This window comes from Centruroides vittatus, unplaced genomic scaffold (genome assembly GCF_030686945.1).
Source record: "Centruroides vittatus isolate TY-2023 unplaced genomic scaffold, ASM3068694v2 contig_301, whole genome shotgun sequence".
NCBI classification, from domain to species: domain Eukaryota; kingdom Metazoa; phylum Arthropoda; class Arachnida; order Scorpiones; family Buthidae; genus Centruroides; species Centruroides vittatus.
In genome coordinates this window covers 3,386,881-3,458,969 of record NW_027121927.1, presented here as the reverse complement: position 1 = coordinate 3,458,969, position 72,089 = coordinate 3,386,881, and the positions used below count along the sequence as shown (strand labels likewise).

Genomic DNA, 72,089 nt, shown 5'->3' with positions numbered 1-72,089 from the left:
TTCTACTGATTGAGTTTTTTATTTTAAATAAAGCATTTTTATCTTGAATGGTCCTTTTAAATATTTTCATTATTTTGAGACTGCTGTTCCAAATCCCATTTTCATTAATTATTTTGTCTTTAAAGAAAATTGATGCTAAAATCCTTAGATTTTAAAAAAATCTTTTGCATTAAAAAACTGCAAAAATTTGTAAAATATACTTTATGAAAGTATGAAAATAAAATAAATCTGGAAAAATGAAGAATATGTTGTAAAGCAACATGTTCTTTGTGGTGTTTCAAGTAAGCAAATTTAAATTTAAAATGAATATATATGAAAATATCATAAAGTATTGCGGTTTTATATTATAGAACAATAAATATTTAATTTAAAAAGCTTTAAAAATATATAAACTCCCTAGAGAATGATATTAAAATGAATAATCTATTATATATTATATACAGTATATAATTTGACCATACAGTATATATTGTCGAATTATAAATATGTAAAGATTACGAAAGCAATGTTTAGATGTTCTCATAAAATATTCATTTATTAACTTAAAAAAAAAATTAAAAGAATAGATAAATTGAATAAATGTGGTTATTACATATTAAAATATAAACATCTACTGACAAGTTTCCAGTTTAAAAAAATAGTTTTCCTTTATTATTAAATATAAATATAGAAAAGATCACTATCATAAAATTATTTATAATTGAAAACATTTTTATGATATTTCTCTACTTTATGATATTGACATAGTTATGAAGAAGATTAAAGCAAAAAATACGAGTCATTTAATGTACGGCTCATGAAATAAATTTTCTTAAAGTAATTGGAATCACTTGAAAAAAAAATAATTATAAATATTGATATATCTGATGCAGGGTCGGATCATCGCGTGGACAAATGAGACAGATGTCTAGGGCCCGGTTTTTTGAAGGGCCCGGTCAAACTGTCTATTTTGAAAAGATTTGTAAATAAGATAGTTTACTTTTCTGAATTTTTAAATAAAGTTTATTCATATTTATATACTTACTTTTTAAAACGATCTTGGCTTTTATTTAAATTATCTTTTTCATTATTCAATTTACCTTTCATGGGTAAAATATTATTTTATTTAAATATTAACCAAAATGGTTAAATTAAACAATTAATATTTTAAGATAATATTGTTATTGTATAACAACTTTTGTTAGACATTTAATAAAATAAATTTCAATTTTTTTAAATTTATAAACAAACTATTCAAACTTTTCTAGAAAAACTAAAATTTATTGTTGTATATTAAATATTTTTTATTAATAAAAATTTAAGATTTGTTTTAGTTTTTCACATTATTTAGTTTTGTTTTATTTATTGTTTTATATTTTTTGTGTGCTCTATTTCTTGTGGGAGAGGGAAGGGAGAGAGAAAATGTCTAGGCTCCAAAGTGGGTTAATCCGGCCCTGATCTGATGACATAAAGTAGCAAATATTGTATATATCTTTTATTTTTTAGATTATGTCGTGAACCTTTGATGTTCTGGGCATAATTAAACAGCTATAAGGCACATAAAAGGTAACATGTATGTGGTATATAAGTTAATAAAATATAAGGTATGAGATAATAAATACCAGATAAAAACGAATCATATAAAAGATGCAATGATATAAGAAAATAAAAAGTATATATCTATTTATTCATACTGTACTTACTGCCTTATATATTTATACCCCGAAGTTGCTTCGTTAGGCCAAGTATATACTAGATTCACTGCAGTCCCGTGGAAAGAATTGTAGTTAGGGGGTCCCGATAAATCTCCGGGACCCGTCGCCTAACCACATTTCCTCCCTGTCGCAACGATCCAACCGGATCCGATCCGCCAATCTTTTCATTTGGGGAGATTTTTCCATATTTCCTCCTCCACACACCATAGTGATATGTCCCTGCAAAGAACAAACAAATTTACTTCAAAAAAGGCTCTCGAGTCCCTATAAGAGCAGGTTCCTTATTGCAGTAACAATGCCTTCCATCTTCTCGTCAGGGCTATATATTGGTGCCATATAATTAATGATTTAGCATTCCTGCATATTCATGAGAACGTCTCATATTCACGGCCGAGTGAATAAAACCACTGAACATTGGTAGTTGGTCGTGGGTTCGTGGGCTAGCCACGTGGAGTTTTCTGAGTTTTCTTCACGTTTGTAACACGTAAACTGTAAGGGTCAGTTTCCCATGAAAGTCTTTCCAGGAGGCATCCTCCCCCTTGGCTGATCGCCCACATGTCGCGTTGCCGTAACCAAATAAACCAATCTGATATTTGCATAACAGGTATATGTATTCCCTTTTTACATATGGTATTAAGTATCAGTATCAGGTACAGTACCACAAGTCTCATATTTAATTATACGAAATAAGACAGATGGGATCTCGTACTGTATTTGATATTGATATTTAATTGCAAGAAGAATAAGATAAGTCATGGGAATACCAGATATTTCACTCTCTGTAACTAACTATTCATAGTTAATTACACAAAGAGTTAAGTACATGAAGTATAAGGTACAAATATTAATAATTGGTATATTATTCTCGTGTAATTAAATATAAATATCATGCAAGAGATTAGTTATATCTGGTCTAGTTATATAGAAACTGGTATTTAATTATGCAAAATTTTTATGCTTTCAGATTCGAGAATAAAAAATAATGAAGCAGGAAAATTGTTTTTATAATAATCATAATAATTAATAAAGATGGACCCAGGAATTAATAATAAAGTTTAAAATCACCGTTATTTAAATACGTAATTAATTTACTTTTAGAGAAAAGGTAAAAATTACACGAAACGAAAGGAAAGAAATGTTATTTTATTTTGATTGAATTTTTAACAGTTCATTATACAAACTAATCAAATTAAAAGGATCACATCTACTTTTAAAATTAGAAGTTACTTCTATAAGAATTTCTATTAATTTAATTCCGCAAGAAACAAAAAGAGAGGTATTATGTTTTCTCATTTACTTCTTTACTATTTCTATTCGAGACTTGCAACAGATGGAACAAATTAAATTTTAAAGACATTTCCTGAAATTAGTTTGTTTTTTCTCTAGATTTTATTTTTTCAAAAAGAATTGAAACTAGACGAACTTCTATTAGAAAACAGCCCTTTACTCTTTTATAATGGATATATACATTACATGAACGGAACTACGGATGATGATGATAAATTATCAAGATGTCAGCTTTATTAGAAACTAGCAGATAGGCCTGGCGTTGCTCGGGAAAAAGTAACGATAGCGAAGAATAAGATTATTGCGTTAGAGTCAACCTTACCCGTTTTCACTGAATGCAAGAATTGGGTCCTCTCTGTTTCCAGACTAATTACAGAATTTTTAGATAGGTCTAAAAATATGTTCGATTTCCCGCAAAAACGAAAAAAAAAAAAATTGCATCTGCGTCTTGCACGTCGCTTTCTCTTACACACTTTTATTGTTACGTATCACTTCCATTGTTACTTAACACTCCCATTGTTGATAGAAGTGTTACGCTTTAATCCTGTCCCTCTCCCCCGTGGGGAGGAATTTCGAAAAATCCTTTCTTAGCGTGCGTTCTCGTGACGTACCCTAACTGTGTACCAAATTTCAACTTTCAACTCCTAACCGTTTGGGCTCTGCGCTGATTATTATTATTATTATGTTGGGTTAAGTGAGATATACTCGGTTAACACCGGTGGCTGTGTACTATGCCGGACCAAAGTCAAGGCATAGTAACCAAAACAGAAATTAAAGAAGTGTATCAGTGTGTGTGTCTGTATTCAGGAATTTTCTCACAATATGACATGTATTCAATATAGTGGCCTTCTGTAGTGTGATGTATGTGTTTCTATTCAATTCTAATGTGCCCAGGCTTTTGTGTAGTGTGTGTGGTATGACACCTGTAGAGGAGAGAACAACAGGTACAATAAGCACCCTATCCATCCTCCACAGATGCCTTATTTCCTGGGCGAGTTCTGTGTACTTGCTAATTTTTTCAGTGCATGCGTTTTGTATATTGTGAGTGTTTGGAATGGATATGTCTATAATGTATGTGATTTTATTGTGTTTGTCAATGAGTGTGATGAGTGTTATTATTATTATTATTATTATTATTATTATTATTATTATTATCAACTCGTCTCGATTATATATATAGAGATGCAAAATAAGATGAAAATATTCTTATATATTATTAAAACATCTAAAAATAAATTTTTAAAATCTTTTTTAATTGAAACTTGTAAAAATTTAATTAATGTTTTTGAAAATATATGCGATATATTATTTTACAAAACTTCATTTTTTTCTTTTTAATGACTTATCTACAAGAATATAACAATAAAAAAAAGATATTAATATATAAGCTGAGATTATAACAATAATGTTTTAACTCGATTATATAGACTTAGTCGATGTAAGAAATTGCATTATTATCGTACTCAAATATGTTTATGTATGTTTAAGAACTGTTCAAACCGGTTTGGTTAAGTTATATGTGATAAAACGAATAATTTTGGACCATACTGTTTAAATAGCCTATATCATTACTGATTTAAACACATTTAAATGTATAATCAATGATCCAAGCTGCAAACAATAGTTTTAATGTTTACTCTCGTCAAATATAACTTTAAACGTGCTTAACTCCTCAAAGGGTAAATTCAAAGACGTTTAAGAGTGCAAAAATGGTTTAGACAAACTGAAATTTACGCAGTGGGACATCTTTATGCATTCTGTTATACACGGGATATATGAAGCAAGTCCTGATTTTCTATATAAGAATAACATGATTTTACTCATTTTTTTGTCATTGCTCGAGTTTAATTTTAAGTGCATTTGTTTGTTTTTAATTATTTTTACTTAAGCCATAAAGGAGCAAGAGGAGCTACGAAGGCAGTGGAGACTCTTGCTCCAAGGGATTCGAACTAATTTAATTCTTATGTTAACGTAATTAAAGATTACGAGAGAAAACAGAAGGAACTGGAATCTACTAGTTGCAAAATCTCAATTTTTACAATAAAAATAACTAAAATTCGTTTTCTTTATAATAATATCGCTTGCTAGTACTTATTGACTTGAATATAAAATAAAGAATAAAAACAAGAATTGCGCGTGCTTGTCTGGCGACCTTGGACATTGTCACTTTGATTCCATTGTATCGCGGACCTCAATTTTTATAGCATTTTAAATTTCCTCGTCTCATATTATGTGAATTGACAAGGTTTAGTCAAAATCGACCGATCAAATTTTCAGAACAAACTCAACCTTATAAGCCACATAAAAGAGACTTTGCTAACACACTGCCTCAAATATTATTTTATTTTATTTATTCTTTGTGTAATTTACCGTACATCACCCAAAAAAATTTGTACAGAAATCAATAATGTTGTAAAAAAAGTCATCAATGTTATAAACTAAATATCCAATTAATTATTGTTACTACTACTTTTACTCTAAAAATTTTCAAGATGTTATTTAAGAAAATAAGAGAAAAAAACGCAATTTTCAAAAAATAAAAATTAATTTTTTTATTATTTTATTAGAAAATATTTGAAAATGAACAAACACGGAACTTACAATAAAGAAAATAGTTATTAAATATACATAATATATTATTTTCTTGTTACACAAATAAAGGAAGCAAAAGATGAAAATAAATTTTCAAAATAATAAATAATATATTTTTATTTATTTGGTAAACAACGATATTTCGTAAATAAATGAATAATTTATGAATTATTGTTGAATAGGAGATTCGAATATATTACTAATTTATTCACCGCTTTATTTGTGTTTACAAAAAACCAAAACGGAGACCTTTATACAATTATTATGAGTTGTATCTTATAAGATATTTACAATTACTAATTATTAGTATGACGGAAAATAATTCTTGCAACTTTCTCTTATTTAAATCTAATTATTCTTCTATTTTGTGTATTAATTTTTTGTAAATATTATTTTCTATGGACTTATCAAAATTAAGATATTAATTTTCTTGCATAGCATAATTTTTAAATTTATTATATAATTATTGAAATTTTTAAACGTTTACTATTAGTTTTCATGTCTTTTCTAAGATTTATTGTTTCTTCTATTCACACTACGTTATTTTATATTTTACATTGAATAAGCAAACTATTTAAAATTCTATAGACAATTTTCAAAAATTTCCATTACTTAAGAATATTTTGATATATTACCACGAGAATTAAGCGATTATATCTTTAAAATATTTACATTTTAAGAAAAAAAAATAACTATTCAGTTATTCTTTCTTCTATTAGAAACAGAAGGCTTTGCCATTATAAGAAAGAATAATTATTTATTTTCCTTTTAAACAAAAGCAAAATTTAAAGAAGTGGAACGTTTCATTACTCAATGAATAATTCATAAAGAATAAATATGCAGAATAGGAATAACTATTCAGTTATTCATTCTTCTGATTCAGATATTCAAACTTCATAATTCTCATTTTATATTATGAATTATTTACATAATTTAATCTTTGGTGTCATTAATAATACTTTACTGAAATTATTACTTTTCTAAATAATTACTATTGATGCTAAAGGATAATATAATACTTAACTCTGTAAATTTTGTAGATTCTAAGCAGAATTAAAATTTAGTAAATCATACATATTATAAATTAATACCGCTTGTAATTAACATAAACTTTTCATTAATTACTAGAATCAATGTTGTAATTTCTGTAAATATACGAATGCAATCAATAATAATTAATTAAAATGATATATTATTATTCTTCTATATTAAAATTAAAAATTATTATATTTAACGTACAAAAATCATTTTTTTGGCTGTATAAAAATCATTAATTACATTTACAAATTAATTACTCTTAAAAAAATCTTATAATTTAATACAAATTAATAAAGCATAATATATTAATTTTATACTATTTTATTATAATATTAATTACGTTTAAGAGGCGAAAAGTTATTTTTAAACACGTTTTTTTTAGAAAGAGACTTTAATTATTTAAACTTTTTGGAAATTTATATAGTAAAGCAATAATTTTTGAGAGTTTTGTATACTTTAAACATTGATTTTGATTTAGGAATTGCTTTCTCATAAAAATTCTACTAAAGTATGTTGTTGTGTGCCTCGCAATTTGCTTTAGTTAATGGAGCGTATCTTGTTAAACCTTAATCCTTTAAAGTAACTTTCGTTTCTTCCACTCGAATTCAAAGTAAATAAGTACCAATTTAGCAAGAATACAATACTTAATTTCCTTTATTTTCATTATATTCCTAATTAATAATACTTTGCTATTAAGAATAAATAACCGAAACGATGTTTTAATTATGTCTTTACCAAATAATCAGTAATTTATTTTGATATTTACTTTGATATTTATAATTAGCAATAATAATAAATTATTGCTAATTATTATTATTATTATAATTATTATTATTGCTAATTATAAAAAATATAATGCATTTCACAGAAATTTTTGTATACTTACTTCCATTTTCTTAGATTATTTCTAATTATTTCGAATTATTTAAAATAAACACTGTTTAGTCAACATTTTCAGTGTAAATGACGAATAAAAATGTGTTTTATTTCAGTTTATTTGGTGTTTAATCTCATTTAATTTACACCGAAATTTGTGTTTTTTTTCAGTGTAATTGATGTATAAAACGTAGTTAAATCTGAATTAAAATGATATATTGAAATACACAATTGAATTTCATAAGAAAATTTACATTATATAAAATCAGTAGCTTCTATTCCTAAGAAAAAATACGAAAAATTAATGTTTATTTTAATATAGATAAAAATTTTATATAAATTTAGTGTAAATTAATATTAAAAAAACCAATTTATAATTTAATATACCGAAAAACTAAAACATCATTCATTTTAATAAGAAAATAAACATTTCTTTTAATTTTTTAGCCTTTATTATTCTTTAAAATTGAATTTAATTTCTAGTTTTACGAAAAATAATAAAATTATTAGCTAATTTATATTAATTATATATATTAAATAACGTCAAACAATAATGGAGTTTTATAGTGAAATTCGAAAGTGTAATGGAGTTAAAAATTAATTTAAATTTTTTGTTTTCATTAAAACAAGCGTAAAATGAAAATAATTTCAGCTTAATTTTAATTAAATTTAAATTAATAATTGCACTATTAATTATAACTTAAATAGATATATTTATTAATTCAGCAATTTTCTTTAATATTTATTTAAATTTTCATCTTAAATTCAATTAATTTCTTTCTTACCAATAAAAATACTTGAATATATGAATAAATATTTAAAATTAAATCAATCCTTTCAAAAAATACGAACGTAATTAATAGGATTTAAAGATTTTAAATCGAGGAAAATAAGATTTAAAATAACAACAAGAAGATTTTTCCACTGATCTTTAATTATTTGTAGGATAATTTTTATTTTGTATTTAAAAAATATATTACTGTAATGTAATTTAATTACTATTACTTATATTTATTATAATTTTTTTTAATTTTATCTTTTTATTTTATTAATAAAATAAAAATATTTTAAATTACTTTATAGTTTCCAATTTATATTTGATTATAAACTATGAAAATTATTCATAAATAGTCAGGTTATTTTTTAAAGCTTATACATTAAAATTTTGTAATTAAATTATTTAATTATTTCACGAATATATTTCGATTATTTTAGTATTTTTTGATGATTTCCATATTCTATAAACGTATAAATATTTCAATTTCCTATAATTAGACGATTATATTCGGCTTATTTTCTTGTATTTTTGATGCTTCTAACTTAATAAACACATAAAAATGTTTGAGAATCATTTTAAAAATCTAGAAAAACTGGAGTTTTTTTTCTGTATTTTTAAAAATAATTAGTTAACTAGTAATAGTTTTCTATGTGAGGCGAGAAATAATTTTTTTTCATCCAATTTGAAGCTTAATACTCCTATACCATTCGTCGAAAATTTCTGAAAATTTTCAGGGGAGTTTGTATATCAGGCCGAAATATTTCTAGAAATTTTCAGGAAAATCGAACAGTTGGTTCGGGAAATATTAAGGGAATGGGGTCATATCTCCCGAACCAATTTGAAGACGTATAAAGATAATGGTAGCGATATTAGGAATGAAAGCAAATAAAGAATGCCGAGAAAGTCCAGTAACAGCACTGCCAGCTTTTATTACAATAATTTTTATGCTTTTTTTATATTTATCGCTTTCTAGAACATCTGAAAATATTCTAAAAACATCAAAAAAAAAAAAAACAAAAACTATTTTTCAACTTTTAAAAATTTTAAGCTTAATAAAAAGCATAATTTATAAATAAATAAATTCCAAAATTTATTTTCATATTATTTGTTTTAATAATTATTAAATATAATATTAGGAAAGAAAAATAATTAATAAAATTTGTAGGTTTGAGGAATAATATCTTTAAAAATTCTTCAACCCTTTAAGGCCATATTAAGGATTTATTTATAAGAATAAAGCTCTAAACCTTAATAACCAAAACTTAATTAAGGATTTAGTTACTTAGAATCCTTAATTCAGTTTTATTTAATTAAAATTAAAAATTAAATTAATAGTGTTAGAAGTAAAATTACTTGTAAATATGAAATAAAAACTGCTTTATTAATCATTTAAATTAATTTTTAAAAATTTTTAAAAGTTAAAATTTTTTGAAATTTAAAGTTAATATTTTAAAAATTCTAAAATAAAAATAATTAATTAAATTAATTAATAATAAATAGAATTAATTTGTTTTTATGAAATAAAAATAATTTTTAAAAACATGAAAAATTAAATCGTAAAAAAATCAACTTACTATTTAATTATGTATAATTTTTAATTATAAACATTTTTAATTAAATATGTACCTTAAATTATGATTTATTCATTTTATTCTTTAAACAATTCTATAAATAAATTACGAATAAATAATTGTCATTCATACTTGAATTACGAAATCCTTTTGATAATTGAAATTTAAATATTTCAAGATTCTTCAGTAAATATTTTAAAAGACCTTTTAATAAATTTCATTTTATCTCGCTTATTAATATTTTAATGATGATATAAGTTAATCTCAATTTATATTCTTTTAATGTAATATAATTAACGTTTTAAACTTGAATTATTCAAACTTAAAATCTAATTTTAACTAATTATTTATTATTAATTATTTAATTGTACAAATCTTTGGAATTTATTTTAGTTTTCCATATTGTCAGAAATTTGAAGTTGCAAGTGAATTTAACAAGGTATTTTTCAGTGAGGATTAAGGATTTATAAGGATTAAAATTAAGGAAATCTTTAATCTTAATCCTTTTAAATTCTTTTAATTTGTTGAGATTTAGAGAAATAAACATCGTATTTTTTATAATTTTTTTTTTTACAATGAGTTTCCTTTAAAAAATCAGACTTTATATATATATTATATATGAACTGCTATGAAAGCTTTTTATCATGATAGTTTTCATAATTTTCAATATTACATCTCATCAAGGGCATCTTTACAGCTTGAGATTATATGCCTCAATGAAAGATCACAGCACAGAAAAATTTTTCTTGAGGTATCTTTACCAATCGAAGATTATATTGTGATCGATTACAGTGAAAAATCGTAGCATTGAAACAAAAGTTATTGGGCATTATTCAACTTAAAGATTATATGCCGCAGAGAATAATCACTGGCACATGCAACTCTTAACTGGCAAAGATGCTTCAGTAACTTTTTCTGCAATACTCTTTGTAACTTTACTATAGATGAATTCCTTGATAAAGAAGAAGAGAGGCCATACTAACAACGAGTCTATACTTCAGCTCTTCATGAAAGAAATTTAAATTGAATTTTGTGATATTATTATGTAATTTAACCTCTTCAAATGCTTATAAGAGAAATTCCTAATCAAACTATTATTGTTTTTATCATTTCTGAAGTACTATAAACTGTATAAATAAGTATATAATACTTCAAAACTTTTTAAGTATTATGTAATACAATTTAATATAATTAATATTTAACTGCACAGAAACGTTAAATTGAATTATAATCGTCTAATTTCGTTAATCAAAAGATAAAACAGAAAGATAAATGTAAAAAAGTAATTACGACAATCCCTAGATATTACTCGACTAATATAATTACCATACTATTTTACTGTTAACGTTAGTATTAACTAATGTTACAATTTAGTAATTGTAATTAGTAGATTTAATATTATTTGATGTAATTGCGGTTTTAATTATAAAAATGACTTGATGGTATTTAATTTTGAGTAAACTAATTAAACTAATACCAGAACATAATAACAATAAAAAAATGCGGCATTAAATAAATATTCAAATTAAATAAACAAATATTGGAAAATTAAAGCTGTTAAGAAATGTTAAATATATATTTTTTCGTTGTTCCATTAAATGTATTAATTAGTAAAGTTTCTACGCTGTTATTTTATATGATTTTTTTGGTTTTTGTTAGCGATTTAATAACATTATTGTAATTAAAATGTATCCAATGACTTGATAGTGTAAATGTATTTGTTTCTATTTTCGCTTCGTCTATTTTTAAGTTTCCAGAATATTTTCTAGTCTTTGATTTAAATTTGTAAACTATCAATATTATTCATTAACAATACTTATCAGTAACTAATTTAGAAGAATACAGTTCTCTGTTAATGACAATTAACAACAGAATTATGTCTCTAACACCTACTTTTATAAGTACACATTAGACATATAATGAGTACTGTACATAGCATTATTAAACAGGGATTTTCTGAGGTGAGAGAAGCACTGGTCATATACTTTTTTGAGACCCCAGCATATTAAAAAGAGTTGGAGTTATATAATTTAAGTAATAAAAGTTGAATGAAACAATAAATTCAATGGAAGGAATAATTTGTAGTGAATGTCCTTTAAGTCCCGTAAATGTGAGGACTGGGCTAAAATAGCCATGTGAAAAGACCTAATAGACCTAACACAGGACCACAGGACTATTTGGCCTGGATTTTATTTTAATTACATTTTCAATTGTTTTTTCAATATCTAGAACAAAGTATTTTATGAAATTTTAATAATAAAATACCCTCGCCTTACTGAAAACACGCACTATACAAGTATATTGTTAAACATACTTCATCATGAATAATAAATATATTACTTTCAGTTATCAAATTTAGTTAACTGATATAGTTTCATTACAGTTAAGAGCTCTTTTGCTTTAATAAATCAACAAATTAATTACAAATTTCAATAGAAAAATATATTTGATTTTTAATGCTAATACGGTATATTTTTTTGTAACTGTTCATAATATACTGGTAGTTACACATTTCGTCATATGTAAATATGCTTATTGTTATAATGAAATATTACAAAACTCAGCGGCAAACTCTGACGATATTTCATAAAAACTTAACAAAATTTGTCATTTTTTTTATGTTAGTGAATAAAAACTAGTGTCTAGTTCAGAGCCTTCTAGAGGGGGAGAATTAGGATTTTTTACGGGTTCTCCTGAAGATTCTTTTACGGATCTCGAGGAAACTTGGGGGCTTGTAGTGGTTCCTATCCTTGTAAGATTAATGTTATTTTTACTAACAAAAATTAAAATCTTTGAAAATGTTTTCTTTTAATAAAAAAGTATATATATATTTCATTTATTTAAAAAACAAAAGGCTAAAGGTGCCCATTAAGTGACAAACAGAGACCAGCTCTACCACAGGCTTTATTAGAGGTCTCGACGGCCCTGTTCTAGCTTATTGTTTTGCCAGTTTTAGATCGATAACATTTGGTTTCTATCTGCTCTGGTGACTAAAACTTTGTTCTAATTTAAGAAAAATAATTCTTTTAAAACAGAAAAATATACATCTTGCTTGTTATTATTGATTAATAACACAAAACAAATAACATAAGTAACAAAATATATACATGAACAAGATATGATACAAATTTACATGCTTTGTTACTTACCTTGTTATAACTCAATAATAACAATAACTGCAGTGATGACAATGTAACTAAGAAAGATACAGTATAACAAATTATAGAAATTCTTATACATTGCTTACCTTAATGTTATTAATCAATAATAACATTAAGATAAGTAACGTTATATCTCAAATAGTTGTAACTGTATACGTTCTTTAAGTTAGAAAAAGGTTATTTCAGGAAAGGAATAAAGAAAATACAATCGAATTATGTTAAGCTTACAGCAAGATAAAACAAAATCTGTTTCTTCAGGAAGTTTATGTTGACTTTCCTTTTCTTCAAGACATGAAAATCAACATAGAGAGATAAAACTAAGATTGAAACATTCAAAAAGATAAGCCAAAAGGTATTCAAAAATAAAGAAAACTACAATTTTTAATTAAAATTTAAGAGGAAAAATGTGTATTTTTAGAAATCGAAATGCGCTATTCCGAAGGAACTGAATATTGCAGTTTCTAAACAAAAAATCGGAGTTATTTGTTTCAGTAAGAAATTCAGTTTGCTGCCATTTTGAATTTGTTAAACTATTATTAAATTTCATAACATTTTTATTAAATTTAATAATTTTTAAAAAGTTTTTTTCTTTAAATTCGTGTAACGAAGGAACTCTATTAATACGCATGACAAACAAAGTTTTCATTTATTAAAGTATAGTGTCACGCTCTTATTTCTTTGTCATTTTGAATTTTAATATTTCCTGTGTTCTTTAATATTTACTAATATTGACTTTCTTACAGAATACGAATTCACGAAAAATGAACATATAAAATTCTCAGCTTATTGAATAATAATGTGTTTGATATCTTCCTCGCAAGAGACGTATTTTGTTCTGAATATCAAGTCTCCAATATGGGATTTGTATAATAAGATTAGTTACGCTGGTTGACTTTTCATTTTTATTGCCCTTTTTTATGAGAAAATTATCATAAATTAACTGGAATTTTGGGATATCAAAGTTTTTAATTACTTCAATGGCATAAATGATTAAAACTTCGAGAAAGTTTTTAAAATAAAAGAAACACACACACACACACACACATGCACAATAAATCGAAGAAAACATTTAAAAATACAGGATAACCCAAAAGTTTAACCGTTGTAATGACTAAACGCAAATTAACTAAAATATAATTAATTTTGTTGCTTATTTTATTATGTTTTCACTAATTTTATAAAAGAAAAATGAATGTAATATATGAAAGAAAACACGACTAACAAGCTTTTGGGCTACCATGTATATATGAAGATGTAAAATCATAAACTCGTGAATCACATTCATATGTATCCGAAATATTCAAAACTCGGTTAATTCACCTTTGGTCTACCCTGTATATACTGTATAATCATTAAGTCATATATATTAATATAAAGTAGTTCAAAAGCCAGTTAACCTTCTTTTGTTTCTGTGCATTCCTCTTGAATTCTATAAGATTTAAACGTAATTTATTAATTACTTGCATTAAATCAGAAAAATTATACCTTATTTGATTTATTCAAATCTAATAAAAATGCCAAAATTTCTAAAAATATTCAAAAATAAGTATATTCTTGTTTAAAAATAGGAAGGATTTAAAGATTTGAATAGATCATTTTCTGATCCAGGATATTGTTTTAAAATATAAAAGCATTACAAAAATTGTAAAAAGGTAATGCTGTTTAGATATCTAAAACATGTCAACTGAAAACTTGTCAAAATGTAGACACGTGGAGATCCCTTGTTGAACTTGATGGTACTCTATATTCTTGAACGTCAGACAGAACAGGCGAATAGAGCTTTATTTAGAGCTGGGAAAGGAAAACAAAGTGAATATTTTAATGCAAAATAGAAAAATGCATTAATTTTCGTCATTTCTAGAGGAATGTAATTATTCAACTATTTTATGAATAATTTTTAAATGTTATTGCCTTATATATTTACTATTAAATGTATTAAATATCGTTCAATTAAGAAAGCAACTAATTAGTTAAATTTAAATTACTAATTTAAAAATAAATAAACACAGAAGTCTAAAATTACAATAATCAAATTTTTCCCAATTTCGTTGAAGATTTTGTATAGGAGAAATACATCAAATTCATGGCTAAAAGCTTTTAATATCTTGAAATAACTTTTTGAGAAAATCCAGCAGCGAATTGCTTAACTTTCCGGGCAACATCTAAAACTGCGCGTGGCGCCATCTGTTATAATATTTTATTAAAAACATTTTATAATAATTAAAAAGAAATGAATGCTATATATGTATAAAACTCATTCCTAAATTAATGTAAACGCAAATAACGAGTAAAAGCAACATTATGTCTGACCCTACTCGAGATATAACACACGACTCTCCTCTACCTCCTCATCCCTTTGACCTTTAACAATGGAAATTCAATAGCATGAATGCCCCTAATACACAAACCTCCCTGCAAAATTTCAGAAATTTTCGATAAAAATCACAGGAGTTATTAGTCTAAGCCTCAAAAAGGATAAACAAACTCGTGCCCTCTAAATACATCATCATCCACACACAGAGGAGAAAAAAACCTATTTTTATTGCATTTCTCGACGTTTCAAGGTTTCCTGAGTCCAAATATGTAAAACGCTTGGGGAGTCATTTTTTGATCGCTCGCCAAACTTATATAGGAAAAGTAATAATCAAGAATATACAGATAGACAAACGGACAAACTGCTAAATATTTTTTAAAATTTGTTTTTCTATTTAACAAATTTTGTTCGAGCAGGTTCATTAATATGTATATAATGAAATTCTTCATAATTCCATTTAAGATACTAAAACTGAGATAAATCATAAGAAAATTAAGTTATAAAATAAGATAATTAACACGGTATTGATCTCAATTTTAAAAATTAAGAACTAAGTTTCTGAAATTAGTTTTACGAACCATAGATTATTAATTTTGTGAAAATTAGCAATTTACTTCGTACAACACATTACACAATAAAAACAATTGAACTGTTTTAAAAACACAACAAACATGTAAAATAAATAATTCATAAAAAAGTAAATACTGTACTTTAAACACACTCGAGTATATTGTGACGTAAAGTACAATACATTACAGCACGTGCCGTGATGTAGAGTATGAAATACTAATTTACATAAATCGATTATTCATCGTTCATACAACTAATTTTTAAACTATTCGTTCTTAGTTCTGAAAATTTGAATCCCTCTTTGCTCAATCAATCTATTAAAATTTTTCGAATTAATAATTAAATTTCTAAGAATTTATAAATAATCAATTTATGCAAATTAGTGCACCATACACTACGTCACAGCGCATACGTCACAGTAATAACTATTCGACCGTGTTAGAATTATAAATACATGTAACATAAATAATATATTAAAGAGTAACTACCTTAAGCTATAATTAGCTATATACAATTTTAATAAGTAAAGGCTTATAAATATTGTTTTAAATAATTTAAAACTCGTAATATTCTATCAATAAAGCGAATATTTAATTATTCAGAATACAATTTATACATTTTTATAACTGTTTTCTTGATAGACAAAGTAAATAATTGACTGTGTGACGAGAAATTATTTATTATGACATCGTCACAATGCCGGGTTGCAATTTTTTTAATTATATTTTTAATTTATTTAATTTAAAATATATGTTCTCCATCTCAAATTAGTAGTGGCTTGCCCCTGTACATCATACTTTTCCTTTGACAATAGAGTCGTGCCGGTCTAACTCCTTTTAGGGAAAAAATTTTCAATTGAAATAACATAACTTCCAGTTTACATCGGAAGTTCATGTATCAATATCATTCATTAATCGAGGCCTCCAGTCCCCAAGCTTTCTACATCTGGGTCTTCTTTCGTATATCTCACTCTGTTCTTGTGATTAAGGAAAGATAGACAGACGGACGACAGTGGGAATTTATAGGTCTACAATTTTTTCAAATTGCAGCCCAAAAAATCTATAACTGTAACCATAAATTTGGTATAACTCCAAGTAGAAAAAACGTATATTGTGACGTAACTACTATCGTGATATAACTAAATTTATTATTTATAAATATTATATATATATTGCTATAAACGGGTTATTTAATATTTTATAAAAATCTATTGAAGTTTTTACAATTTATAATAAATTATTTAATTATTTATTTATAAATTAAATAAAACATCATAAAAGTAAATAAATTTAGTTAATTTTAAAGTTTTATAATTAATTTCTTTATTGATTAGTTAAGTAATTTTGTACTTTAATTTAATTTTTAATTTTTTAAAGAAATTTTTAAATAATCTACATTTTAAAATTAATCACAGCGTGTTTATTGTTGCTAAATTGAAACATTTTTCAATGAATGATGATGTAATTAAATGTTTTATGATTTGAATAATTAGATATTTATCTTTAAAAATGCCCTAAAATTAAACGAATTTTAAAAAAATTATATCAGAAATTATTATTAAAAAATCTATTCGAGAATATCGTATTTTTAAAAATTAAAGAATTCAACGATTGTTTTATCTAAAACAATCAATTTCTTTTTAAATATTTTATTGTTTTAAAAGCATAGTTCATTATTGGTACATTATTTATTATGAAATATAGTTTAATAGTGTATTTTTATATGAAAATTGTTAAAATAATATGAGATTTGTATCCAAAAAATCTAAATGAAAACATAAAAATTTTATGCAGTTACTGTTTATAAGTGTTTTGGAAATTTTCTGCTCAGATTTAATGGCTTTTTTTTAATAATTTAGATTTTTTGGGTGTAGAAATAATTTCGAATTTGATATTATTTTAATAACTTTAATATACAAATATTCGTTCAGATCAAAAAGATTTATTGAATTTTTACAGTAAATATAGAAAATAACGTCTAAATTTATGTTTAAAAAAATTATCTGATCTGAAATTAAATGTAAAACTGAATATTTTTGAATCTGTAAACATTTTTTTGTTTGAATTTTTTTAACATCTCAACTTAATAAATTATTATTTTTTCTTAATTTTTTGAAATTTTTAATACAGAGTTCTCTGTTAAACAAATTTACGATTATTACATTCGAAGCTATTTAAAATTAAAAATATCTTCCATTATAATAATGGCTAATTGCTCTTTTAATGGAATTAGGAGTAGCAATTACTTAAGTGTAAATTTATTATAAAATATCTAAAAGAAGAATTAATTTTCTTCCAATCTTTTTACAAGACAAAGAAGTTAATTTATAAAATTAAAACACTCTTTAAAAATAACAAGAGTATTATTTTCCACTTAAAATTTTACTTTTCTTTAATCTTCTTTATAAGCTTAACTTCCAACGAGCTTCAAAAAATCCCATTATAAAGCATAAGGTTATTGTTGATGTACTGTATAAAACAATGGAAATTTATATATTTGTATTCTGTTCCAAGTATAAATTTGTGTATTTATGGTGAATACGTTATTGTTTATGTTGAAATTTTTAAAAAATGTGTTGTTATTACATAAAACGTCCTTATCATTGTATACAAATGTCACGTTTATTGTACACTCCTCAAATACTATCAGTAGAAATGAATTAAGAGATGTGCAAAAAGAATAAAAATGCCGATTTTTAAAGATTAATTATATTTCTAAGCTGTAGAATTTAATTTCATCGATTATAAGCAAATGAATACTAAAAAACATCTTTTAAAATATCTGATCCATAAATTATGAGGCTTTCTTTCCATAAATCCGTACTCATTTTACATCTAATATATACATAATCCTTAACCGTTAGACATTAAAATATTTGGAGAAAGCTTATTTTTTGAATTATAAGATTCGAAAACATTCATTTTTATATGTGATCTTTAAACACCACAATTTTTCATCATCTTAACTCTAAACAATTAATCAATTATGTAAATAACGTGATCTTCATCAGCTTTATTAAGTTTATTTTGGACAATTTACATATTTAATTTTTACATTTTTATCTTTAAATATAAATTTCATACATAGTTTTTCGTATTATATAATGTTTTTTTTAGAAAAAAAAACACTATTTTTGTATTTCAAAGAAGCTTACAGATATAAATACTGTAATAAATTAAATTTTATATGAACAGACTTAAATAAAATCTCAGTTTTTAATGTTTAAATTCTAAATAAATACACTCAAAAAGACAATAATGAAGAGATGGGATGGAGTTCACCCCCCTCCATCTTCTGTGTGCTAAATTAGTTCAATTAAAAAGTTCTAGAAAATAACTTCTGCTGATTACTTTGATGATTCTTCAAGTTAAAGAATCATTTAAAAAATGTATAACAAAGTAAAAAATAAATACCTTTAGGCAATCCCTACAACATAAAACTGTTTTATTAGTATAAACGTACGTATCTAAATTAGATAGGAGGCTAATTTATGTTTGCAGTCGATACGATCTTTAACTTTCCTCGTGTTTATCCGAATCGATTTGTTCTCTAAGTTAAGTAATATGATGGAGATAAATATTTATATTCAGAAAAAGTAAATATATATCTGAATTATTGAGTAGTCTGAAAATTTCTCTTATCGCTCTTGTTATTCAAGATGGTATAAGAGGATTAGGTTATCAAACATCGAAAATTAATGATTTCTGCTAAATTATCTTTGTTATTGATATATCCTTGTATAATTCTTCAATAATTGCTAGTATGTTGATATTTTAAAGATCCGAAATGAGCATTACACGCTATTAACCTTTGACATTTATTGTTCTTTAGTTAACGTTGCAAACTTCTGTATTGCCAGATGATATCTGTAAACTTTTCTTAAACAAAACCTCTTCAAGATTCTGTAACACAATATAGCGTTAAACTCATATTCACATTTCTATTATATTTAATCCCATAATTCCATATATTCACTCTTTCTATTTTGAGTAACAGTGGAAGAAGCTGGAAGAAAATAAAACGAAATCCTTCTAGATCTAGATGATACCTTCCTCGTTCTATTTCTCTGAGTGGTTCTCAAATTAGTAACTTGATTACTTATTGAAACAATGGCAGTTTATTGTTATAACCTTCATCAAAATTTAATTTAAATTTATTAGGATGTTCCAAAGCAATACGAAGACATTCTTCGTGGAAGTTTAAACAATTCCAAGAAAAGTACAGTTTAAGAACATAAAAATTAAACGTATAAAGTAATTTTTTAAAATAAAAATTACATTAAAACTTACTTAAAGGTATATTTATACCCTTTAACCTTTATTTGAAATTAAGAAAATATTTTTTAAGAAAGAAAATAGTCAAACCACGATATAACATCCTCCTAATTAAGCCACCTCTTAAAGCCTATTGCACTTTAAGAAGTGGCTTAATTAGGAGGATATTCTCCATAAATCTTCTCCATAAATGTTAGAAAAACCCTGTCTTAACTATTAGTTACTAAATATACAATTTTACATTGTAAATAATAGTGTAATCAGTTAATCACGTAAAATGCGTAATAGTGTAATCATGTGATTTGATGAAACTTGCTTTCAAACTTGAACTCCAACTTTTATGTGGATCTCATAATTTTCTATTGTTTGAAGTATTTCAGTTTAATGCCACTTTCGATTCTGAGGCGAACAAATAGTGGTTGTAAATCGAAGTCTGACTACGTATTCTTCAAATTAAAGACATTATTATCAAACATAAATCTTTTAAGAAACTATCGATAGGATGGACCAAAGTCAGTCAACCACTGTAAAGCTAAATTGCTATCTTATTCAAATACTGTGCTTTATTGCCTATAAAGATTATTGAAATAGACAAATTGCAACACTAATTAAAATTGTTTACGACTTATATTCACAAGTATACCGGGAACACAGAACACGGTTGACTTTTGAAACCGTGTGATTCAAAAGTAAGTTAACAGCTGTAAATTCTTAAATTGGTGTTTCTTTTCCCAAGTACTTAATCATATTTTCTAATTGTTTTCATCAATTTTGCCAAAGAAAAATACATAATTCTAAAGTTATTTTACCACTTATAGTCACGAATGTACCTGAAAAATACATAACTTGGTTAATGATTTTTGGGTCACTCTGTATTGGGATTAAAGCTGTGAAGAAGATTATTTGTAATCAGAGACCAAGTTATGATAAATACCAAGTAGAAAATATATACTTTTAATAGTTCAAAACAAATAATCTATTTAAAAAAATTCGATTTCGTGTGTTCAACAACCACAAAACTAGAAATTCTTATTTTAAAAAAGCTGACAGTTTGAAAAAATGTATTCAATTTGGATATTATATATCTTTTTTCTAAATTTTAATAAATAAAAAAATTTAGAAATTCAAATGACTCATTTAAAATTCGAATAATTTAAAGTAAGTTCCATACATTACAATGATAGACGGCTTTTTATTAATAAAATAATCTAAAGTATTTGATTTGAATATGTTTTGAACCAAATAAAATTCATTAAATAAAACATACTTTAATAAATATATTTTATAAATATATTTTTAGAACAATAAATTAAAACATTTGTTATTTATAAATTATTTTGTTTAAAATAAATAATTATCTTTTCGATTTTTTCGATGTTTTTACATTGGCAATTTAAAAAAATAATAATATTTTAAAATCATTTGAAATAAATTTAGTTAATTATTTCTTTACTGTTACACCCTGTGATCAAAAAGTATCAGAAATGGTTCAATAAAACGCAAGATTTGAATTTATTCATCAAAATTCATTTCGTCCCCTTCAAAGTAATTCCCTCCTGCTGCAATGCACATACACCAACGTTTTTTATAATCCTCGAAACATCATTTTCGTAAAACCCCTTCAAGATTCTCAGCGAATTTTGTTTTGTGGCATATACTCGGTGACTACAAAGAAAACTTTATTTGAGGAAACAGGAAAAAGTCATATGGGGCCATATCTGTGAATACGGAGTTTGCAGAACCGTTCGTTTTCTACGAATTGCTTTACTCAAACGACGCAAAACGTTCAAACGGACAGTTTGGTCAGTCGGACCAAACTGTCTACACCACGACAATCGAAGAAAACAATCAACATGGCCTTGATTTTTGACTGACTTTGACGTGGTCTTTTCGGTCTCGCTTTACGTTTCGAGAGCCATTCACTCGAGTGTTGAGCCGTTTCGGTGTCAAAAGCGTAGATACATGTTTCACCACCCGCAATGACGCGTTTTAAGAACGATTCGCCTCGAGAAAGCATTTCCTCGGCCACTTGAATACGTTGTTTTTGGAAAAAATGCAACGTTTTCGGCACTACTCATTTCTGAAATAATGGTATATAAGTGATTAGATTTCAGAAGAATACAACAATTATTATTTGATAAAATCAGTACCTTGTAAAGTTACCGCGAGCTACAATAAGAGCTGCTACACGCCACGGTAATGGATTAAAAAGGCTTTGGATGGTGTCTTGTGGCATTGCTTGCCAAGCCGGCTTGAATGCGTGTCCATAATTCTTTGATATTGACTGCTGGAGAACTTTTACGGGTCAGTTTCCGAGTGACCATATCACAGACATTTTCAATAGACGACAAATCTGGTGAGTGGGCAGAACAGAAGAGAAGAGGTTTCTGCCGTGCCTCAAAAAGATTTTGAACATTCCTGGGTAACATGTGGTCGGGCGTTGTTCTGCTGGAATATAACACCAGGAGTGCTCTGAAAGAATTGTATGACTCTTCCCTCTACAACTTCCTGACATAGCGGTCGCTGTTGAGATTGCCCTCAAGTCATAGCAGGAAAGATCATACATGGTATCCAGTAGTGCCTCACATCATCACACTTGCGTTCGACCAGTATAACGTTCTAAAATGCATACTGGAAGATGGCGTTCATCACGATACTAAATGCGTACGCGGCCATCATTGTGACCCAAGTTAAATCGGGACTTGTCTAAAAACACGACTTTTTGCCAATCAGCACGTCATCGTCTGTATTCATGACCCCATTGTAGCCTGATCTGGTTTAGAGTCCACGAGATCCACGTCTGGTTTAGAGTCAAGGGAATTCACCACAAAGAGACACATGTGTGAGCCCGGGAGAGTGTCGGAGGAAGTCCGACTGCCCCTTCCGGCAACAGGTCGTTGACCTACTCACTTGTCAAGGATGGCTGTTACGTTTTGTTACGCGTTACGCGAGTGGAGAGGAGGTGAGATGGGGTCGACGATAAGGTGTGGCCGACGGTCAAGTGAAGACTTTATTTATAACAACAAAACAATATTTATTAAAACCAACGAAAAATTTACTTACAATTCTAAGTTCGCTAAGCTACAATTCTAACTCTCAATTACGTGTAGGGGGAGCTCGAGAGAGAGAGTTTACAGATATCATTTCATACCTCTTTGCAAAGTCCGTAGACGACGGAATATCCAAAATTATAGGCACTAGGTCAAATTTCCGCGATTCCAATGAACAATTAATTCGCGGCTCGTCCACGAGCACGTACGACTGGCAGACCGAATGAGACTCCTCGAGGGGGAAAAACGAAGGTTTTTATAGATTCGCCGTGGGAACAAAGTCACGAGATCGTTGTTAGGACGGAAGAAAATGATGAATTCGGATGTTGAGTGTACAATTTTATAATGTTACAGCGTGAGATCGGTTGCCTTAAAAAGAAGAATTATAGAATTTCCCAAGAATTGTTTTTCGTTTTTTTAAATCGTAGGAATAATTCGGAAAAACTAGATAAAAACCCGAATTTCACACATGCAACCGACCTTTTTGAAGCAGTTGCGTCGAACTGTGCTGCCAGACAATACTACACCTGTTGCATTGTTCTACTGTTGTGCTGACACTTGCGATGATGCAGAATAATCCCTCGATGCCATGCGGTCATTCCATGGCGTCATTATTTTTTTCAGTCTACTGCCGAACTTTTGATGCACCAAGTTCTTTTCGATTCACTGCCTTCACACACATCTCCCAGTACGATCAGCAGTGACGCAGTATGAAAATCCGCCTTCACGCAGACCAATCATGCATCCACGTTCAAAGTGTTTGTTGGTTTTGAGCCCTTCGACGTTGACGAGGCATATTGAGTGCCTGGAAACCCTTTTACAGTTCGCTATCCGCGATGTAGTATTTGCATGGCTCCTAAACAGCCCTATATTTATATCCCAAACTCGACAGTTAAGGAGGCACTACTGAGCTTAGACATGTGCAATCATTCTGCAATTTTGACCATTTGCATACCACCCTTGAAATTTACATATCCTGTAAATTTCAAGATGATAATCATGATTTCATTTTGATTACTTGTGAAAATTGTAATACCATGCAGAAGTACCGTAATTTACACGTAAATTACGGTACTTCTGCATGGTATTACAATTTTCACAAACAGTAGTGCATTATAATATTTATAATTTTAAATATTAATCTTTCGTAACAAAATTATTTAAACAAAAAATAAGATTCTACATTGTTAATCAACCTCTTGAAATGGCTAACAAGATTATATATTTAGGAGTGAAATTTGCTTAAAATGGATTGTATGATGGTCGTCTAAAATATTTACATAATAAAATATTCCATTAATTAATAATCGAATGAATCCATGTTTTACATTTAAAATATCTGATATTCGTATAGGGCTATTTAAATATTAAATCAGCGAAAATTTGTTTTTTCTTTTTTATTCTCTTCTCCCCACTATCACCAGTCATCAGAAATTACGGTACTTCCTCCCTAATTAGGCAATCAGGCCTGAAGTTTAAACAATTCACGGGAATTATTTTCAGACAAACAACGGGTGCATCTTACATCACTAAAGACTCAGCCTCTCACCCCTATCATCAGCACTCGTGAGATATAAATAAATCTCCCCTCCCCATAAATTGTTGACGTAATACTTAAATGGTCTACATATGAAATTGTTTAATACATAATGAGTTCTATTCTATGTGGAAAATCAATTTGGAGATTGGACATTTGACAAGAATTGGAATTTGGACAATCAAAACAGACCATTTTCATTTAAATTTTTTGAAAACATTATTTAGCTTGAAAGGAATGTGCCAGGATACACAATTTTCCAAGAGACAAGAATATATTGGATTTTACCATTCATATTAAAACAATTGGTAAGATCTTAGTATAAAATCTTAAAAAGTGAAGATAATAATATACTAATTATGCTAAATCAAATGAAAATACTATGTAAACAAAAAATTTCAATGGAATATTGGATAGAAAAATTATGACAAACATTGAACTATTTTGGAATATCTGGAATGTTGTTTGTTATCGATGTAGAGCAATTAATTATATATCAGGAGTCACGGCAATGATTCCCCGCCAAGTAAAAACGTCAGACTAACTATATAAACAGGAATCACAGTTGCCGATTTTCGGGGTCGATTTCTCCATCTCCAAACATGTGAAGTAATTCCGAACATCTCGTTCGAAACAAAATTGTTCTCTTAGGCAGTGCGCAAAATTTCAATAATTTCTGTAATGCAATTGCCGAAATATAAGCAATTGAAAAGTGAAAAAAATCGCCAAAAAGCTGTAATTTCATTTTTTTTATTCATCCGGAAGTGCAGACGCTCGTAGAGAAAAAACTAATGGATGTAGAAAGCTCAAATTTAAAACTTAACATAAGCCTTTCTCGTTATCAGTAAAGTGTTCACAAAACTTTCGGATCGATAGGTCAAAATTCACGGGAGTTTCCCATAGAGCTAATTCAGTTTTATGGATTAATTTTATGCTTATAGAGATGAAATTGTGTGTAAATAAATGAATTTTATTGAAAATGTTACTCAGAATTACAAAAGCTCAAATTTATAAGAATTAAAACTTTTTATAACAATTTTTCTAAACAGTATATCGAAAGCGTCGGTCGACGCCGATCGAATTGTACCTCAACATCTTATGTCTCGACGTAATACTAGAATTATTAAACAAAAACAATTGACATCCAAACAAAAACAGCTGAGATATAGAAAAAATTACGCCAAGTAAAAATTTATGACAATTTAGACAACGGTCAAAATTTTTTGATAAAGATAAGTTTGGTGGTTGGAAGCTGTACCAACAAGATTTTTACCTGTATTATTGTTTTCTACATTTCGCCTTCAAACGCCTTTTCGCTTTTAAAGTGGACTTAATAAAATATCTTTACCAAAGAAAAACTCCTAAGAAAAATTTTGACCGTCGTCTTAATTGTCATAAATTTTTACTTGGCGTAATTCCTTTACATCTCAGCTGTTTTTGTTTGGATATTCATTATTAATAGAGTAAGCTTTCTCAAATCGTATACTAAGAGTTCGAGAACTTTAAAAACGTCAAAAGTCCATAAATGGTATCATCACCCATTGAAAATTCCTTCTTTGATTCAGTATATTAGGATGCCAATTAATCTATTAATTAAAATATCACTAAAACAACTCAAACAAATATTCGATAGTCATCAATAATGAACCTTTTCATTCTCTAATACAAAAATATCAATTATGTAATAGTTAATTTAAATTTATTTTGTATACTAGTACTTTTTATATATTAACAGTACTTATTATACTGGAAAATATGGATGCAGAGTATACAAAATAAATTTAAATTACGATAGAAAGGACACAAAGGCATAATAATTAAATTATGTAATAGTTACTTTGAATCTGCATTCAAAGCCATAGCTTTACACCAAAAATTGTAAAACCATGGTAATCTGAGGTTTAAAGTGGACTTAATAAAATAATTACAGAAATCGTTATAAATAATCTAAGTAGTTTTTCCTTAAACATAAAACATAAATTACCACTATAATTTCAGGCTAATCAATGTAATAGCAGTAAACAGGAATAAATCCCTTTGTTCACTTCATGAACTATATAAACTTTTTTACGTTTATATTATATTTTTTATTATCCACAGAATATAAAAACTGTCAAAACGATTAATGTTAATTATATATTTATCAAATTAATTTATAAAACTTAATGTAAGTGGCGTTCTTTCTTTACACGTAATTAACTGTTAATGTTAATACTTTGCAAATACTGTATAAATAAATGTGAAAATATATTTATAATTTTAAATAATAAAAATAAATGATTCTTTATATTTGATATAATTTTATATTTTAAAAATTATCAAATATTTTCAAAGAAATTGTTCAATATTTCTTAAAAGTTTTCTATTTTAAAAACTTTCCAAAAATGATTTGTTTTTCCTTATGAGATTGTTTTTTTAGAATTTTAATATTAAATTTGTATATTCTTCCAATTTATTATACCAAGATTCATTTCTAAAAATATTTATAATAATTTGAAATATTTTTTCATACTCAAAAGAACATCTAAGAAGATCTAAATTAATTGTTTGAATTTTTAAAAATTTAATAATTTATTATACAACTAAAATAAATAATAATACATTTTAATTTAAAATATCAATAATTTATTTAAATAATAAGATTTAAATAATTTATTTAAATCTTAAAAACAGATAATTAAACAACAATTAACCATAAAAATTATTTAGAAATCAATAAATTATGTTAGATTTTTTTTTTAATTTTGTAAATATAAATTAATAAATTATATTTTATAAATTTAAATTATTTAATAAAATTTAATGAATGAAAATTACGATTATAAACTATTAAATTTTCAGTAATTCATATTTTCTGTCTTAAATTTATCATTAAAAATTTAACTAAATATAAAAATAAATTAAATTATTTATTTTCGAAAATATTTTATTAAATTAAATTTAAAATTTTTATTTATATTTGGTTCAAAGACCAAAAACGATCAATGAGCGGCAAAAATGTCCGGAAAGAGCGCTCACAGAAACAGCCACAAGAGATTTTCCGTCTTGTCCTTGCTGCTTATGAAGAGCCACTACACATTCTGACATTTTAAAAGTATTCAACAACGAGTTTTATAACTTTCCCGGCGAAAAATACTTATGTTTAAGAAACACTAAGACACACTACAACGAAGTTAAAATTGTGTATGGCGCCATCTGTTATGAGATATCATTAAAAATGCCTTTTATATTGTTAATTATTAGAAAAAGCAAAATAGTCTTAATTTTGAGAGTATAGATGAATTTTTAAAAATATTGTAAATGCCAATAACGAGTAAAATCTTCATTAAATACGACCCATCTCGATATACGACACATTACTCCCTTTATCTCCCTACCTCCTCGACCTTTAACTATCAAAATCAGTCTCCCTTATGTACAGTGCAAGTTACCAAGCCAATGTTGTTTCTTCATCATTACCCCATCTAGTACTAAACGAAATATACGCCAACACACACACGCATACACATACATACGCACGGAACAGCGCTGGTTTATGGGGTCTGAAAACGTCAAGATTCCAAAAACCAGGCGGGTAAAATGTGATACAATTACAATATTATGTTATAACTGCCGGTGAAGTAACCCATGCTATGTTATAACAGCCAAGAAAGTAAAATGTTATGATGAGAAATTCGTATTATAAAAAATTACTATAATGCGTTGCATTATCGACATACCACAACGCATCATGGTCGTTTTCTGTTTATTATGTAGTAGCAAATAGGTTCAGGATATATGACTAAATATGTATAATAATTTAAGAACAATGGCAAAACTAATTTATTTTTGCAGAAACTGTTAGAATTCTACAGGAACTTAAAATTACAGTTGATACATTTCGTTTGCACATTTTTTATCAATTATAAAAGGTACTGTCTTCTTATATTAATTGCAGCTTACAAACCCTGCTTACTTCCAGACGTTATATTTTAGAATGATCAAAGAGACGACGAACTTGAGGTCACATCATGTACTATATCCAATGAAATTATTGTTAGCACTTGTAAACTCTTTGCAAGCATAGAGCCGCTCAAGTAAGCTTTCTTTGGTGCCCACGCAAGACAACTGTCCAGGACATTTCATGCCTAAGCCAATGTCCACGTGCGCTGATGTGATGTCATACTAGAACTGACTTGTGAGTTGACTCCTGAATGGAATCTGATCTTCTTTTCAAAGTGATTAAAATGGCAGACTGTTGTATGCGTGTATGATAAAATGCCTGCATGTTGTTTCTACAACGACGCATTTTGCAGTTTCTACACCTAATCCTATTATCTATGATCCTTTCTCATAACTTCAGATTTATTAATTTTATTCCTCTGTAGGTATCCAACTCCATTACACATTATTTTCTCTTTTATAAAAGTACAATTCTGCCCTTTCTCCATTCTTCTCGCATTGGGTCCCTACTGCTAACCTATTAAATAATCTAACTAACCGTTTTATTTTTAGTTAACCTGAAATTTTCCACACGTTAACATGGGCCAATCTTATCCTATAGGTTTTCTATTTTTCATCTTCCCTAAAGGTTTATAAACCGAAATATCTGTTATATTTTCAGTCGTAGTCTTTCTGACTTCTGTTTCGAGCTACTGTTTAATCCTATATCTTCATTTAAGAGCATATTGAAGTATTTCACCCGCTTTGTATCCGTTCCTTTTACTAATAACGTACCTTTTTCATCTTTCAGTACCAGGATCTTTTATTTCTATATCCCTGCTTTTCCTTTCTCTAAGCCTTGTCGTTCTACGTGTGTCTTTTGCTCTCTCCTTACTTTCTAATATCTCGTATATCTCATTTAATTTTATATATCTTGCACTAGCTACTTTTTATCTTGTTTTTATTTCCCTTTTTGGCTGTTTTATATTCTAATTTATTGCTCTCGTCTCCAAGTTCCTTCTTTTAACTCTTTCCTAAACATTTCACATTTATCTTTCAATCTTCACCATCTAATTACTTTCTCTCTTTTTGTATATCTTTTCACCAAACCCATCAATACCTATAAGTCCAAGGCAACTAATCTAGGCTGTTTTTTTGCTAAAGCTGAGTCTAATGCAGTTTTCTCTTTCTTTATTCCTATCTCCAAAAGCTAGTTCTCCACGAATGTTCTCATATCCTACTGTATTCTTACCCACGTCTGCAAAAACTCCTCCTACAGCTATTCTTTCATTTCCATCTATGCTGTTGAAGACCTTGTGAAATTTATCTCAAAATTCTTCCTTGCTCCTTATGTCTAAATTAACTTATGGTACAGTACATAGGTATTTATAATGTTTGATGATACTTTTCCTCAATTGTGACTTTACATGAATTATCATATCTTTTACTACATTTACTGATACTACATTATTTCTAAATTTCATTTCTAATATTAAACTACTCTATTCTTCATCTAAAAGTCTCCTCTGACAAATATTAACTAATGTTCTTCTTTTAGGTCACTTGGTTTATTGCCGTTCTCTCTAGTTTCCTGTATGCCTGCTATGTAAAATTTCCTACCTTTTCCATTTAACATTTTACTTTTAAAGTAGCTAGTTTAACTTTTTCCAGTTGAAGAATATAAGAAATTTTATTATAAGTAAAATTTAAATATATTTCTAAATGATGTAATAATTCCAGGAAGGTTACTCTTGTACACGAGTGCGACTCTATCAATACTGCTACGCCAAGTAAAAATACATGGCTTGCTGCTTACCATATCTTATGGGAAATTCACCAAATTTCCCTATTTCAAAGTTAAAATTCACAAATTCTATTAAAGATTTCAAAACTAAATTTAAAAAATTTGATACATTCTGCCTTTCGGCTATTACATTTGCTTAAATCGATTATCAGAATTTATTATTTATTTTAAATTACTGTACAAGCAAAGAATATCCACTCTGTTACATAGTTTAAATTAAAGAAAACACTGTTATTCTCTTATTTTAAACGCAATAATTCAACAAATACCTAATATAATGATGAGAGATGGGGTCAACCCTTAAAAATATCTGGATTGGAATTCGGATCCTCAAGTTGTTACCTTTACCGTTACTTCCATCCTTTTTAATAACCTGTAATAAATTACAATAAACCTTATTATTTATAGATTACTTATTAAAAGTGATGAGTTGTAATACTAAATTTCAATATAAGCTTAAATTATGAATTTTTCAGAGAATTTTTACTTGGCAATTATAAACTAGGAATGTGTATGTTAAATGTTTTTACTTTGCGCAAATTATATTTCATATATTATTAACGGACTGTTTATATTATATAATTTAAATGTTAAATAAAACATTAAACGCTAAACTAATAACATTTTATAAAATATTAACTTGGAAGATGGAATTTTTATTATTTGTAAGAGGAAAAAATTAACTTGCCTAATTATTTAATATGTTTTAAATTCATAACCAAGTTTATAAAATATTTAATTTAATGTAAGAAATAAATATATTTTTAAAATTTAATAAGCTACTTTTTTATTTTTTAAATTTACTTTTAAGTTTCTCCTGTTAGCCGAATATATATTTAATATGTCTATGAACAAAGTTTACAAAAGAGCTTCAGATTAGCGTTATATTGAAGTCAAGAGATTTAAAGGTAAATGCACTTATAAAGTTCTTTTAAGTTTGAAAGTTAAATCTAAAAAACAAGAAAAGAGAAAAGTTTAAAAGTAAAAAACTGTATTTATTTTTAGATTTTTTAAAAAATTTATCTAAAAACTTTTCCAACTGAAAAAAACTTTTATATAAAGTTTTTAGAATAATTCAAGAATTTTCGAAGTTATTTTTATAATTTAATTTCCTGTTTTATTTATAAATTAGATTAATTATTAAAACGTAATTTTTTAATTAGAAGTTACGTAAATTAGATTACGAATTTTTTCTATTTTAGTTAATAGATACGTTATTTACATAAGTTTGAATGGTAGGAAGCCATTTAATGATTTTCAGATGTTTATATTAGGTTTTATTAGAAGTATCTTGTTTCTGATAACTTCATAGTTATTGTTATTGTTCTCCCACTCTTCCAGTTTCTTATTGGGTTTACTGAATCAACCTACTATACTTCTTCTTATCATGTCGAACGTGACATTCTTCCATCCTCCTCCAATCGTTTTCAATTTTATTTTACTTTGCTCTCTCCATCTTTTGTTCGGTCTTTCTTCTCTTTCAATTCATATTTTTTTCTAGGAAGAATAGGCCTATATTATTCATTCTTTTCATGTGACCAAATGTTTTCATTACTAAATCAATATCTTGTTTTCTATGTTTTCAGTTTTTTCCCTTCTATGCCTTCATTTTAGATTCGGTCTCTTCTTGTTGTACCAATAATGTTCTGCGAAATTTCATTTCCATCGATTACATTCTGCTTTTATTTTTGTTTCTGACCCCTAGGTTAGAATTTGAACAAAATAAATACTATACATCTGTTTACACTTACTGAGAATTTCTGGGTATTGAAGAAGTCTCCACATAAACACATTTCTATAAAATACATAAACTTGAGAGAAATTCCGTTTGTGATTTGTAGTGAACACCTTCCATCACTTGCTAATTTGATTTTAATATACTTAAATATAATTAGAACTATCTATTGCCACAAACTTAAAAAGCCAGTCCTAAATATATACGACTAGTAACTGGACTGTTCACTGGATAAACAAACTTCACATTATGCGATGCAAGTAATAGTAGTAATCATTTTTACTTGTGAAAACTAAAATAAATCAGTATTTTTCACTGATTTATTTTAGTTTTCAGTATTTAAACCGAAAAATGATCTATCTTGATTGTCCACTGCAACTGAAAGTAGTCATCATCTCTCTATTCAACAAACTAAAATCTAATCATCATCTTCCACTGCAACAATCAGAAAAATTATCAATCGATATTCAATTTAACTTTATTTCGACTCGAGCAATCATTCAATAAAAAAATTCTTTCTAAAAAATAATTAACGCTTAATAATTTTCTAAACGTTAATCTCTCGAACGAGAAATTTTAAAAATACAGTTAAATCGAATTCTATTATTAAACAGCGAATTGAAATGGCAAATTGTATCGACTCATAACATTACAACAAAAATGTTCTTAGAATTTATTATTAGTTTTATGGAAAATGTAATTTTTATTTTAATTTCATCTACAGAAATAAATTAAAACAATTTGTAAATAACTAAAGTTGTGATTATTTATTAATAAATATATTTACTGTTATATTAACTATTATCGTTTATCTATTAAATTTCATAAAGTTTAGTTAAAACAAAATTTAAAGTCTAAATAATTAAAATATAAACATTTTCTGGTATAGCATGGTGATTTAAGTTCAATGGCTGAACTCGATGTTATACTGTATTATATTATCTAATTCTGTGAATGTGTATTTTTTTAAATCATTTCTTACATCAATCTTCATAAAATGGACCAACTAACACTGATTGTATCTATGATTTACTTCATACAAGCCTATGATTAATTGTTTGATATTGGTATTGGCACGAAAATCGTATTACGTTAGTCTTCGTGTCAATCAATATTAGTAGAGATTGAGGAAAACCATCAATATATATATAATGTATACTAGGATCTACCTTACAATTATTATAAATTTCAAAAATATATTGTCTTATAATAAAACAAAGAATAGACTAAACACAGCTGTATATCCACTTTTATAATGATGCACTTAGAGTATTTTTAGATGTTATGACACCAACTTCAACATTGACCTCAGTTATTATAAGTGGGCTTTATAATTTATTAAATCAATATTTTTGTTTATTGTATCAAAAATTTTTGAAAAATTAATCACGTTTCAATGAGTTAATTACTTTCTTAAAAATTCAATAAATGAAGTTTAATGGAAATTTTTCCACTTTAGTACGTTAATTAGCTTCATTATTTGGTTCATATTTTAGCTGTAATAGGATGATATTTATTAATTTATGATGAAGAACCCTGTAGAGTTACTTGAATTCTAAGTTATATATATATAGAAATTGGCATATCTTTCTTCAAACAAATTTTAAAGTGTAAAATGTTATTTAAGTTATTTATTTATAAAATTTATAGTTTATTTATTGACATTGAGATAATAAATCCAAATTTATATTAAGCTTTTCTCATCTCATTGAAGTATCTAACGTTAAGTGATACCATGTACTCCAATAGAGTGTTGTTTATGATAGTTAAATGATCTTTTATTTATGATTATTCATTTTGTATTTAATAAGAGCATAATTAATTAGAGAATTTAAGTTATGATTCATAATTTAAAAAGTGTCGTAAAAGTGCACATAACAACAAGTGTCTGATTAATTTATAATAAATGACCACAAACTAATAGATGAAGTTCATTTGTGAAAGTTTAGTCAAAAAATAGTCTATTATCATAGGCCTAGATAGAAAGGCTAGGAAAATCACAGACTTAAACACAGAAAAGTTTCTAAAATTTATTCTGTTGTGGAAAAAACCTGATGGTTTCTTTTGGTAAATTCTTGCAAATCTGTTTTTATTTACTTATTTTATTCATATATTTTATGACTTTTGAGAAGAATGTGGTCTCATATATAAGTTATATAAATCTAAGCCCAAATATTATCCCTTCACAGGTCATAGATTTATATTTTTATAAGGACTTATCTACATAAACCGACCTACGTAGAGTCTGACAAAAGCTGTCTTATAAAATAAAATAAAATAAATTTAAATAATCTTTATAAACGGTGTTAGGCAAAAATCGTAAATAATTTCAACGTGATACAATTTTTAAAAAGACTTGAAAAATGTTTCAATATTTTATTCTTGGAGAGTTTTTGTCTTCTTTATCATATATTATTACTATTAATTAATATAAACTTTCGAATATTTTTATTTATTTCTTTTGTGTATTACTGAGATTCGATTTATTTATTACCATTTAAATCTTTATTTACCGTATTTTTTGTCTTATAAGACGTACTTTTTGTATGTAAAATTTATATGAAAATTAAAATTGCCTTCTACAAGCCGGATGAGCACTGTGAAGAATATTTTCCCCAATAAATCGACGGAAAAATATGATGCGTCTTACAAGGCTAAAAATACGGTATTTATTTTATAATTTATGCTTATGGCACAAAGTGATATTCACAGTTCTTTGCTCCACATGAAAAAGGAACTATAAAATTTCTAATTTTTCGTAAAAGTCAATAACTAATGATCTTTAATTGGGCCGCAATTTGAAAAATATTGTAAACTTATAAATTCCCACTGTCGTCAGGCTGACTGTTTGGCTGCCTGTCCTTCCTTAATCTCGAGAACGAAGTTAGATATATGAAAGTCGAGACCAGATATGGAAAGCTTATGGGCAGGCAGGAGTCCCCGATTAACTATGTCAATTCAAAAATTTTTCCCTGAAAGTAGTTAGATAGGTGACCGGTACTACTCTATCGCTAACGGAAAAGTATGATGTACAGGAGCAAGCCACTACTAATCTGAGGTGGAGAGCATATATTTTAAATTAAATAAATTGAAAATATGATTAATATTGCAGCCCGGCATTGTGACGATGTCATAATAAATAATTGCTCGTTTATTTTGTTCTTATACTTTTTTTTTTGCTATATTTCAGGTACGTTTATGAATGATTACAGTAATGATTAATTTAATTTTCATAATAATACTTGAATTTTGGGCTACTCTGTTAACTTTTTAATTTATTTTGATTTTCCCTCAACATTTCTTTATTGCTATTTTCTTCATAACTTTTTAATTTTCTTGTGGCTTAATTTATGGCTTATTTCATTTTATTTCAAGATAGTGCATGCACATATGTTGCAGCATGTGTTTCAATTTGTTGCATCAATTTTTACATTAAGTTAAACACTATTAGTTTTTTGTTTTCAAAATTAATTCAGTCTATATAATTGCCAAGAAAAAAGATATGTAGTAGTTCAAATGTCACTTAACCGAGATATGACAAAATCAATTAACTAGATTAACTGACTTTCGGGCTATCTTATATATTAAATATAAAAAACTATCCCATTTTCATTTTTTACCATTTTAGTCATTTACCACATTATAAAAAATTTCAATATTTTACAATTGTTTATAAAAATGGTAAGCTAATGCTGAAAGAATTACACGTTAAATAATCCTAAATATATCGTATAGCATCGTAAATCATCCCAATTAATTAGTTTTAACTCATCCTTCCTTGTTAATTATAATTAATTTAGCAAAATTATTTTTCATTAAAAACTAAAAAATCATAAATATCAATAATTATTTCTTTATATATAAATATATAATTTCTTTATGTGGCTAATTATTGACATTAATTACAACATTATAAATCATGTAATGGAATTATATTTGTATATAAACTAATAATTTTTGACATTTCTTATTTTATTTTTTAATTAAATTTAAATTAAATATAATTATAACGAACAGAGAGAATTGAGTAATAGATACGCTGAATCGTTTATATATATATATATATATAATATTTGGGTTTTTTTTGAAAGACTCAGAAATTTCTTTACAAATAACTTAATTTTATTTATTGATATTCTTGTATAAATGATATTTGTATGCTATATTTACTATATTTCATAAAAATCGATTAATTATACGTAATTAGACATGCAAAGAATTAAAATATTTTAATCACTTGCCATAACACAAGTCGCATTACCATGCATTAGTTTCATGCCACAGTAAATTGAGAATGTAATGCATTTAGTCTCGTGGTACAGTAGATACATAGGTACAGTGTATGAGAATTTTTTAATTAATTTATTTATGTCTTAATCAGTGTATGAATTGTGAAGAAAACTTAAATATAAAAATCAAATTTTATACTTACTTATACTGTACTCTGTGTTACAGTAGTCCCTCGTTATATCGCGGATTCGGATATATCGCGCTTTTTTTTTGGTCTCCCAAATTTTAAAAGCACTCTAGTCAATAAATTTTAAGTTGCCAATTGCCATTGAATTTCTGTTTGCAACAAAATACGGTATTTTATTCCTACATCATTGTCCTTGAAGCTAGAACTGCAGGTGAAACAATAAATTCGTCAAGATAAGCGAAACAGGTGAACAGATCAATTATCATTTATGTCTTGTTTGATATTAAAAATTGTTCCTGGTATCGATGTTTACGTAAACGTCAATTAATACGATATAAACTTTTAAATAAAAGTTACTATTGAAAAACTAAGCTTATTTTACATCATATGGAATCTCTATCCTCCATTCTTTCATCAGCGAGTGAAACACTCGCTTATGAAAGAATAGAGGATAGAGATTCCGTAGCATGTATAATCAATTTAGTAAAAGCCCAGGATTTTTAGTACTCGGTTATATCGCGCCGCCGGATATATTGCGCTTTTTCTTTGTCTCTCGACAAGCGCGATATAACGAGGGGCTACTGTATTATGGTTTTCATTTTCAAGCTATAGTTTAGTTTTATGATGCATTAGCATATCGCTATCCATTGTGACATCAGCATTGCTAATTCATTATTTATAATAATGGCCAAGTTAGCAAAACATCTTAAATTCTATTAAAAAATTTATCAATACAGTATTTAAGAATGGATCAATATTGAATCAAAAGATTTGCAGTGATTCATTATATAAAGTTCAAATTTTTGGCCAAAAGTCAGTCAGTGAAGATGAAATCCTTAAAAATACTTATCAATTAACAGATTTTGGCCACATAAAATATATATAAATTGTGAAAATGATTTATTTAATTTATTTTCTTTCAAATCACGATAATTTAAGACCAGAATTGATTTAAATTTTATTTAAAATTCTTGTATATTTCTTTCACATTTATCAAATCCTGATCAATGTGTGTCTTCGAGCAGTTTAATAAAAGCCAATTTATTCAAATTTATTCACTTTTATAAAATTTTCTTTATTTAGTAACAAATAAACACCTTAAATACAAAATGTTAAGCTTGTTAGAAAGGGTATGATTATCTATTCATCATACACAAGTGTCTATTCATAAAATAACAATAAAAGGAACTAATTACTCCTGATTATAAAAATAATTTTTAATATTTAATAATAATTTTTTAAATAAATTGTTATGAAGCTTATTTTTTTAAAACAACAATAATTTTTATCAATTTAACACAATTATTTAAATAATTCCATATAATTTGGCTTTATAAATCTCATTAAACAAATGAAAAATATCACTTTGAAAGATTTTAATCTTGTTAAACTTAAAAAGAAATTAATTTATATGATTTTTCTTTTGTATTTGTGCAATATTTTTCTGCATTAAAATTAATTTTTTAAATATAACTTTTTATTTAAAATGAATTTAATTTTAAATTAAATACTTCGCTATTTTTTCAAATTTCTCTCATTCATTTTAATGACATTAAAACATATAAAATTAAATAAAAGAATTATTTTTTTCCAAAAAGATAATTGTGAAGTTTAATTCTAGTATTGTTTCTAATACATAAAATTAATTTTTCTTGAAGTAATTTTAATTTAAAGTAGATTTACTTAAGTTATATATATATATATATTGTATATATATATTGTTAATAATGATCTGAGAAACCCACATAAAATTCTTTGTGCAGAAAATTAGATTTTCAAATAAATATTTACCTTAATTAAATCAAATTAAGTTTGATATTTAATTAAATTTTAATTTACTTTATTTTAAAAGAATTATATTTAATTAACCCAAAAAAATTCTCTTAATATTTTTATGAGGTTTTTCTTTTTTATCTTTTCGCTCACACACAATAATTTGACGCTTTATAACTTCTAAAAAATTCGTTTAAATTTATTTATTTTAAGCTATTATATATTAAAAGTTCTAGAAATATTGAGAAATTATTTTAGATTAATTTTTATAAATTTTAAAATTAATTTAAATCTCTAATAAACTCTGCAAATCTTATACTTTATATCTTTCTAAAGTAGTGTTTAACTATTTTAAATTATTATATATTAATATAAATTTTTATAAATATTTTTTTAGAATAAAATATAAAATTTAATTAAAAAATGATATTTTTAGAAACTTGAATTATTTTTTTAATTATATTTTTATTTATTTATTTATTTACATTATATTCAATAATTTTTCAGGATTTTACTGAATGAACTGTATTAAAAATTTTTTATTAATCATGCATAAGTTTATAAATAAAAATTTAAATATTTATTATTTAAATGCATATATTTTAATTTTTAAATTGAAGTAAATTTTTGTGTAAATTAAGCGAGGTTCAGCTGTTTTTTTTTACATCTTTTAATATAGAAAAACTATTTAAAAATACATAATTAAAGCTTTATTTTGAAGATCTGAATGAAGATTTATTTTTAATATCTGGAAGACTTGTTTACTAAAAGATTCGTATATTTAAATTCTATAGATTAATAATTGCTTATATATGTTTACAATTGAGTGAAATGTGTTTAGAAATAAATTTTTAAGATGTTTACAACTTTCCAAATTGGAAATTTGCCTATACTTTCGGATTTTTAAATGTTATTTATCATAAACTGTACTAAAAATAGTCACTCTCGGATTTAAACTGTTAACATTAAAACTACGTTTTGATAAATTGAAAATTCCGTAACATCAACGAAAAAATATTCTATTTAAAAAAATATCTAAATATTTTTTTAAATAGAAATTCAGTCTAAATGAGATTACGATAAAAAAAACTCCAAAATAACTTCAAAAATTTAAAAATTGCAAAATATATAAATAAAAAAAGTAATAATTTCTTTATAAAATTATATAAAATATTTTTAATAAAGGAAATAAATTAAATTAATTGTTTTTATTGAAGAATATTCATTCTTCAATAAATTGGCTGAAAATACCAGAAATAAAAAACTTCAAATTAATTTTGAGAAAAAGTACTATTTTCCCATAATTAATTTGGGTATAAGGAATATTTTAAATTTATAATTTAAAATTAAAAATATGTTTTTAATATTTATTTATACAATTTATATATATAAACTGTAAAAAACAAGTAATTAATTATAAAAATGATATAATTGGAAATTTAAAATATTAAACATTAGAAAATAAAGAAAAATTTTAATTAATCTATTAAAAAATTCACATTTTAAATTAATTAATTATATTAATTTATATTAAATAGAATTTTATTTACTTTTGTAATTTTCCTACCATAATTTTTTTTTTGTTTTACTTTTCTGCAATATAAAACAAGCACATTTTTGTAATTTAAAATCAATTTTAAACGTTTTAAATGTAAAATTTTGTTTTAAAAAAAACTGAAGGTTAAATTAAATTTTATTTATTTATTCTACTTTTTCAAGAAAATTATTATAACTTGTTCTTAACATATTAAATTTCTTTGAAACGAGTTTTTTTTTTTTTTTTTTGAATTGTAAATTTGAAGGATATCGTCTATCATTTAAATAAAGCATCGTATTCCCGCAATTTTCTTCGTTATTCTTAAATATTTTATTACTTAAGTTATTTTTTAAATTAATTCATATACACATTTCTAAATTTTAATAACTTAAAATGGAAAGTATTAATATTAAACGAAAGTTCAATTAAAATTTTTAATGTCAGAGCAAAATAAATTACTTAATCTATATAAAATATTTCTACTATGCAAAATAATTTGCACAGAATGTCTCATCCTCTATCTGACAGCCAATAATTTTTAATTAAAATTGCAGGTGCTATAACTTGAAAGAGCGTAGAGGGTTGTAAAACATTCTAGAATCTTTCTCTGCATTTGATTTTATGCTTGTTTCAAAATGGAATATATGTCGCACTGAGAATAGATTAAGATAAGGATCTGGTCTAATGAAAACCAAGTTGAAAGGATGAAGAGGACCTTTGAAGAAAGCCACAAGTTCGATATATATCTGTAACCCCGAAGTGAAAATTTCATGTAGTTGGCTCCATGAAGATTTGAAAATAAAAACACGTTGAATATCGAAGGAAGCAGGTAATTCCGGACAACATGGATACGCAAAGATCACTGGCAAAGACGAAGTGTTCACTTTGGATGAAGAATCTTTCTTCACCCTCTCGCACTCGATGATCAATGGAAATAATAGATTTTAATATCAGTGACATTGCCTCTACATCCGCCGATGTAAATTTTTCCAAAATCTGTTGATTTTTCCAAAATTCTATAAATCCGTTGAGTGTCGAGCGCACTCGACACTCAACGGATTTATAGAATTACAAACATCAATTATAATATACAGCTTTTTATCACCTTTCAAATGACTAGTTCATAGAGTTTTCTTTTTTCCAGTTTAAAAACTGCATTATATAAACATGTGCGAATTTTTCCGGACACCCGTTACATCGATTATATACGTATTCTAATGGGAATAATCTTAAATTTATACTTGCGTCATTAAAATAATTGAAAAATTCTAGTGAGCAACATGTTTTGATATTCTACTTTCTCCTTTTACGATTTTTTCTGATGAAAATAATAAGAATTTTTGGTGTAAATTATATTGCTATTGAGTATGAAAGCAATATCATTCAATTGTTTCTAATTTGTTGAAAACACGATTGTTCACTTTCAATAAGTTGTGTTATTGGTATAAGTTGTCATAGATATATCTGTTGCCATTAGATACTAATAGAAATCATCTTAGATTTATTTATTGTCATCAAAGACGTATTCAGAGAGGGCAGAGGGAACATATTTCTCTCTTTAACAAGAAAAAATATGTGTTTAAATCTTTCTAGATACAAAACAAAAAACAAAAATTTACGCACAAATCTATTTCCGATGTTCCTAATGACTATATCTGGACTGATATCATCTTAGATTAATTGTAGATTATTCTAGTCACATCCAGATTAACTGCAGATCATTCTAATCCATAATGGAACAATCTCTTGTCATTGTAGACTAATAGAAATTGTTCTTGACTTGTCTATACAATTGTAAATTAATGGAAATCGTTCTAGACTTATCTGTCCTATTATAGACTAATGGAAACCTTCATAAATAATTTCATTTTAGATATCATAAGTAATTTTATTTCTAATAAATATGAAAAAATTTTAATCGATAATTTACTTTAAAATTAATATCTATTCTAAATCTTAAAAAAATATTTAAAAGCTATATTTATTTATTAGAAAAACGTAAAATGAGAGTTAATGTAACTAGATTTTTATATTTATATGGACGATTGTTAAAGAAGAAACACGTTTTTTTATCGATAAACTATTATATAAATGCATTGACGAATGGAAAAACTCACTATTTAGATGTGTATGTATACATAAAAAAAAATATATATATATATATAATAACATTTCAGCAAGTCACAAAAATACTTCCTTGAAAATAAGTTGAATTGATGCAGGAAAGTTGAAGTTGCAAAAAAATGATAAGAACTTCTTGAAGTCAAATTTGTACGTGAGTATTATAATAAAATACTATTTACTGTCAAATTATCCTACTTATTCAACCTATATTTTATACGTAAATACTTAAATATAGTAAAAAGCGAACTAGACTTGAAATTTTAACCCGAAATTTTCCTTCTTAGAATTTATAGCTTTAGTTAGAGTGAACTCAATTGAATTTACTTTGGAGTTTTTTGGAAATTGAGAAAAAAAAAGTAAAGATGATGTTTTAACTTAAACAAATAAACTTGCTTAGTTACAATAGTATTTTATTCATTTATTATTTTTAATGAATTTAATTTAATAATTAAATAGATTTAGACTTAAACTTGAATGATAAGTAATTATTTAAACTCAATTTAATAATGTAGATTTAAGAGAAAGACTCGTGTGATAAAATTATAATTTGAATTGTTTATATTTATTCTTTAAAAACTTCAAACGATATTAGTAAATTAATTTCGTTTATATTCAGTATATATTCGTATAATTTCGTACATAACAGTTTTTTCAAAGATCTTTCACTCGTGGAAGATCTTTGCAAAATAATGCAACTTGATAGTAATGTGAGAGTCCGAATTAATCGACAAAACAAAAAATAATTTTTGAATTGTTACTATGGCATATTATTTTATTATTTTCTTTGTTCTCTATACAAATTTCAAAATTTTTCCACCGAGGATGACTATATTTCCTTTCCCACCGTTTGTTTCCTCTCCCTGCGGAATCGAATCTGAGTCCGAGGGGAACTAAAGACAAAATTCGCCAATTGGCGAGAAAAGTAACGTGACAAAATGAAATAAAAAGAGGGGGCGCGAGAACAGAGGGGTCGTTCGGTGTTCCAGCCTCCCGTAGAACTCGAAAGCCTCCGAGTCCTAACGAAGTCTCACCGCCGCCGGCTATCCTAACTTCGACACAAGTCTGCGACCCATCCAGGGACCCATCGACGACCCGTTTCCGAGGTATGGCGACCCTTATTCTGTAAACTCTCTCTCGGTTTAGGAACTACGTAGATCTAGTTATGTGGAACCTTTGTTTGTTAATAAACTCTGTTTGTTATTTACATGGTGCCATTTTATTCGAATATCGCCTCTGTCTTATCGACGAGCCCATTCTCCTCCTCCACTCGACCTAACAAACAATTAAGCCCGACATCTCGTGACAATTAAATTCCAGACCGGAAACCGCCATCCTTGACAGTGGGCAGGTCTCTCCGACCTGTTAGCCGACAAAAAGGAGGTACGACTCCGTCTATCTCTCGGTACCCACAGTAAGAAATTGTACATATTAAAAATCAACGATACTTTGAATATAGATGCAATTTGATAATAGAAATTCTGAATTTCATGATTTTACGAAATAATTTTACTTAAATACATTAGTCATAAACAGCACAAGTCACAATTGTTGGTACTGAAATCTGCAAACTTAATTGCAATTTCAAGTAAATGATGAGACTAGAACTACTAAAGTATTCATAAAATGTACTGTACATTTTTATGTAAAAGTATTAAAATTACTAGCAGGTAGGCCCGGCGTTGCTCGGGCAAAAGTAACGATAGCGAAGATTAAGATTATTACGTTATAGTCAACCTTACCCGTTTTCATAGAATGTAACAATTGGGTCCCCCTGTTTCCAGACTAATTAGAGAATTTTTAGATGGGATTTTCGATTTCCCGCAAAAACGAAAAAAACTGCATCTGCATCTCGCACGTCGCTTTCTCTTAACACTTCCATTGTTGATGGAAGTGTTAAGTCTTAATCCTATCCCTCTTCCCGTGGGGAGGAATTTCGAAAAATCCCTTCTTAGTGTGCGTTCTCGTGACGTACCCTAACTGTGTACCAAATTTCAACTTTCACCTCCTAACAGTTTGGGCTCTGCGCTGATTATTATTATTACAGTATTATCAACTTGTCTCGATTATATATATAGATTAAAACTATTCGATAGGTTTTATAAATACATTAATTTTTAATAAGTAAATCCTTAAAACTCGAGCATAATGTATTAAAATGCATTTTGCTCGAGTTTGCTTGAATCCTATTGATGATAACAATGTAAATGTAATGAAGACTAGGCTATTGAGATGAACTAAACTTGTAAAGTATATTTACAGAAAAAAAGTAACTTATAACAAGAAACTATTTATTTTTTACAACAAAAAGTATTTTAAAGTTTATTTTCACTACAAAAATAAACATATTTTCAATGTATCGTACACAAAACAGGATTTTTCAAATTAGATAATTTTCTTTCATATTTTAACACGAATTTTAAAAACACGAAATGTTAAAATAAGAATTTTCAATATTTTTAATAAATTAATTCATTGTCATATTAAGAACACATAAGAATATCCCTTAATGGAACAATTCTACTAATCATAACGGTATTTAAACTATTTGCTTTTGAGTATTTATGCTTATGTGGTTGAAACTGCTTTAAAATTTCTCTTTAATAAAATGATAATTAGTCGTGTTTGATAATTTTATCCAGCAAAAATCTGATAAGAATAGAAAAACCATATTTAAAGTTAAGATTAAGTTACAATTTGATAATTTACATGAGTGATTTTATAGATGAACTTTTAATATTTAATGTTTAAATGCCAGCTCTCTTTTATTTTTTAGAATAGAATAGTTAAAATTGTGCAGGAGAGTTTTGAAAAATGTTGAGGTAAAAAATTTAACAAAGATTCATCGAACATTTTTATTAAATTTTACTATTCGATGAATTATTTAAACTTTATAATATTGATTTCTCAATCAATCTCTTTCATTAGTTTCGATCAGATGTTATTTTTGTAATGAGTAATGAATTAAAAACACATAAATTATTAATTTTAAAATGCAGAAAATACATTATTAATTATTTAATAATTTATAATGATTCAAACTTACAATAAACATTTCACTTTTTAAATTATGTTTATCTGATTAACCCCCCCCCGCATTATTTTCAAAAATTGTATTTAAAGTATTAAAAATTATTTAAATAAATATTAATTATTTAAAGTATTAAAGAGTAATTAAAAATATTTTAAAAAGTATTTGAATAAATTATTTTTTACTTCGATATAAATAAGCAATTAAATTATTAATTTGTCGTTACATTTTATATAATAGTTTATGAGGCAATTCCATCTTTCATTCTTAAATTTAAAACTTTTTAATATAATTTTAAGTTATTTTCTTCTACACCTAAGACAGTTTAGGTGTTAAGTACATAACTTTTTACTTAATATTGTCTTACCATTTTTCTTACATACGTTAATTTACGGTATTAAAAACATCTTTTTAACTAGTCAAGAGACGTTTAAAGGGAAAAATAAAGTCTAAGATTGTTAGTAACATAATAATGGGACGTTAGAAAACTGAATTCGTTACTTCCATGAAACGTGATAAAATTTTCAAAGTGTTGACTGCGGGCTATCTGTTGATTATGAATTCAACATGCAGCAACTTCACACCCTTTCTAAAGTCTATTATTTTATACAGTATATTACATAAGCATATGACTCTCTTTACGGGTTTAATTATTTACCCTATATCAAGTGACGTTTAATTACTAAATTTTACTTGAGTGTAGCAACCGTATAACCTTAAAATTTATGCAATTAGTAAGCTCTTTAGTTTTTTGTTTAAAAAATTTTATTCTAAATACCTTTGAATAATTTAGGCTATTTTTCAAATATTTAAAGTAGAGTAATGCCGTGCCCCTAAGAGAAAACTAAAATAATACATTCAAATTTATACAAACATCAAAATTTTATTAGTAAAATATACGTTTTAAGTATTCTTTATAATTTGGTTTTTTTTTACTGTACTTTACATATAAGTTATTTAAAACAATTTTATTAATGAATTTTTAATATTATCCATCGAACGGGCATGCCCGACATGATTAGGTATTACTATTCAATGATTAAGCATTGGCATTCATAATTTCACTTAAAGATTTACATACAACAATAGTCACATTTATAATTATTTGATGTTTCTATACCTCTGCTGTCTTTGTATGACCATTTTTTTCTATTTTTCTGGGCCTTAGATTTTCGCTTTCTAATGTCTCTAGTTTGTCATTTTCTGGAGTAGATGTTAAAATTTTTGAATTCTTTTTGTGTCTACTCAATTTTCGCCATTTATTGTCGTTTGGAATACAAGAAACGGGTGAAATATCATCTAAAAGCACTAGTTGTTGTACTTACGTGAGCATCATTACTCCTCATCGCCGTATTGGATTCTAATGCATTTTTTTCGCTTAACACAGCATATTATAAATCAAACGAAAAGCAGGAATGTTAAGTTAAATATATACAGTTTAAACAGATTATTTAAAATTTTTAGTTTTAATTATTAATATGTACTTATCCTCAGTTGATATTTGCAAAATTTTCTAAGAGAATTACCTCAAAAACAACATACGAATGAAAGAAAAAACTCTGTTCTTGATGGTGACCATAGTGTGAATATAGACTTATAATGACATTTGTTACCTGGCCACAGTAATCAGGCATTCACAATTCCATTCTGTTTTGAAATACTTAACAACCGAACAAAACTTGGCGAAGCACGTAGCCCTGAACACAAACAGATCCTTGTCCAAATAATAGGAATTAATAGGAACCACTTCTCAAACGTTTTCGATAAAGAGCCTCTGAAAATTGAGTGTTTAGCTTATAAGTCTTCGGAAGATGCACTTCTTGTAATTGAGATAGCCGACTGGATAATGAACTGCCTAGACATATGAACTGCGCTATGTAGGTTCGCACTTTTAGTTTTTATTTGTGTAACAAAATCATTTTATTATTTTACCGTATCATTAGCATTATTATTACTATTGTTACTTCTCACGTTTAAAGTTTATAACACAAAAGATTAAAAAAAACGTGACGCTATTTCCTGTTTAGCGAAAACGAGGTCTCTAGATTTAGCTCTTGTATGTCATTAAATAAAATTTTATTCATATTAATTGTTATATATTTGAAGTGTAACAAACACGAAACAGGAAATTGTCTATAACATTAACAATTAAAAAAACGCTGCAACTATGATACACTATTTTTGTATCAGACTTGTCTTTTATGTCCATCCGCAGTAACGTCTAAAGCTTATTCGCTTGTGTTGAAATAGTATGTAATTAGGAGTAACAAATATATCTGAAAATAAAAATGAAGAAGTAAAAATTTTATTTAATGACATACAAGAGCTAAATCTACAGAGACTTCGTTTTCGCTAAACAGGAAATGGCGTCACGTTTTTTAATCTCTTGTGTTATAAGTTTTAACCGTGAGAAGTAACAATAGTAATAATAATGCTAATGGTACGGTAAAATAATAAAATTATTTTGTTACTCACGAAAAAACTAAGAGTGAGAAAGTTCGAACCTACATCACACTGTTTACCTTATCTACTCGGCTATCTCAAATACAAGTGCATTTTCCGAAGACTTATAAGCTAAACACTCAATTTTCAGAGGCTCTTTTTCGAAAACGTTTGAAAAGTGGGTCCTATTATTTGGACAAGGGTCTGTTTGTGTTCAGGGCTACGTACTCGCCAAGTTTCGTTCGAATCGGAGAGGACAACGTCTGGTCGTTTCCTTGTAAGTGAGCGAGATTACACTCTGAGCGTCATTGCTCAAGTGTTTCCAAAATTTACTTTGTTCTGTATTTAAAAATATATATATAACGCATTTTAGGACATTTTCATACAAACGACTCGTATAAAGTAAATTTATAACTTCTATTTAACGAAATTAAAAAATTTAAACTGATAAAATTTTACCGGTAGATGGCAATTAGTCTGTATTAAAATCTTTATTATATAAAGTGTTTACATTCGTTAAAAGAATAAAAAAATTCTGACAAAACATAATACAGCCTATACACAAGAGTGTTATTTATAGAATATGTTGACGTTGTTATAAGTAAAAGTTAACACACGTTGACACAGAAGTCGATTAATGATGTTTTGTTCTGTAAGACCGCCGACTTCCAGGGGAAAACAGTTAATCACGCGTCAGGAAAACCTAGGGTCGAAAACGTATGTGGGTGGTGGCGGTAGGAGACAAAGATGACAAGTGTCTTACACAAAACCGTTTATTCTAACTACTAAGTTAACTTACATATTATTGGTACAAATTGCGATCTAGATCGACTCTTGTGGTGATAGAGATCTCCAGTTGTCGGTAGTCGGATGCGGTCCGTCTTCCGAAGATGCGTGCCCGGGGCTGGGATGACGAACTGTCTATTGCACTGGACGTGTGGCTTGGACGGGGGTCACCAGCTGGCGGACGTAGGTTCTGGCGTCTGAGGTAACACTGGTCCAGAGGAGAACTGCTGCACTTCTTCCAAGAACGACGGAAGGAGGGTCCACCCCTTGACCTTGCGACTCGGGAGTTTTATAGGAGTTTCCCCCCTGAATTTCACCCTTTTGATTGGTTCTATTCTTCCTCTCCCTTACCCCGATTGGTCATTTCTTTTGTTTCTATGCGAAACTGGAGACCGATCTGGGTCGGGAGAGTTCCGAGAGGTGTTGACGGAGTCTTTGAAGTTCGTGCTCGTATATTCCGGCCGTTATGGTCCTCTCTTTGACGTTTTTGACCTCACGCGGTCCGCCAGATGCTTCGGTGGCCATTTACCCCCTCTGTTTCCCGTTTCCGACACTCGTACACGAGCACCTGGACAAAGCTCCCTCTCTCTCGGTTGACATCCCCTCGGTCGTTCATTATCGTGTCGCGTTTGTTTTAGGATAAGTTTGGGAGAGTTTCTTTCGTGTCTGGTTTACATCACCAACACATGTTCCTGACACGGTTTGACTCTCGAAACTTTATAGAATATGTTGACGTTGTTATAAGTAAAAGTTAACACACGTTGACACAGAAGTCGATTAATGATGTTTTGTTCTGTGCTTTTCTGATACATATGTAAATATGAGTCACAAACTACATTTATATCAATGATTTTTTACAAAATTCTGTACTACTTACTAGTGTCTAAGTAACAAACTATTTGAATGCTATCACAAGAGAATAAATACGAAGCGCTAAAGAAACAGATTAATTACAGAATTCGCCAATTCCGAAAGTAAATCTCTATCAAGAAACTAATTAGTGAACCAACTGGGGGACAATAAGCCTTCTTATTTACTAAGACATGAATATGTTAGGTGGAGACAAACTTGACGAGGATTTCCTGCAAAGCTTGTGCTTACAACGATCTTTATCGACAGATCAAAGGCGTCACTCCAGCTCCAGGAAACGAGCCATTGAGCATGCTGAATGAAAGACAAATCCTGAAGCAAATAAAAATCCCAACCTTTGTTATTACCACATCCGTTTGTACATTAAATATGTGGCTTTAAATCACTGATAGTTAGCAGGCTTGCTATTCATTTCCTAATTATTTTCAATCTCTAATTGTTGTTTATAATAGAAAAGGAAGTATAAGTTAATTACAACAATGTAAAATTAGATTTTCATTGAAATTATTAACTTGATTATATAAAATTCATATCTCATGATTTACTCAATGTTGCAGAATAATGTAGAATTGTCCAAGCTTGAGAAACTAAAATGATTCAAAATCTTTTAGTTTGAATAATTTTTAAACTTTAATTTCAATTTTAAAAATACGAGGGCTATTTTTTAAATAAGGTCCGTTTTTTAATAAGAAGAAAAATACTGTAAATATCGTTAAAATATATTTTTTTCTATATCCTACATACTTTTATCTACTTTTCTACATAATTTCCATTTTGTTTAAACATTTGTCATACCGCTCAACAATTTTTTGAATTCCGACTTCAAAGAAATCTGCCGCCTGTCAAGAAGCCCAATCCACGACTGCAGTTTTCACTTCTCCTTCGTCGTTGAAATGTTGACCACCAAGGAACTCCTTTAAGTATCGAAACAAGTGAAAATCACTGGGTGCAAGGTCTGGACTGTGTGGATGATCGTATCGAGTCAAAACGATAAAGCACTGTTTAATCTTTTTGTTTTGTGATCGTCAGAAAGCAGTCTTGGAACGCACCGAGAAAACAATTTTCGATCATTCAGTTTCTCCGAAACAATGGTATACAAAACTGATCTTAAAATCTGTGGAAATTCAATTGATAACGTTGAAATCGTGAATCGTCGGTCCTCTCGAATTTTGTTATCCACATCACGAACCAAATCTTCAGAAATCAGAGAAGGTCGGCCAGGGCGTGGCTCATCATGCACATTAACTCGCCCATCCTTGAACATTCTTACCCATTTTCGAACTTTACTGTCACTCATAGCATTATCACCGTAAACTTCACAAATCTGACAGTGAATTTCCGCTGCTGCCAAGTTTCTTGCATTCAAGAATCGAATAACAGATCGTATCTCACAGTCGGCGGGAGACTCAATTTTCTTAAACATTTTAAACTTCTACAGCTCAGCATACAGACAGACGAAATATAATAAAGGAACAACACCGGAGTGAAAATAAATTAAAACCAACAACTGTAGTGCCTTTGACCGGTGTGCTTCTCTCTTCTTTCTCTGTAAAACGCAAACGTTTTCGAACCTCGTTGGTTCTTCCTCAGGCGTAACGGAATTCTGTTCGACAAAATTTTAGAAAAAATTTGCATTCTGGAACGCTGTCGCGTGTAGCCGATGTCGTCATATTAGACTTGCGCGATGTGAGTATAGCGCTACGTCAGGGATCTGTTGAGAAAGGCTTCCCAAGCCGATGATAAGATGATCTCCTTTTTAAAATTGATGCAGTGCGTGTTACTGCGGGTGTTGAGTAAGATGTATATAGCTTCAAGCCATTTGAGGTGATCTTGTCGAAACGTGGGGTGAATGATTGCGGCACGGGTGAAAAGAGGCTCTATTTCTGGATCGGATGAATAGACTGCTAGGGCGGTGTTTTGTCTATGGTGTAATATGTCCGCTTTGTGCTCCTTGATCCTCGTCTGTATGTTGCGTTTGGTGGATCCGATGTAGATGGCTTCGCTGTTATCTCTGTGGTCGGCGATGGGTATAGAGTATATTCCCGGAAGTCTGTTTTTATCTGGAGCGTCTTTTCCGTTCCTAAGCCACTCGAAAATCGTTGGGCATCTCCTGAAAGCTAAGCGGATATCCTTTTTCTTCGCTATTTGGTAGTATATGGTCTTCAGTGCCGGATTGTAGGTGATCGGTATAAATTTAGGTGGGGAACCATTGGAAGGAGGGGTGTGGGTGGAAAGAAGCCGTAGTGCCTCAAAGTTGTTTTTGCGTGCAATGTTGTGATATCCGTGTTGTTTAGCTATATTCTTGATGTGCCGCATTTCCGAGTTGAAGGCAGCTTGTGAGGAGGAATGCGTGAGTGCCCTTTTGAGTAGCGCCTTAAAGGCTGCCATCTTGTACTGCGGAGGATCACAGGAGAATGCGGGTATATATAGAGGTTCGGTAGATGGTTTGTGATAGACTTGCGTATTGATGGAAGATTCTTCTACAGTGATGTAAATGTCCAAGAAGTGTGCTTGGGTATGGTGGGCTTGATCCAGTTCTAGTGTTAATCCATATGGGTTGTCGTTGAAGGTGTCCACTAAGGCTCTGATATTTGGGATGTCCTTCCATAATATAAGGATATCATCAATATACCTTTGGTAAAGGAGGATATGTGAGCGTTGAGAAGAAATGACTTCTGATTCCAGTTTTCTGACCACAAGCTCACAGAGGTCTCCTGCGACTGGGCTACCCATAGGTACACCCCGTTGTTGTTGGTACGTAATGCCGTTGAATTTAAAGAACGAGTTAAAGCAGATCAGGTGTGCCATTTCTAGGATGTCAGGTTGTAACGTGCTGTCTTGAGTGATGTTCATAAGTGTATCCCTTATTGCGCAAAATACCGGTGGGAGTTTGATAGAAGGATATAAAGATTTAAAGTCTAGTACGGTTATAAATTTCGGAGGTGTTGGTAACCGTTTGAGTGTATTGGCAAGATCTGCCGGGTTGGTAACGGTGTGCGGATACCCTTGCAGGTGAGGAATAAGTAACTTGTGAGTGGCTTTTTCTAATAGGAACGTGGGTGCTCTGGCCTTGTCCACCACCGGTCTGAGTTCTTTTCCGGGTTTATGAGTTTTCGCGAAGGCAAACATTCTGGGGGTATCCGGTGCAGGTGTAACGATGTTGTGGAAGCCCATCCGTTTCGCTAGTTTCGAGGTGGCGAAGCGTTTCATCCTGGCTTGGAGGTTACTGATGGCACTGGGGTCGGCGGTGTTACTTTGGGTGGCTTGTATGTGATTCTGTAACATGGAGTTGTAGGTGTCCCTTTTCAAGAGGACTAAGGAGTTGCCTTTGTCAGCTCTGATGAGGGTGATATTATTTTTGCGCATCCAGGAGCGAGTCCGTTCGACCTTGTTTCTTATTTGTGTTTGGTCCCTCGATGTCTTATGGTTTTTGAGAGTATGGGTAATTTTCCACCTGTAGAATTCTTTCTCAACGGCCGGGGAACCTGCTAGAAGAGCTTCGATTTCCGGGATGTTGTCGATTTTATCGACGATGGGATGCGGAGCATATTTGGGGCCTAATTGCAGTACTTCGGTGACGTATGAAGGAGGTTTGATGTTGTCCACGTGATGAAGGGGAACGATGACGTGGTTGCCTGGTGTGGTGATTGAATTTTTCTAATCCACCGTAATTTATTAAGGTATTTCTTCTTGTAGGAAGTGGATAGCTTTGCCTGTATTTCAACGAGTCTGGCATTTTCTTTTTTTAAAGAAGCACACCGGTCAAAGGCACTACAGTTGTTGGTTTTAATTTATACAGACAGACGATATGGCTGCAAATGGCGTCAAAACGCGCGCCAAGCTTGCTCGGAGCAGAAGCATATGCATACTGCCGTGATTGCGCATTATTCTCACTTTTATTCACAAACGGACCTTATTTAAAAAATAGCCCTCGTATCTCGTATAATAATAAAATATCGATTTAATTTATTCATTATATTAATTTATAGAAAGAAAAATTTACTTTTTAATTTACAAATGCATCTCGCAGCTTGAAAATTATATTATTTGTTTGCATTCGAATAGCATTATAAATAGAGACTCTCCATTTTACTTTTTTTTCTTTTGCATAAGATTCTTTTTGACTTCTATAGAGTCTTCTCGACATACTTTCATTCTTCTTCTTCGTACTGCCAAGAGACCTGCTTCGGTACAGAGCGTCTTTATATCTGTTCCCGTGAAATCTTCTTCGAAGGACAAAATATCATCCAGGTTGCAATCGTCAGCCAAATTCATTCTGACCGTGTATATTTGGAATATAAGATGTCTGTCACCGTGACTGGGTAAGAAGAATTCGATCTTCCTGTCGATCCTTCCGGGTCTTATTAATGCGGGATCTAAACTTTCGATTCTGTTGGTTGCCAACACTACTTTGACGTCGCCTCTAGGATCGAAACCGTCAAGTTGGTTCAGTAATTCTAACATAATTCTTTGAATCTCACGTTCTCCGCTAGAGCAGACGTCAAATCTCTTATTTCCGATGGAATCGACCTCGTCGATGAACACTATGGAGGGAGAATATTCTTGAGCCACTTGAAATAATTTCCGAACTATTTTTGCGCCTTCTCTTAAGTGCTTCCAAATTAATTCTGAACCCACCAATCTTAGAAATGTAGCCGATGTTTGATTTGCAACAGCTTTCGCTAATAATGTCTTTCCGGTTCCAGATGGTCCGTACAAAATGACACATTTCGGCGGAGTTATGACCATTTCGACAAAGATGAGTCAAGGTTAATTCGACTACCTCCTTTATTTCTCTAATTTGATTCTCCAAACCGCCTATATCGTCGTAGGATTCAAACAGAATCTTACTTATCATCATTTTAGAAATCACAGGGTTGACATTTTCCTCAAGAATTCCCACGATTGAACGATCCGTGTTGTTAAGTAAGACCGAACAATTGGGTTGCAGTTTAGTTTTGTCGACGAATGACATAACCGGAACAAATTGTTCTCCTTCTGGTATCGAAACTATGGCAAAATTATTCTCGAACAGTATTTTCAGTTCACCTACGATTAATGGATAATCTCGAAAGAATTCGATGATTACGTCGTCTTCTAATTTTTTATTGAATTCTTGTTAATTTCTGAGAAACTCTTCTTCCATCAGCAGATAATCTTTTATTAAATTCCTACTATTAGTTCACACTCTCCCTATATATATATATATATATATCTTGTTCAAATTTTCAATCGTTAATAAAATACTTTTTATTCATCCACTCAAGTTCAAATACATTTTTTGAAACTTGTAGTGGATGACACTTGATGTTAATACAGATTTTTCAAATATTAATTCATTAATTAAATTTAGTTATTGGTTAATATTACCTGTGGTATCGAAGATGGAGACGGGAATTTTTTCCCTAGACTAGACGGCGACGAGAAAATTTTTTTCCCTACGTTCGAGATGGCCGCGTTTCCGGTAATCTCGAATCAGATTCTCGAATCAGATTATCGAGTGATAATCTGGAAGCAGATTAACAATGGATAATATCGAAGTAGAATACCAGTGATCTAAACGTTAGGGGGTGTACCCGTACTATCTGTCGCATTATGCAAATTAATAAATCTCCCCGTCGCCGTCTAGTATCTAGGGAAAAAATTTCCCCGTCGCCATCTTCGATACAACGGGTAACATTAACCTAATTATTAATACTTTAAATAGAGTTTTAGCAGTTTGTAATGAAAATTGAAATCAACAGGCAGTAGCTCAATCGGTAAAATGCAAGGATTTCAGTATTTTTCACGTGAAGGTGAAGAATGCGAGTTCAATTCTTGCGAAAATCAATAAATTTTTGAAAATTTTTGCTTTAAGTAGACGTTTTATCCAAATGATTTTCGAGAGTGAGTTAGCAGTTGTGGCTTAGTGGTTAGAATGAAGGATTTTTCTCAAAAAATAAAATTGAAGAAATTTTATGCTTTGGGTTCAATTCCGATTTCTCTTTCTATTTTGCCACTTAATATTGTGATTCTGTCATATGTATATACATATTTATATTAATTGTAATTATTTAATAAAAAGTAACTAAAATAAAATTTTTCTTTGTTGACTTAAGTAGGAATTGACTTTAATTTTTTTTTAATATTACAGTAGAGCATCGATTATCCGACTCAATTGGGGACTGGGGTTGGTCGGATAACCGAAAAGTATGAAAAAATACATTATTAGTATAGTGTATTAGGCCTGGTTTAAATACTAGCCTCCCTTTCATGGTTGAGCCAGTGCTGCCAGCTAAAACATGCAAAAATTTAACAAAAATAATATTAAAATAGCCAAGACATAACCAAATATTGTAGCGCCACATCACTAGCGGACATTTGAATTTGCCGACTAGAACGCAATCGGTTAACCGATAAGTCGGTTAATCGGAGGTCGGATAATCGATGCTCTACTGTACTTGTTCTTTCCATTTTAAGTAATTTCAAACGGCAAGGTTTATTAGGGGTCACTCTTGGTATCTTTGCTTCGTCCTTGCTTTCTGTTTTTACTTATGCAATTTGACAGGGATTGGAATCTCTTTCTTCTTATTCAATTCTGAAGATAAAGATAATTCCATTATGAAGCAAATCTGATGATTGTAATTATATAAATGGAAATTCAACAATCACTTCGATTAATAATTAGTTCGTTATTGAAATATTCTATTATTAAAAGTTAATTTTAGTATTGTGCAGAGAGCTATTAATAAGTAAATATCAATTCAACTTCGGAATTATATTAAAATATTAAATATTTTAGAATTCCTTTTTGAATGTAATTTTAAATACAAAAGCGGCATTTTAATAAATGTTAAGAGTAATTAATCCATTTAATTTAAAATATATTAAAATTTTATTTATATTAATATTAATTAACCAAAATTATTTTTTAATTATTACCGATTAGTACAAGAATTTTAACAAAATAAAGAAAATATTTTAAATAATGGAACTACTTATTTTCTTTCTAAAATAGTTTTAATATTTTAATTAATTATTGGAAGTATTGTCTGAAAATATTAAAAACACAATTCAGAAATATTGTGAATTTGATATATTTATAATTTATTATCACTGATAATTGTCAAGAGTCTGATCAATAGAAGGAAAAAGTAGTAATATTTTTGCTCTCTACTGACTTTCGCCAAAAAGAAAACGTCATAAATGTTTATTACAAATAATTACAAAAATATTGGAGCGTATATAATTATTTGTAATATTTACATATTCCTCAATATTTTTGTACAGGTAAAATGTCTCCCCCACTTCCTAAGATATATACGCGCTTTTATTTTATACCATACTTCAAGAATTAAGTGTAGAAAAGAGTACACTGTACACAACAGGTTTCCCTTATTTTTATATCCACTTAAAACCCGACAATGAAAACTTTCTCATACTCATTATCATTGGCCGTACCTCCTAATACATATACAAACTGACATAGATGTAAATCTAAGATAATAAGCTTATATCTATAGACAGCGACGGATTAAGCCTCTAGCATGTAATGTACTGTACGTCTTATGGATATTCAGTCTTAGTTTAGTATCCATGAATTCTTTATTAGCAAGGATCTAGACCTTATACAATATGAAATATTTTGTTGTTTTATTTGATTCTAATATTTAAACTTAAATAATTTTTATTTAATGCACAACTTAGGCTCTAAGGAGTTTAGGTGCTTCCGTAATTTAAAACTCCCATTAATGATTGATAAAATACATTTAAAACATTAAACTTCACTTTTTAAAGATAATTATATTACCTTACGAGATTATAACAAAAGTATACAGTCACTTGGCTTTAATTGCCAAGTTTAGATGAATAGACTCTGAATAATCTATTTAATTATACATAAACAAAAAATTTATATTAACAGTAAGCGAAGTCAACAATAAAACTAATTTTCTTTACAACTTTTTCAAATTTTATTTAATTAAAATTACAAAAATAGAAAAATAAATATTCGCTAATTACTAATTTACAAATTAGCTTTATAAATATAATTATAATTAAGTACTGTATATAATAAAACACAGGATAATTGTTAATGCCTAGTAAAAAAAAGTTTAATTTTGTCCGTTAGTTTGTTAATCCGCAATATGTCGTAAAAATGAAGAAAACAAGCACTCTTCTGGAATGTAAAACAAATTAATTACTTTGTAAATATATCAAAATTATCTTAAATAAATGAAAATTATTATTTTTTATTTATAATTAACCTCGACTATCTTCTTACATTGTTAATGATAAATATAGTAGAGAATAACATGTAATCTGATATGTCTTAGGCATACTATTGCTTAATCATATAAAGAGAACCTACGACAAAAATAATCAATTCAAATATTATTCAATAAACTCGACAGTACTAAAATAAATATATTTTTTTAATTATTTTGAGTATTGATTTCAATTATAAAAATATTCTAAAAATTTACTTCGTAAATAATAATTATTTATTTAATTAAAAATTTCTAATTTTTTAAAAACAATAAATTTACTTTTATAGTTCGAATGAAGTGTAGGCGCTTAGCTAAAAGCATTTACATACCCGCGAGACTTCAGTTGGTAATTATTTAGCAAAGTTTATTTTGATATTTTTGAACATATATCCGTTGTCCAATTTCAAATTATTTATTATTGAATTGAATATTCCACCGAGAATAACTGTATATACGTACATCTTCCTGATTAAATAAACCGGAACATCCGTTTCTGCCACATATAAAATACTTTTCCTGAATGTTATGTAAGGAATTCTGTTAAATTTTAAATAAGTATAAGAATAAAACTTTGTAAACACAAGTAAATTAACATTTTGCTTGTAATATTAAATACTTTTAAACAGAATTTAACATAGACAAGTAAAAACAAAGGAATTAAGTGTTTTATAGTATTAAGATTTCATTAATCAGTTCCTTAAGGTCATTATCATTTTTTAATTTATCTTTTCAGCGAATATGAAATTTTTAAATGAAAATATAATGTAAAATGAAAACTTTAAAAGTATTTAGAAAACAATAATCAGTTGTCCTAATTTTCATAGTCTAATTATCTAATTTGAACATGCTCTAACACAGCGAGGGACACAAATAGCTTTGGCATGTTTTATTGAGTAACTATTTATGTTATAAACGAAGTTTAAATTAAGATTTTCGTAAGTATATAAGGATACAATTCAATTCAATTCATCTTTATTTGTAATAGGCCTTGGCCTGTTACAAGGGGAGTTATGATCAACATTCATTAAATAAACAGTTATATAGTTACAAATTTTTTAACAAAATTATACAAGTTATAAATAGATTTTAACTTAGCCACATGAAAAAACATATACATTTCTTTTTCCGAGGAGCACTCATTTAAAATATTTAAATCGAAACTTTGTCTTAGGACTATTGCTTTTTCGCATCCACAGACCAGATGAAATTTAGAGAAGTTTTCTAAACACCTCGGACATTCAATTTTAGAATAGATATAAATCTTGTTTTCAATCGTTATTACATCATTATTAAGGCGAAGCTGGACGAAGAACCTCTTAACACCAAAGGGGAGATTAAGCAACATGTAATTATTAATATTAGGGTAGTCCAGTATTATATTACAGTAGAGCGTCGAAAAGTGGAACCAATTGGGAACTGGGGTCCTTCCAGTTAATGATTTGTTCCAGTTTCCGACTTTGTACGAAAAAATACATTAACCTGTCCGATGTTCAAATTTTTCTCCGTTGCGTATCGCTTCCTGTTGAATTTTTCTCCGTTGCGTGTCGCTTCGTGTTGAATTTTCGTCGATTTTAAGCCTAACGAAAATTTTTATAATAATCATCGAGGCTATCGTATCGTTAAAAATTATTTCTGCATTTTGTACAAACAAAATAAATATATTAAAGAATATAAAAAACACGAAAATTATACTTTAGAAGTAAATTTAGTATCAAAAACATTCGATTCAGCACGACACAGTCCGACTGAAAATCGTTCCACTTTCCGGCCATTCCACTTACCGACGTTCACTTATCGACGCTCTACTGTATATGAATTCGGCATCTTTCGTGTCCGGATATCCTCCACATCAAGTATCAATGAATTCTCCATTACATTTCTAGTAAGCTGTTTACATAAATCTTCACTAATCTCCGGAAGGTGTATAAACGGGCCCATCGAAAATCCAAAATTATTAATTACTCTAGTCAGGTGACTTACCCAGTTCTTTCTCGATTCTGTTCGTAATGATTTCCTATATAATTGGTTCAATAGACTAAATAACAGCTGCCCACTGTCTCTCACCTTCATTAAAAATTTTACACATCTCTTAACCAACATTGACGTCATTCTGAATCTATTCAACTCTAATCTTAGTATACTTCCAGGGATTTTATGGTCCAGTAAAAACACTCTCCGTATGAACTTATTTTGAATCGCCTCTAACTTCTGATATTTTGGCTGCATAGCTTGTTGCATTTATAATTATTGAATTAAACAATTTAAATTGCGTTTGGGTGTTTTTTAATTTAATTTTTGAAAATAACATTCCTATACTTCCTATTAACTTATTTGCCTTGACCAGTGACATCTTGACTTGTTTTTCAAAGGACAACATAGGGGTTAAGATTACCCCTAAAAACTTTATTTCATTGACTATTTTTAATTCCTCTTTATTAATATAAAATGACATGTTCTTCTTTGAAATCTTAGAACCATTTCTAAACACCATGATAGCCGATTTCTTCGGATTAATATTCAATTTTAATTTATTAAAATATAACATTGTTTGCTGAATTTTCCTCCGTAGAGCTGCAGCAGTGGGGGCGATTATCGCAATATCATCTGCATAGACAATGGAGTGAACTATATTTTATTCAATCAAGAATCCATCCTGTATATAAGGATACAGTAATATGCCAATGTTATTACATTAAAATAACGGTATTTATCAATAATTCACGCAATTGTAACAAAAAAGTTGCCTCCGTGTTTAGGAGTAAAATTACCGAGACTACTTCGGAATAAGTAAAAGATACAGTTTAAATTATTGATATAACATTAATCAATTATTTCTAAATGGGATTGGGAGTGATGCCAAAACCAATAACTCTATAAAAGTATTGTTATAAGTACAGAAGTTTCTCTCCTCTGTATGTGAAGTGGATACTGTCAACTTTATTAATCCTTACTTCGTCTGTATGTTAATCGATCCATTTTTCTCAATTAAAGATATCGGTTTATATTCAAATAAACGAATAAATTGTATATTCATACGCTTGTAACGCATGCTTTATTTTTTAAAATGGATACCTCTCATTTGAGCTTACAACGAGGCAATTTGTTTTTCTAATTGGGATTCTGCAAAGAATGTCTTTCCTGTAAAATGTTAAATACTTATTTTATCTCTATCGTTAAAATTATAAAATTAACACAATGTAAGCTCATTCATATTGATAATTAAGTCGAAGTTTACGTTATGTAAGTACATCGTAAAGCTTCTTAACTATTAGGTCGCGAATTACATTTAAAATACGTTAAATTGTAACATTTTACTTAGAAAAGAGGATATTTTGTGTGTAAATAATGCTACCACAAAAATAGAAATGTTTGTTTACAAGACTTCGTCATTACAAGAAGCTGAATTTTCGTTATAACGAAGGATTGTATCGATCAGAAATTATTATATAGAACCTAAACTAAACCATTTTATTTTACAAATATTTAAAAGAAAAATTCACTTTTAAATAACTTGTCATTGTTCAATTAAAATGAATAATCAGCTTCATAATTAAGTTACTAATTGTATTTAATTAGTTATAATTATATGTAATTGAATGTAATTGTAACATATTGACGCATTGATTAATATCAATGATAATGTTATCAGATCTCTTATATGATAAAGAACACGGGCTATTACACTTTTGTTTTTTAAATGAAATAATTACTAAGTAAATAGACTTTATAAATAAATTTTTACATGAACTTTTTCTGTAGTTAAACGAGAAAAAAATCCATTTTTTCAATTCAGTTGCAACGACTTGTACAGGTATTTATTTATCATATAGTTATAATTTAATACTGTTTTTTATTTACAAAATTAAACAAAATTTTATTTAATTTAATTAACTTGAACGTATAAATTATATCCTTAAATATAATAAAATATCAAATAATCATTGTAATTTGTAAGGTAAATGACAAATTAAGTGTTATAATTTCACAATATAATGAACAAGCGAGCATTGCAAATTATGATACAAGTAGCAAGTTAACAATAAAAATAATACTTAAGCATTGTAATTACATTACAATTACCATTTGTATTGTTAATTACAGTGCTTGATTGTACAATCAAGCACTGTAATCAACAATACAAATAGTAATTAAATACTTTTATTAATGATAAAACTAACACTTAAGCGTTGTAATTCATGATATAAGTAAAAGATAAACACAGTAATTTATAACACAGTTAACAAGTAAACACCGAAATAAACAATACAAATAAAAATTAAGCGTTATGATTTATAACACAAATAACAATTAAGTGCTGTAACTGACAAAACAAATAACAAGTATTGTAATGTTCAATGCAATATAATTTATAATATAAGTAATATAAATATAACACTAGTCATGATACAAACGTTGTAAAAAGTAGTGTAAGTTAAATAAATAACATCATAAATAATAATAATAATAATAAGACGAAATGGAAACTACGTTGATTTCTTTAAAAATAATTCAGATTTGTTGACGTAAAAGAATATAAAACTATATTTTACGTCTAGAATTGAATGTAAAATATAAAATAAAATCTCTAAGGATTTTACTATGTAAATCTAAACGTTTAGCCATAAGTTACTAAAAAACTAGTTACAAATAAATAATAAATTTCACATGAATGAAGTAGATCAAGATTTATACGGATCGAATTTATTTATATTTATTTTTTATGTCTCATCGTACTTTACTGTAATTTATTACATTGAAAATATATCCTAAAAAGTATACACGTTGAGAAAAATTTTATTTTCGTTTAAGAAAACGTAAATATATATGTCATATTTGTTTATTTAAAATAAAAATCTCTTCCCGATTTTTTGGATGAAAGTTTTATATATATAAAAAAAAAAACATTCTACGAATTCCAATAAAACAAGTTGCAAACTTTTCAATCCTGTACTTTTATTACGTTTATGTATAAATAAGTAGGAGTTAGATATTACTACTTCGAATAAAATTGCTATAAAAAAAAAATAAATTGAATTTTTAGAAGTTTGCTTTTAAAATAAACCAATTTTTCGAATAGGATCTATCGCTTTAAATTGATAATTCTCATTTGTTTGTATAAATTATTTACATATGCTTGTAAAATCTCTATTAATCTCGATTTTATGTCTTTACAGAAGTTTTTCGATGTACTAATTTAAAATTGTTGAATATCTCAACCGGTAGATCACGAACTCCAAGATGATCTCTAATCGTATTCGCAAGCAATTAGGGTGAATAGACACCAGAAAAGGTTGAAGAACACAGTTACATCTTTATAAATCCCCGTTAATATCAGCTTGTTTATCATCAGAAGATATTCTTATATGCAAGAATTTCAAATTTTGTGTTCTCCAATCGGTAGATCGCGAACGCTAAGAGGATTTCTAATCACGATCTCGAACAATGAGAATAGATCACAAGTTAAAAATGTTGAGAAATAAGTCTCTAGTTGTATAAATATTTAAATTATAAAATAACATTTTGATCATTTTAAAATATTTAAAGTTAAATAATTAAGATATTTGTGGATGAATTGTATTATTTGGAAGAACGAATGAATTCTTTTTTAAGTTTTTAATTACTGTATCGTCTCTACTCTTGGGATTTTTATAATGAAAGATTAGAAAGTTTTATGAGATTTTAATGATAGTTGATCTTTGTTAAAATTGCTGAATAAGCTAAAGAAAGACAGTAAAGTCATTAATTGTGGTGCATGTATATACAGTTTTACTTAAGTAATTTTCAGTGTAAATTTTTATTAAACTTTTAATCAAACTTAAAGAATATAATCATTAATTTTTTAGTATTATTTACTTTAGATCTAATATTTTTAAATTTTAAATAGATTTAATAAAATAAATTAATTAAATAAAGATTTGAGAAACAATCTTCATCTAAAATTCACCCTAAAAAAATTGATTCTTCATTTAAAAACGCATTTTTTTCATATAAAAATCCCCAAAAATTGATTCTTTACCTCAAAATCCCCCAAATAAAGATTGAATACTCATCTAAAAGTATCCTAAAAAATTTAAATTGATTAACTTTACTTCTAAACTAAAATTTATTTTTATATATTTAGTAATTTACATAAATTAAACAAATTTATAAATTTATTTTTAAGAGAAGGATAATGAAATTTTGTAGAATTAAATTTATAAAAGAAATTATTGCAATTTACATAATTTACCTGCTTAATTATTTACATTTAAAAAATTTAAAAAATAGTCGTTTATAGAAGAGTAAACAATGTGTTAAAATATAGAACATTTTTAAAATTATTTAATTAAATTCTGCTTAATTATCATATGATAAAAGGCATTTTAAACATCATTAAATTAGTATTGTAATGTTTAAATTCATTACATAGAATATGCAAAAGGTCAAAGGTCAATGGTCAGAATCCCGTAGTATAATAGAGATAATGGGTGTTTAAATTAAGTAACAGTTGGCCAATAGTGTTGACTTATACTATTAATTAACTGTCAGTTGACATCAGTATTACTTCGTTCATGATATGGAAAATTTGCTGATAGAATACAGAGATCAATTTGGAAAATATTCATTCCAACTTCCTGCATTTATAATTTAACTAAATTGTAATTATATCTAAGAAGTTTGATACTTTAACATTTATACTAACCATATTTAATGTTTATAAACCTTGTTGGGGAGCTTTTACACACTTTTTAAACTAATTATTTTGTATATATCCCATTTATGAGATTAAATTAGAGTAATTTCAGCAAATTAAAATGTTTATAAAATAATTTATTCTTAATGTCACTCAAAATTAATTTCTGATGTAAAATTCTGGCTAAAAATGGATTAATTCTTTATCTAAAAGTCTACCAAATGATTGATTTTTCATTTAAAATTATCATCAGAAATGATAATCAGATGTAATACGACTCGTAGAATCACTACACACTTAGTTTCATTTTTATAGAAATTTCCAAATTATTTATGTAAAATTTTATTTTTTATTGGTTTAATTTAATAATATTTATTTAAGATTATTAAAATAAATTAAAATTTAATTAAAAATATGGAGTTTAAATTTTCAAAAATGCAAACAAAGTTACTTGTTTTCTATTGAGTTTATCACAAATATGAAATTTAAAATGTCTATATTTTTCATTATTATATCAATAAAATGAAGATAAAATGGATATTTTAAAATGAAGAAATTATAAAATAAATTGAATAACTTTGAAGGATATAAATTTAATAAAGTAAACATGTTGTGTGCGTGTTCAACAAGTTTCATAAACAAGAAACGATTAACGTCGAACTTTTAACGTGTAGGCGTGTTAGAACCATTAAAAAATGTATTTAACTATAAAATTGAATATCTATTTATAAATATTTTTATATAGATTTTCTCTTTAAGTTTTTTCTCTTGTATATACTTCTCCTCTTCTTCATAATTACAAATTTATATTTTACTTTACTTTAATTAAAATTGTTTTTTTCTTTTTATTAGTATATTGAAATATATAAAAATTTCTAATTTGTTTCTTTTTTAATATCTAAAGTAAAGTAAGATCTACTCTTTGTTAAAATATTGCTTTATATCCATTTTACATTTTATTTCTTAAATATATCTAAATTTCTGAATATTCTATATATAATTTTCTTATTATTTATTTACTTTACGAATAGTTTAGTGTTTATTTAATTTAGAAGTATTAGGGAATATTCTTTTAAAAATTCTCTAAATTTGTTTTTCGAGATGATAAAATTCACAGCCTACAATTTCACTGTAAAGCACGTAGAATCGACAGGGAAGCTGACTTTAAGGCGTTAACGTAAATTCAATTCATTATACATAAAGGAGACCAAATTAAAAGAAGTAATTTACTGTAAATCACTATAATACATACTCTTTAGTGGCTATATTAAATTAGATATACTGCTTAATGTTTTAAAGAGTTATAAATAGAACTTACTGTAATTCACATCCTAAGTTGATGCAGAATCATAACTTTTCCACCCACAAAAAAATCAATTTGAGGAGGCAGATGTCGGGCATTTTATTTATTAAAATTAATATTTTACTGTTAATTTAATATTGATATTCTTAAAAATTATAAGTTTATTATAAAAATTTCCATTATGAAATTCTTAGAGCATCCTTACAGAGTAGAATTTTGATTATTCTTAAAGAAATTGTTATAGTAATTTTCTGTAAGATAATACATTACATAAGTTAGTAGGACTTTGTATAAAATGATACACGGTGTATTCTATAAAGTCCTATTATTGATGCGGATCTTATGATAATCTAAGAGAGATTTGAATAATCTTAACATGAACGACATATCTAGTAATAAATATTAATGTACGCTTATAAAAGAAGTTTTTAGAATATTTGGAATGAAAAATTTTTTTAAAACTTTACTATAAAAGTAGAGAAGTACAAAATAATTTACTTTAAAGAAGTTGAGAAGTTGAGTCTCCATCATCATTAACATTATCTTATTTTATTAGCATTTGAAAAGTATTTTAATTATTTTATTTTATTCATAAGAAATCACTTAAATTTATAAACACATTTTACATAATTTTGTTTTGTTTTCTATTAATATTATTATATTAATTTAATGAATTAAATGTAAAATGTTTATTAACATTTTCAACAAGTAGCTCGCGATCTCCCAATTTTGGATTCGAATTTTCAATGTTATTTTAGGGAATATTCTTCATTTATTACAATTTTTCTTATTAAAATAAATATAAAATATATTGTTTTTAATTTTTTTTTGTTTATTTAAAAGTAATTATCTAAATTAAAATGTTTTTAATGTATGCTTTACAATTTGAATAATTATAAGAGCTTGAATCAACGAACAAGATTAAAAAATTTTTTGTTAAGACATCATCTAAAAGTCCACTCAAAAACAAATTTTGTATATATTTTACTTATAAAATATTTTAATTTAAACCGGCGTGTCTAAAAAAACTGAATTTTATGGATAAAACACTCGAAAAAACTAAACAAAAGTGTTTATATGCATTAATTTTATAAGAATTTATAGATATTTTAATTATATTTCCCAAAAAAGAGGTTTTTTACATATATTTAACAAATTAAAACATCAATTTAATACTAAATTAGTGTTTAATTACTTAAACACTAAACGAAATTAGTAAGAGAGAATCTCTCATTATAAATTTATACACATTATCCTATATTTAAAAAAAGTTTTTTAAATATAAAAATAATGTCATTTAAATGTTAATTTCTCTTCAAAACTTTTCCTAAATCTTTTGGGAATTTCCAAGGAATTTTTTTTAATAATTACATTAATCCGTCAACTAATGTAATTGAAATTTGTTAAGGAACTAAATGCCAAATTATTTTCTTTTAACTAATTGATAATTAAAGTTAAATCGATTCTGTGATGAAAAACAAACAAAACTTTAGTTTTTGGATGTTTCTTGTAATACAAATTTTATTAATTAATCATGAAATAAATTATTGTAAAACATTAGAACATCTTTGTGTAAAACGTCATAAACAAACAAAAATACAAGTAAAAAAACACATTTTTTACACATTTAAACACATTTCATACGTTTCTAATAATCGTAAACATGTTTATGAACGTTTACAAACATTATTTTTCTTCCGAAACATTTAACATGGAAACATTTTTTAAGTTAAATATATGTAAAATATATCACACTCTCTTTTATTTTATCTACGGGTATTTACCAAAAAAGAAACAATATATCAAGAAAAAAATATGAAATATATAATTTTATAAAGAAAATATTTAAATTTATATGTTAAAATTGTAATTAAACTAAAAAAAATTAGCATATATAAAGTTAATTAAGTTATAAATGCATCAGCATCCGCATCCTCCGCATCTTCAAGATACGGATGCTGATCCGCATCACTTATTATTCCAGAGCTCGTATCGATAAATATGTTTAAAAACTAATAAATTATTATTTTAGATATTCTAAAAATAAACTACGATAATAGAGTGTTTATATATGATGATGATGATGAGTATTTACTATAAGATATTCCTGTATTGAGTTAATATTATTGCTAGAATATTCGAGTGTGTTGTCGAGATAACAACATTGCTCTTGGCTAATATGTCATTTCGAGTGTTGTAAACACCTTTCGAGTGGTAAAATATTTACAGAATTCAAGGATGTGAATTATAAAATTGTAATTTTTGATATATTTAGTCGTTAATCTAACGAAAGAAATAATTTTTAAAGAATTATTTTGCGTATAAATAAAAGAGATTTGTAACTATTCACGTTCTAGAAAAAGTCTAAAAATATCTACAATTTATTAACTTCTTACAATATTAAAATATATTTGGAAAATTTAATGTTCTAAAAACTCATCTTAAAATTATAAAATAAATTTCTTGATCCGAAAATACCAACTTTTGGGTTATCCTATATGCACTCACACTACTGTAATTTCAATTGTATTTCATAAAGACATAGAAAATATATTTATTTATACGTGTATATGTTTATGTAAAAATTCATAATTATACGTAAAATTAATGTAGATGTATTTGCACACAAATTACATACATATTTTATTTCTATCGGCATTAAAATTGAATAAAATAAATATTAAATAACTGGAAGACACGTTTTCAACTTTTAACCTTTACCTAAGATCTATATGGTAGAGAATTTTCTATTATATATTAACCTTAATCCAAGGTTTTTTTGAATATAAATTATATATAGACGTCTCCTGCAGAATTGTATTACTTCTCTTTATATATATATTATATATATTTTTTTATATATTTTATTCTTAACCAGAACGAATGACTTCCTAAATAAGCACAAACACACAAAAAATATATATATTTTTTTCTTTAGAGTTTCCAATTTGACATAAGAATTTTGAAAAATGATGTAATTAAACAAGTAAATATTTGTGTTAATTTTGTGTGTGACGTATTATTCATTTGTTTTAATTATATTCTAGTGTCGTTTGTTACGTCACACAATTAAAGTTTTACGTAATTTTTCTTGGTGTAACGGTGTAAAGATTCCTCCCATTAGCCAATGATTAGTAGTGGAGACGTCACACTATGGAAATTGACTTAGCTTCTATCGATCACGTTCCTTTCTAAAAACACACAATAAACTTTAACAAGGTGTGTTTACTTGACACAATTGATGGGATGTTTATTTATTTATTTTTATCTGCCTCCTTTCCATCTTTTGTATAAAAATTACATAATTTCCAGTTCCGTCGACTGATGCAAATGATAACGTTAATAATTGATGTTAAAGCTGAAATTTCTAACATTAAAATTTTAATAATTAATTGTACTAATTCCTTAATATATAATATAAAGGACATTATCCTAAACTATTCATGACCGCGCGAGTAACCTTTATCTATAGAATCGCATTTGTTTCCTGTTTGATTATCATTATTATTATGTGCTATTTTTGTTCAAAAATTTTCCAATTTTTGTTACGATTTTTTGAACTTTTACGTAAAATAATTTTTATATTCGTCTCATAGTTATATTTTAGTAAATGTTTAATACTTTAAATGCTTTCGTATGGGTGATTCACTTAACCATAAGATTGTTTTTAATAATATAGTACGATTTATAATCTAAAAAAAAAAAAATTAATTTTAAACACACTTTTCTAGAATATTTTGTCAAGTTTCTTAACAAATTCTAGGAAAGTTTTTAATATTTAACGCTGTAAAACAATGGAAAAAACCGTTTTAATATTAAATAATTTCATTGATTCAATACGAAAAAAAAAACACACACATATTTTGCAATTGGAAAAATAAAAATTCTTTCCGTAAGAAGAATAAAATTTTCATTAATTTAAATATGATTATCAAAGAAATGCCCGGAGCAAATTAAAACTTGTTAATTTTGTTTAGACTTTAATTACTTAACTAATTAATATTAAATCATTATTAAACTTGATCATATTTAAACTTTCATTTTTAAATAGATTTATTTTCCCTTTTCTTTTATTTAATCATTTCGAAATAAATATATTTTATAATTTGCTTTTTCTTTCTTTTTGGAGGAAAAAAACAGAGTAAAAATTTCAAATTTGATCCAATTTATTTGAATAAAAAATAAAGAAAAAAGCCGAGAAAGTTCGCAACTCGATTAAATTGTCTGTGGGTTTTTAGATTATTTTTTTCCTTTTTCTCCTTTTTATTTTTGGTTTCGTCGGCGAATAGAATTAAAGTAATCAAATATTAAACAATATATATATAATCTTTTATAAGTGTTTTTTATACTGAAAATATTTATTTCGTAAATATTTTTAAATAATAATCGTACATATTGTAGTGTTGCTGTTTATAAATGTAATTTTTTTTTATTTTTTTGAGTATTTAATTAATTTTTTAGTTTATAATTGGCATTTTTACACTGTCTTTTATCGTTTTAAGATGAAAAATTTAAATCTAATTACTCTCTAGACCTATATTTGTTAATTTTTTAGAATCTTTTAATATATTTTTTGAAGTTTACATGTTTTAAATATAGTTTTTGATGGTTTAGATGTAATAATTGGTCGATTTTTTGCTAATTTTTTAAATATTTAATCAATTTTTTAATACTTATTAATGAATTTTTGATATTTATAAATGTAATTTTGACATATTTTTTTATATTTTTTAGAAGTTGCAATATTTATTATTTTAAAATCCCACTTAAATATAAAAGTTTTCTTAAGAAAAATTTTTATGGTAAAATATTGCCGTGAACTAACGTTTTTCTTTTTTCTAAAAAGGAAATGTGGTATCAGCTGTTTCTTTTAATATGCAACCAAGAATATCAAGCCAAAGAATTTGATACTTTATGACAAATCTGAAAAATTAATGATGTTAAAAGTTGTTTTTATAGAATGTAACGTATGAAAAAATGGCGTGTTCGGGTTTTTTTAGTGAAAACCATATTTCATGAGTTAGAAGACAAGGTTTTTTCTCTGTAAATAACAAAAAATACCTCTGTTTTTATTCAAAAATCACGCAAATTGTATATAATACTTTGCATCTGTTTATTCTCATCTTAACAACAAAAAAAATACCCTTATTTTTTAGAATAATATTTATAATATTAAAATAATTTACGTTGGCCATGCAAAAAAGAAATTTCCGTTTCTTTGAATTATCCTTTTCGTGTGTTTAAGGGTGTGAAATGTATTATAACGTAAGAATGTTTTTTTACTGCTTCTTTTTGTATTATTTATAAATAAAAAAAGGTAAATATATGAGTGTGTTTTTTATGTATTGTGTACTTGTGTTGCTTTCAAATTATTTAAAACTTTCTTGTGTTTTAGTGCTCCAAATTATATGATTTCTCCACTTTTTAGAGTCTTCGTTTATAAGTCATCTCTTTTTACTGGCTTCGATTGTTTGAAATATCCGTATTTTTACAGCTTCATATTAAGCGAAATTTCAATGCTTTAGAGCTTCCATCTGCATGAAATCTTCACGTTTTAGAGTCCCAATTGAATTAAATCATTACTTTTAACAACTATACCCAACTCTTTAGAACCTCTAATTGTATGAAATCTCCAATTTTAGACATAAAATCTTTATTTTTATAGCCTCAAATTACGTACAATTCTCATTGTTTAGACTCTTTAGAACGTTGAATTGTGTAAAATTTCAATTTATTTTATTCTCCAATTATATGTTTTGAGTCTGGACGTGTGTGAAATCTCCATTATTTAGACCCTATAATCAATCTAATCTAAACTCTATTTTTAAGAATGTTTATTTGTATGAAATCTCTATTTTTAGAGCCTTTAATTTTATTAAATCTCTCTTCTTTAGAATTTTTCGAATTGTGTAAATTGTGTCGAATTGTCTTTTTTTGAACGACATTTTCGCTTTTTAAACATTCAAAGTGCGTGAAGTTTATGATAAATTTTCAAAAACAAACTTTAATTACTCCTAAAAGCTATTATTTTTTATTTTCAAATTTGAAATATTTTACGAAAAATAAATATAATTAAAGAAATTTCATCGTATAGTAAGCATTAATATTTTAAAAATATTTTTATTCATTTATTAGTTACAACAAATATCAAAGGATTTCAAAAAAATATATAAATAAACTAATTACTTTATTGGTTTAGAAATGTTTAAAAAGTTTTTTTGATGATTTATTCTACAAAAACTCTATAAAAAAACAACTCTGTAATAGGAAACTGCACTATTAAAAACGTCTTTCAATGTTAAATCCTTAGGGATTCTGCCATTAACTTACCTTTCTTCAACAAAAGTCAACAGTAAGAAACTATTAAAGCTTATAGAATCTAGAAGAAACTAATTATTTTTTTTTGGATTTAATAACATTAAAATCATATTTTTCTTGTTCGAAAATTGATTACGTAAGTGCTACGTTAATGAATATCGAGTATTATATTCATCAAATTGATGCAATCCCTTATCGTCGCACTAAAGGATAGTTGCTAAGTAACCGCATCTCTACTGCTTCTAATAATTGTTTAGTTTGCCATTTCAAAAAAAAAAAATTACACTTACGAATGGAGATGCTGAACTTACAAACTAATGCTTTTCTTCATATTTTTATTACTCCAAGTCCCATTTTATTTTCGAGT

General features: G+C 27.2%; 1 protein-coding gene and 1 pseudogene across 1 annotated transcript; both read right to left on the bottom strand.

The window, feature by feature from the left end:
* Nucleotides 1-50,877: 50,877 nt before the first annotated feature.
* Nucleotides 50,878-52,464, bottom strand: LOC136972717 (uncharacterized). Its single transcript, XM_067267324.1, has one exon. The coding sequence runs from the start codon at nucleotides 52,462-52,464 to the stop codon at nucleotides 50,878-50,880; it is 1,587 nt and encodes a 528-aa protein (XP_067123425.1).
* A 658-nt stretch (nucleotides 52,465-53,122) lies between these two features.
* LOC136972810 (26S proteasome regulatory subunit 4 pseudogene) lies at nucleotides 53,123-54,338 on the bottom strand (annotated as a pseudogene).
* Between the last annotated feature and the right edge of the window lie 17,751 nt (nucleotides 54,339-72,089).

Excerpts from the sequence above, each read along its gene's own strand:
- LOC136972717 (XM_067267324.1), bottom strand. The coding sequence starts at position 52,464 with ATGTTACAGAATCACATACAAGCCACCCAAAGTAACACCGCCGACCCC.